General features: G+C 46.3%; 1 protein-coding gene across 1 annotated transcript; it reads right to left on the bottom strand.

The window, feature by feature from the left end:
* Window positions 1–664: 664 nt before the first annotated feature.
* Window positions 665–30,457, bottom strand: CCND2 (cyclin D2). Its single transcript, XM_069490077.1, has 5 exons — window positions 29,984–30,457; window positions 28,023–28,238; window positions 25,296–25,455; window positions 16,003–16,151; window positions 665–6,141 (listed from the first exon to the last, which is right to left on the bottom strand). The coding sequence occupies exons 1-5, from the start codon at window positions 30,176–30,178 to the stop codon at window positions 5,992–5,994; spliced, it is 870 nt and encodes a 289-aa protein (XP_069346178.1). The 5' UTR covers window positions 30,179–30,457; the 3' UTR covers window positions 665–5,991.
* Window positions 30,458–60,948: the final 30,491 nt, after the last annotated feature.

Below are 60,948 nucleotides of genomic sequence, written 5' to 3'. Positions count from 1 at the left end.
CTATGCATTTTTATAGTAACATCAAAATGGTTATTAGGCCATTGCCTTCTGCATACCTGTCACTCCTGGAAAGAAGCTGGTCTGAGAAGCTAAGATCCAAGAGCAGCTGGGCCTAAGGTCTGGCAATTTGTTTAAGTGTTAAGGTGACTGTCCCATCCCTGTCCCAGACTCTACCACTCCAGACTCCACCAAGACTCCACCCAGACCTCAGAGGAGGGATGCAGGGAGGATGAGGAATCAGATGGGAGCCAGGGAAGCTGCAGGGTGGGGTCCCCAGACACTTCCAGAATGTGGAGGGAGCACTGCAGGCACTGCTGCCTCTGGCACCTCCTGTGTTGGGAGCTGCTCGCTCACAGGAGTGGGCAGCTGGCAATGATCAGGGCTGTCCTCTGAGGCTGGTCATACACCAGCCATTTGCCCACCTTAGGAAGGGGACTGAAGCTTCTAGTTTACAGTCTGGCTGCAAGAGTGGCCCAAAAGAAAAAAGGCAAGTCAACAATGACTTATATTGTCATAACACAAAGGCACATTTAGATTCTGTTCCAGGTTAGCATTTGTATTTTATGCCACAACCAATGTGTCACCCACAGAGTTCTGACATGAGACAGGTGTATTCCATTCTGAGGACTGCTGGGCTATAGGCAAGTCAAAAATGGCCAGAGAATTTAGGTCAAGGTGAGTTTATTGTCCAAATAGCATAACCTAATTGCATCCAAAACCATTTTCAAATCCATCTTCAAACTAGTCAGAAGAACAGGTTATTTTTAAAAATCACTTAACACTGAACAGATAAGACCTCTTAAAAGGCAGCTGACTATATCATGTCACCATCATAGCCAATACAACATTTTTTTGCCATACTTCCTAAAAACCTTTTTGTTTACACTGACCATGCTACTTTAGCACTTTCTAGCATCCCGACCAAATAAACACCCACACCTCTTATAGAGTACATTGTGAGAGAATAACATTGACTGGATATGGCATCACACTCATTTTAAAGCAAAAAAAAAAAAAAAAAAAAGAATAAAAGAAAGAAAAAAAGTCCATGATGAGAAACTGTAACTGAGAGAGAGAAGAGAGAGAGAGATCTGAGGTACATGGTACAAGGGTAATGAACATAATGGAAAAAATCCAATGGCCCAGTGATCTGCTGGGGATTTAAGACTTGGCCAGCAGTAAGAACTAAAACCAATTAAAAATAAAAATAGAAATTTTTTTTTCAAGGACAGGCACCTGTCAAAAGACATTGGATACTGTAATGGCTACAGTCAGTAAGGCACTTTTTTCCCCCAAAGTAGGCTGCAGGCACAGGACTGACCGCCGCAGCGCCAGCACGCATGTGTACGTGTGCTGATGGCTTCTTGAAACCTGAGCCAAGAACAGGGTCTGATAACCCAGCCAAGTTTAAAAGCAGAGACACACAAATGTAGAATCATTCTGGCTGAAATGACTATTCTGGGTTGTTCAGAATCCAGAATCATTAAAAGCCATGTGGTGTGAGGAAGTAATAAACATCCTCTGGAATCTTCCTACCCTATTTTGGTGCAAATGGACGGCTGCCGCATGAACAGCTCTTGAAAATTGCTCCAAGTCCACACCAATAGAAGCTGCACTCATTCTATAGCTACAGAGGGTCTGTTGGCTTAAGGGGACTTTACTGTCTCAGCACTATTTTCCCTTTTAAAGCTATTCTCAAGGTTGGACTGTCTCAAAGATAAAGAGGAATCCTTTTGGCTTAGAAGCCAACTGGCTTACTCAGACTTCCTCCTCATTCCTACTTCCATTTCCCACACTATCAATATTATCTTCGTGAACTAGAAAATCAATTATTTACATGACATAAGGTGCAAGTCTATTTCTTCTCCCAGCCCTGTCCCCTGTGGCCCATGGAGAGAAAATTCCCCTGCCCTCTTTGAGAAAGTCATCCAATCCTGCCTAATGTTCTTAACCTGTCTGTCCCAGAGCTCCCAGGGCACAGTCTGGAGAGGCCCTGAAGGTGCTAGACTGCAGGAAAGCTGCAGCTCCCTCTGAAGAGTCGCCCATCCTGCTGGCAAAGGGACGCAGTGTGATGCTGTCAGGGTTGTTTTCTCCCCTGGCGTTGCCACTTAAGCCTCCGAGCCAGCCTCCCCCTGACCTGGCTGATAAGAGAGGCAGAGCCTCCGGTATAGAGCACATAGACAAGGGTGACCAGGAGGTGAGACAAGGTGTGCTCTTCAGGGGCTCCTGGGGAAGTTCATAATAAAGCCTCTTACGAGAGCAGCCCCTTCTCCAAGGAAGAGCAGCCCCTTCTCCAAGGAGCTCGCCTGTCGGCACAGTGAGGTGTTCTGCTGAGGGAACCGCCCCTGCTTTCTCCTGCAGGCTTCTTCGCTGTTACGAACCCGCATGGAATTTAATTATGCTTAGCATATATTTTTGGCATACTAGGATTTCTTCCCCCTAGGATTTGGCCAAAATAGGGGAAGGATCAAAATTTGGCAGGCTGGGGGACAACGTAGCCCCCAGTGATGGAGAAAAAACAAAGAAGAGGAAGAGTAAAGAAGAGAAGACAAGACAACAAAGTAGAAAAAGACCAGACTAGATTTGGAACTCCTTTAGTGGGAGGGGAGAAATAGGAAAAAAAAAAAAAAAAGAGCAAGTTCAAATCCATGGGGAGACTTGAACCCCTCTGGAACAAAGAACAAGGAGACCAAGATCCAGGGAGAGGGCATCAGTCACTTGAACAAATCCAGGATTCCTTCTTCTGTTTAAGCGGGAGCAGGCAGAAAAGCCAAACACCCAGCACCTCCGGCAGCAGCCCCACACCCACATCACACTAGGCCTCCGGGACAGGAAAGAAAAAGCTAGAAGGACCCAGGGGCCCCGGGGCTACAGAAAAGTGGAGAGTTACAGACTGCAGGTGCCTGTTCCTTTCCTCATTGGGTTCTTCCACTTGCTGCTTCTGTTTAAGCTGAAGAGTTGGTCACTGTAAAATGAATTTGCACCTCATTTTCTCTTTAGGCGCCACAAACTCCTGGGACTAGGCTTTCCCCATTCTGCAGGACTCCTTGGGGCCCAAAATAGTGTGCTATGCAAAGTGGGCTCTTGATAAAACACTGGCTAACTTGCTGGCTGCTCAACTTTCCTCATCAAAACTTCAGAATTCACCATCCACCGTCCCACCAGAAATTCCCTAGAATTTTAGGGTCATGCTAACTCACAAAGTCCTGAACCCTTCTAAACACACTTCACAAGAGACTGACTCATCTGGAATTTCATCTCTGCAGAGAAGCAGCCTCTTTATCTGCCTCCAGCTACCATCCCATACCCATCTGACCCGTTTTTTCTATCATGCCAACTCAATGTGATTTAAAACCTGAAAACCATTTAGTGCTTCAGCAGAGGACCTGGCCTTGCACAGTCCTTGCCTGTGCAGTGAGAGACAGAGGAGGGGGAAGAAAGCACCACCAACGCTGCACGCTGCAGATTCACCTACCCACAGATTCAGACCTAGGAAAACTTCGGAGATGATCCTGGACTGGGAGTGTCCAGGCCAGGGAGCGGAAAAGATACAAGGGAAACTTCCAAGATGAAAGGGCCCCACGCAGATGAAACCCCTGCATTTGAAAAAGCTGCAAGATGAGGATCTCCAAACAGCCTGCTGGAATTCTTTTTAGTCTGTTTCCTGATACCTGGTACCTAAGTGCAAATTATGACTTCGTAGTCCACTGCATAAATGTTTGTGTTGAATGTCTGCCTTGTAGGGGAGGGAGGATCCCTTGGTTCAATGTATTTTTTCCATCATGATGAGGATACTGGAGTCACAATGGGAGCCTGATGGCCTTCATGACGGAAAAGGTCCCCGGGGGTGAGACCCTGGGTCAAATCCACCCCACCTTCCATCCGAGAGGGTCAGCACCCCCACCGGCTCGCCTTGTCTGTTCCTCACACTAATGGGCTCCCAAGCAGAAACTGTACGGCTGTGAGGTATTATGAAACAAAAACGTGAATCACTGTCTTTTGTAGTTATTGATTTTGTCCAGTAAACCTGAGGTAAAGAATACTCTGTCTTTGAAGAATGTGATCAGAGGAGAAAAAAAACCCAAAAAACCAAAAAGAAAAAACAATCATGAATATGCTACCGGAAGAAAACAAACTATGGAAGGGCTTTTCCAGTACGAAGAACTCATATCTCAACCATCTACTTCAGGACTTGGAATTTAAGCAGTAAAATAATATATTATAAAAATGTTTATAAAATAGCAGCACACTCTGTGAAACATTACAGCTAGGTACTGTTAATGTGAATAAGGATGAACGATCTTAGCTTCTTAGCAGCGCAAAAAAAAAAAATAATAAAAAAACTGAACAAAATAAAATGAAAAATAAGAGACCCTTAGATTTTTCTCCATCTTCATCCCTCATACTATGAAACAAGGCAGAATCTGTGTATAAAATAATTCTTCAAAGTAGCCCTGTTCTGATTTTTTTTACTTAAAAAAGGCAATATTTTAACAAATAGCTTCATTACCTGTCAATTACAATTGTGCAAAAAAAAAAAAAAAAAAAAAGTTGTTGCTCCAACCTCTTTGCTAACTGAATGCCTCTAAGAAGTGGAGAGGAAAAAAAAATTCAAGTACGCTGAATACAACTTTGCAATAAAATTAACAAAAAACGGAAAAGGGAACAAAATGCCACACCTGATGTTCAGCCATCTTCCTTTGCACCAGCAATAACTTTTCTTTCCATGTCCAAAGGAGAGTATATAGATAGGAATTAAGATCCTTCCGTGCCATAAAAATGGTAACATCTTTGTTTTTAGGCTTTTCTGAGGAATGTTGCGATGGGAATGTCAGCGGAAAGGGGTGTCTCTTGAGTTCTGGTAGGGGCACCAGAACTATGTACCAGAAAATGTCAGATACCGGAAGTGAATGGGGACCTAGACTGGGGCAGGACAGGAAGGGACAAAGAGAAGAGGGAAGGAGTATTCAGCATGATTCGCATAAACCATCCCATCTATCCCTCGGGAACAATTTTTCAAAGTGCTTTTCGAATGGAATGGTTTATAACAATGCTAAACTGTGGACCAGACATGCCAATCAGCACCAAAAATTAGTTTTTCCTAATAAGGGATGCCAAGGTCACATTACCCTCTTGAATACAGTAAGAGAAAAGATTCCATTCCAGATCCCGCCCTTGGTCTCCATCTGCCCCCATTTCATCTGAGTTTTGGTTATGGCCCATGGCTAAATGTCCCCATTAGGTAACAGTATGGTGGTGTCCGCAACCACGTTTGGAAGAAGAAGCAGGAAGGATATCACAAAACGTGAAACTCAGGAGCCAATCGCCTGTGTCCAACTGGCAAAATAAAACATTTTTTTAGGTAGCAGCTACTGTAGACGGCAAAAGGACATAATGCAGAGATCCAGCAACACTCCTGACTTAGTAACGGTGGCTGAGAGCAAAGTTGCTTCTACGTCCAAAATGGTTCGATCATGTTGAGAGATTGTTTTGTACTCCCTCCCCATGGTGTCCCTACTTATTACTAACTCCTTCTTGAGTTCATTGCTTTGCAATCTAATCATGCCATAAACGGCGTACACAGTTCCTGGAAATTATACTAAAACGGGTGTATGTGCTAGTTCATAACATGAAAAAAAAGTCTCCTCTAATTTGTTCCCATATTGCAGGCGTACATACTTTCTAGCTACTCTGCAGGTTTTCCTGTAAGCATTTTACTATTACTTTTATATAGTCAAACCATAACTGTTCGCATATACAGGGGATTCCCTTATGTTGTACTTCGAATAGGCACCAAATGCTTTTAATTATTCTGTTTTTATAGGACTTTTTTCTCTCACTTCTAAAAGATCTTTAAATATGATCTAGGTGGGGGCAGAATTTTTTTTTTTTTTTAAGTTTCATCCTAAAACACAAAGAACAAAACATAACCAGAGAGAAGGAGAGAGCAGATTATGAATGCGCCTCTCTCTTTCGGCCCGACTGGCATCCTCACAGGTCAATATCCCGCACATCTGTAGGGGTGCTGGCTTGGTCCAGTTCATCCTCCGACTTGGATCCATCGCGCTGGTCCTGGCGGTACTGCTGCAGGCTATTGAGAAGCACCGCCTCGATCTGCTCCTGGCAGGCTTTGAGACAATCCTAGAGGAAGAATAGTCCAGACCAGAGCTGTTAGCAAGACAAACAGGGCACACAGCATTTTATGAAGAACACATACATAATCCGGCTTGCGTAATTTCATGCTAGTTTTCCAGTACACACAAAGGTGAAGTAAAGGAGAAATGTTCTTGAGGTGCCATGGAATCTCACTATTCCAAGTGGGGTCCCCAGGCTGGCAGCACTGGCATCACCTGGGAGCTTGGAAACAGAATCTCAGTCAACCTCAGACCAAGCTAATCGGAATCTGTGTTTCAACGGAGCCCAGATGATTCATACTCTGAGAAGCACTGGCCCAGAGGACGGTCCACTTACGGCCTGCACTGCCTGGTTGGTAATCAGATGCCTTCTGCCTGGGGAAGTTGCGAGGTGGCAGAGAAAAGGGAAGGCCACTGGAGATGCTGCAGTATTAGCAAACTCAGCCCCAAGGGATAGATAAGAAGGCAGGCAATGGACTGAACTGTGCTGACCCTCACATAAATTGTGTAAGTCCTTAAAAACAAAAAATCCCTGATTGTCTGCTTATTTACCACTTCCTTAGCTCTCATAAGAATACAATGCAGAATGTTTACAAAATTCTGGATGCCCGAGCTGTCTGACTTGGGAATAAACAAGAACATGCACTGCATTGCTTTAATATTAGTCTATATTTGGTAGGGGAAATTCAGAGTGTGTTTGCTCCATGCAGAAGCGTCTCTTAGGTGGGTGGCATGGAATTCGATGGCAAGGCACAGGTGTCACTAGGAAAGGACTGTGGCTCACACTGGTAAGTGGGCAAAAGCTGAAGTCCTGCTGCCAGTAGGTATTTTCCAGCCTCTGCCCTCTGCCAGGCTGCCTTTCTTCACTCTCTTAGGAAGCATATACTTAAGGAAAATATGCTAAATTGAACCTCCCTGTGTCTTTCCGCAGTTTAATATACACTTGCCTTTTGCAAGTGTTTCACTGTGCAATTTTCACCACCTAAAGGATACTATCTTGCCAAGCACTAAAGCATTCTTTATTTTCCAAAGATCTAAAAGTTGGAATCAACTACCAATGCACAAAATTTCCATACCCCTAAATTTTCCTTTTCCTATCTCTATCTCTCATCTATTCCACATTTCAAACTATGGCTTTTTTTTTTTTTTAAGAAATAATTCTAAAAGCAGCACGACAAACTACAGCTTTTACTGAAAATTAAGATTAGGAATGACAGCACACTGAGATCTAAAGGCAGAGATGAAATATCACCTGGAACTTACAGTAGAATAAAGAAAAGAGGGAGGGTGGTATTTGCTGCCCACCCATCACTCTTGCAGGCAGCGGCTAAGTTATTTAACTTTTCTGATCTCAGCTTCCCCATCTGTAGATTAAGGATAGTAAAACACTCAACGAGTCAAGAGCAACTGAGATAATGTATGTGTAGTGCTAAGTGGCAGTCCAATAAATGATCAGTACTTATCACGTATAATGACAAATCAGCCCTGGAATCCGATTCTTTAGATTTTTTTAAATGAGGTATGGATTAGCACTCGCTCAAGACAGGTGAAGGGTCCGTTGTGTGTCCGCCACTGGGGAGAGTGCTGAACAAGACAGATGTGACCCGGCAGTGGCGGTCTCTGTGCCACCCTGAACAAAGATGAGATGGAGTCAGACACAGGCAGACAAGGACCAGCTGACATCGCTCAAACTTTTCTGTGGCATCTCCTGGCCACATCCTCTACCCCATGAGACCCCCTTAACTAGTGATTAGAATCTCCTGGGCCTCGTCCACCTCCTCCCTGCTGGGCTCTTCCCACAGTCCCTCTTCCAAGGCCGATGTGGCATTGTGTGCTCATGAGTCACTACTTGCTAGGTGGTAATGACTAAAGGTACAATGTTTCTGGGTGCACTTGCATTTCAGTAGCAGATGTTTGAAAACCTTAAAGCCTTATCATCTAAAACAATTAATTTTAAACACAGAATGAAAGCTAATGTGGGGGTGAACATGTAAGGCCAAAATCGACTATAGTCAAAATGACTGTGGACGTCCGTAGGAAGGTCCTACATCTGAGGTGGACAGTGAGTCTCACACCGTCAGTTTCTCTTCTCAAGCTGGAAGAGACAGCTCTTTCTTCATTTGAGCAGCAAGTGAAGAGCTGATGTGTTCAGAGGGGCCGTGCTGTAGCGTAACAACCATCTTTAAGTGCTAGAAGCATCGTGGTGTGTGAATTGCTCACCCCACGAGACGTGGCAGGGGCTGAGACGGGGACAGCGGCACCGCATCTCACATCCCATGTGCCCTCCCTCACCCACCGCACAGACTCCCTGAGTGGAATGTTGGGCCTCCGAATTTAAATTCATGTTATTTTCTTCTTTCCTCTTTATTTTTCTTGTAATCAACTAAATTTCCAAAAAGTGAACACATGATGCTCCTATACCATGCTTCAGAAGGGGATGTTTAAAATTTTTTTTCCAGGAGGCAGGGGGAATGAATCAGAACACTTCTATATCATAGAGGTGTTAACTATATGCTTGCCTTCAACTGTATACTTGTTCACAGAAGACAAATCCTACCCAAAGCGTAAGGCCTAAAAGCTTTTGTTATCTAAGAAGGATGGGCCAGGTGCGATGGCTTGTACCTGTAATCCCAACACTTTGGGAGGCTGAGGTGGGAGGATTGCTTGAGCCCAGGAGTTCGAGACCAGCCTGGGCAACATAGTGAGACCCCCATCTCTACAAAAAACTAACTGGGCATGGTGGTGCGTGTCTATAATCCCAGCTACTTGGGAGGCTGAGGCAGGAGGATCACTTGAGCCCAAGGTGGAGGTTGCAGTGAGCTATGAATGTGCCACTACACTCCAGCCTGTGTGACAGAGTGAGACCCTGTCTCCAAAAAAAATAAAATAAAATAATAAAATAAACATTGAAAAGGCGGCAGGATTCTCAGCTGATTGAGGGACTGTGTGTGTGTGTGTGTGTGTGTGTGTGAGAGGTGTGAACAGACAACAGCTCTGAACCATTAAATTAAAAAAGAAATACTGTTAGGTGTCAGCAGTGTGATGTGTTTGAATCACAGAGGCTTGACGTGGCACAGCCCTGGGTGAATACTTCCTGACGTGCAGTGTGTGTGGACCACCTTGCTCCTCGACAAGAACCGTAGCGCCTCCGCCAGTCCTGCCTGCTTTGCTTCCTCGCAGGCTCTGTTCTGGCCCCACAGTGAGATAATCGGGGGCAGTGCACCTTCTGCCCCAATAATGTGCCATCAGAGCATTAATCACCCCAGAACGGTCCTCCAAATGGGGAGACCAGGCTGCAGAAGGCTAAAGAATTTGACTTCAGGCCACGTAGAGGTTCCCTTTTGGGTCACCAACGTTCCTACTTTTCCTGCTATCCAGCCTTCCCTTCCAGCGGCCTGAGACCTTAACAGAACCGTCCTGAGAAAACTACAGGGAGGACTGGGACATTCGGCAGTCACCTCTCCTGGAATTTGAGAGCCATGAGACTCGAGATAACATGTGCAGGAAGAGTCACACTGACAGACATTCCAGCCAAAAACGTGTACACAGGCCGTTCCCAACAAAATGGAGGACGATGTCACAGATTTCACACAAAGTGCACACTCTCTCCTTTCTTCAGTCAGCCCCACTCTACTGTCAATCCAAATCACACTGACCACGCCAGCTCTTGTCCTTGACCCTCTGACTGGAAGAGAACAGGATGACTGAGGCGGTCATCCTGGGGATGAAGGACCCCGAGTCCCCTCCCCTGCTCTCTTGTAGACTCACCTGTGACACAGCAGGATGCTTAACCTCTCTGGGGTCTCCACCTAACCCTCCTTCAGGTTCTACTTCCCCACAACTTGGCAATTATTAGTTCCACTTTCAACTACACGAACCCCTCACTCTCAGCTCAGCAAGATGAACAGCTTCCTGAGGGCAAGGGCCTGTCTTGCACAAATACTGTGGAGCGCTTCCCTGAGGTGGCAGAGAGAAAAACCAGGATCCCCTTCCTGGAGACATAGCTCACTCACTGCACAGCAACACCCTCCTTTGTCACGGCAGGAATCCTTCTTGGATTCCCAAGGGACACGCGGACTCTGAGCTGGTGGAGAGTGAGGGAAGCGGAGAGCAGAGCAGCGCCGTCACCTGCAACCACAGGTACCTACTCCACAGAGCCCCCTTCTTGCCCAAAGCAGGAGGGCGGGAGAATGCACGGGACTGGGTGGGGGCAGTGACCTGGAGGAAAGGAGACCCCTGCCTCACATCCAACCAGGCTGCTTCTGCCAGGGGGTCAGGTCGAGAGAAGAGTGAAGTTAAGAGTATTTCCAAAGGGGCAGGATGATAAGACAACACACACAAATAACCACAGAATCGGACAATTTGGAGGTCCATGGGGCATTTGGAGATCAAACAGCCAAATGCCCTCATTTTCCAGCAAGGGAACTAAAATAAAGCCTGGAGAACTGAAGTGGCTTGCTCGGTTAAAAGCTGAGCCTGGCTTTAAAAAGGCCAAGCCTCTAATTTCAGAACTCTTTTTTCCTGTATACCTCTTTTTCTAGGCTCTAGGTAAAAACATACAGGCCAAAGAATCTCTAAGAAAAGGAGACGCAGCTCAGTAGCTGGGGGCTGGGGCAAGGGAAGCGACCGCGCCTCCAATCAAAAGATGCTACGTGCATGCAAAGTGCAGCAGCTCCTAAGACATCAGCTTTCCGGCAGCCTCCAAAAGCACCAGCCACTGTGTTAAGATGCCCCAAATTAAGCTGATTAAAAGGGAAGCCATAATACTCGTCTGTCAGCCTGGACAGGTGGCACTCCACAGCGCTGGAGGTCGGGCACACCTCCAAGTGCTATGATGATAGGCCCCCCTCCCTCCTTTCCTCCTGCTGCCCCCGCCCCCAGTCCCAGCCCTGACAGCAGTGTTTGTGATCTCCAGCTCGTACAAGGGCCTCTGACTTCCTCTGCTTGCTGGCTCGAGCTCGGCGCCCTGCACCCTCCTCTGGCTCCATGAATGGGCTGACGGAACTCCTACCATTAGCCCTCAGTGTCACTGCATCACTCTATTGTCACCACACACGCACTGCACTCAACAGGGGGACAAAGGGCTGAATGAGCCCCAGACCCGCAGCCAACTCAGGCAGAGACAACTTAGGAAACTATCTCATTCTTCCTTTCTTCACAGGCCGTTTGGCTTATTTCCTTGCATACCAAATGAGGCCCGGAGAAAAACGAGGCAGGAGAGGGAGGCATCAGCTCCCAATTCTATTCCACCTCCCCCACCCCCGCTTCCCCTCCAGCAAGGCTCACAAGGCTCCTGACCACAGGCCTGGAGAGTCCACCGCGGACACAGCCCCGCACAGAGCGGCCCATAGAGTGAGGTACGCTGCCGAGTGTGCCGGCACGTCTGGCTCAGGAGGCGGACACAACACTGGGACCCGTGAGTCACATGTCATCGACATTGAGACGTCTTCCGCTGCACTGGAATCGTTTTTTTATAGCCCACTGACAACCAGGACCGTAAGCTGCCAGGATGAGCCGAAGGAAGGGACTTCATGGAAACTTCTCTGGGCAGTATTTAAGAGTTCTGATGTAACCTAGCCAGACAAGGATCAGTATAATGACCCGATGACAATAGTCTGTATCTGTTCTATTCAATATCTTCCAGTCACTTCCCTTATGGCCTGCAAGCCTCAATTTCACTTTTCAGTTGGTGAATTTGTGGAGCTGTGCCGTGTGAAAATGGACTGACCTGCTCGAAGATAAAGTCAGGTCAAACTCAGGATCCTGACATGTAACTAATGTTTAAAAAAAGACACAGCTTTCCAAAGGACACAGGGCGGCCAGCGAATCAGAAGCACACTCGAAACCCATCTGCCTGCGCTTTGTCCTTCGCTCCTTCCTCTCTCCATCCCTCCCTCTCTTCCGTGTCACCCCGACGACTCTGCCAGGGGCTCTGCAGAAAGAGCTGAGTAAAAGCTCGGTCTTATTCAAGAGGTTCTATAGACAAGGAACAGTGAGATAAATGCTGGCACCGAGCCCCAGTGGAGTGCAGAGGGGACGGAAGAGGACCCGATCGGCCCAAGGAAGCAGGACAAGGGTCACCGAGGACCCAGGACAGCGCCTCCCACCCCACCCTGGGCACCGGAAGCCCCAGTAGAAGTTCCCCCACAGCCAGAACTGCCCCTCTGGCTGGTGTCTGTTTTTAGCAACTCTTACGACTGGAAGGAAAAAGTACTTAAAATATACCACCCTCTGAGACTTTTATTCCCTGTAAAACTGTCAGGCTCCTCACTCAGCTTTCTCTTTGGAATGAAGCGTTCCGGTTTATTTTGGCAACCAGACGGAGCAACAAAGACCGACTTTCTCAGAGCCGCACGGGCCCCTCCTATCAAAGCTATCTGCTGCCGGCCAAAGAGCCAGAGAAACTCGTCTGGCGTCTCACACGAATCCAGGGGACCCTCTTTCAACAGCTTGATCCCTGACAATCCGTGGCCTATCACCCAGAGCGCTAGAGAACACTGTAAGTTTGAAGAGATCATAAATAACAAGGTGCCAGCGCAGAACGGCAGGGACTCCAGGGGACACTGTCAGCAGTTCCTACTCGTCAGTGCACTAGGGCCAGGGGGCAAAACGTGGGCCAGTGCACGTGTGCATTTGACTTCTCCAAGGGAGACCTCATGGCAAACTTACAGGCATTTCATAGCGTGACCTGAGGACGTTTTACATACATCACACATACATACGCACATACATACATATACATACATCTATAAATGTATGTGTGTACACACACATGTGTATTTTATCATGGCAAAATGTACATAACATCAATTTACCATTCTAACCATGTTTAAATGTACAGTGGCATTAAGTTCCTTCACACTGTTGTGCAGCCACCAGAACTCTCCATCTCCAGAATTTCTGCATCATGCCAAACCGAAACTCCATGACATTGAACACTAACTCCTCACCCTCCCCTCCCCCCGGGCCCCTGGTAATCTTTACTCTACTGGCTCTATGCATTTGACTATTCTAGCTTCCTCGGATAAGTGCAACCATACGGTGTTTGTCTTTTTGTGACTAGCTTATTTTCCTTAGCACGATGCCCCATGGCTGATCCATGCTATAGCCTGTATCAGAATTTCATTTCTTTTTAAGGCTGAATAATACTCCGTTGCATGTACATAGGTTTTGTTTCTCTATTCTGATGATTCAATGGACATTTTCTGTCACCAGGTTTACTCTGCTGGGAGGCCTGTGTTTTACACTAGTCCTATGAGCTCCTTCTTTTGAGTTGATTTCCTGCTGCATTTATAGCTCATGGCACATTATTTAGCCTTCATCCATTCACTTACATTCTTCATTTGCTAGGAGAGTTTTGCATGCTCTATTTCTCCGCACAATTGCTAAGTTCCTTGAGTGCAGGAACCTCGTCTTCTATTATCCACGCACCATCTATCCACCCCAACATCCAGCATAGGGCCTGAGGAACATACCTTGCTCACTCCTACACCTTGTAACAAAGTAGTCTGCAACAACCGAGGCTTCAGTAAATACTTCCAGAAATGAATGGAGGGTACACGCTTGAAATATGCCATTTCTTGACTCGTGAAATGGTAAACAGAGCTCACCCCTGTCCAAATGCTAACGCATTGCAAATTCTAGTCCTTTTACTTTCCTTCACTCTGAGCTTTGGCTCTTTGGAGAAGACAAGCCGATGGATGGCAGGGGACCGAGCACTTGTGGAGTTACCTGCACACAGGGCGGCTTCAGCCGTTCCCCACGAACACTCGCAGGGAGAGGGTGAGCAAGCCCCTGGGGTACTAGAGATAAGCATGGAACTTAGTGTGGTCTCAAATTTTTACTTGAAAAAGTGGCATGAATTTTACATTCTACTCTGTTCACGTTTGGTTTTTAATGTTAAGATGTTTGACTAGGCCCATTGGTGTGAATGAGGCATGTGTGTGCATTCCCAGTAAAGAAACACAGTACGTGCCCATTATAGAAACGAGGTACCAACTCAACAGCTGCGGTGTACAGGAGGACACAGCCCAGCTGGCTTCGTATCCATTTAGCCCAGTCTGACAGCTGACTTGAAGGCACTGGCTACATGGTATCTGAAAAGGGCAAACAGTGTCTCCAGTATGAGATGACGGACTGATCTGCAGTCTGAAAAGCAGGGCACAGTGCAAAAGCCTCAGTGGCAACCCCCAGGAGTGACTTCTGTCCATGTGAAACCAGTAAGGGGGACAAAGAGACGTGGTAGAAGGCTGGATGCCAAGTGGGGTGGTCCGCCCATCAGAGCAGGTCTATAAATATCTGAAAGAGGTTACCATGCCTCAGGGGCCAACCTCCTGTCCCCGACATTTCTGCCTCCAGGGGTTGAGGAAGGGCTTGCCTTAAACTGGCTGGGAGTCCTATTTGTAAGGCAGCCTTAATAGGAGACATTCAGAAAAGGAAGGAAGCGTACCATTTCTATAAATATTAAGTTCTATCCACGATTTTTCTCTGGAGGATTAGAAAAGCGTTCTTCATGCTGCACTGGAGGGGTCTTTTCAATCTGTATTTTGAAGCCCTTGTTTAAAAAACATATGTTTTGGAGCCAGCATTTTAAGAGCGTGTCTAAGAACCGTTTCAGGGCCGGACCCTGGACTTGTTCTGTCCAGCCCTTCAGCGGCCTCCCGGTGCCGTCTCTGAGCTGGTAACAAATACAGGTGGGGGAGGGGGAGAAGGCCAGCGAGCCGCAGCCGTAGGCCCTCTGAGGTTTAACCTTTCCCTCAGGCATTCCACGCGGAGGCCTCCGCTGCAGGCCTGTAAGTCACATGATCCCGTAACTCAATAAATTCCCACATAGGGCATTCTGAATCCCCCTGGACCATCCGGAGGGTGTCATGGTGAAGTTCCCTGCATTCTTGAGCCTTTCCATGGTGATGTAGGACGGCCTCAGAGCCAACACTCCTCTCTCGAGTTGCTTTTAAACCAGAAGCTTTTTTCAAACCCAAAGATCTCAGGGGCTGCGGCAAGGGTGCAGAGTAAAGTGTCCAGGCTGGAGTTGGAGCTCGGAGGTGCGAGTCCCAGCTCTGCCACTGCCCCTCCACCAGGCTGGCGACTGCAGCCCGTGTGCCGCCTGTGGAAAATACAGCCGCTGCCTCCCTGACCTCTCAGAACCGTCTGGCTCAGACACCCTAGGACTGCAGTTTCCCACCCGTTGAAATCAAGGTCTCAGAGCTTCAAATTCTGGCAGCCAGAAGTAATAGCCTCTGGGCCATCCATAGGGTGCACAGAATTGGAAAAATCTATAGCTAATAAGTTTCTTGAATTTGCACAGTAATTTATCTTTTAAAAGTGCTTTTCGATCCATTGCTACACTGAACAAAGTGACAGAGGCAAGGAATGATTGAAAGGTTTGCCAGGGGTGGACACCATTCTCACGGTGTGCGCCTCGGGTCTCTGCGCCCTCCACTGCAGCTGACTCCCGGCTCTAGCTGTCCCTTCTCCTCTCCGCGCCTTACAGCCTCGGCGTGTGTGAGCGGACACGCGAGTGCTAACTGTGGAGCAGAGGCGGCCCCAGCACGTGTACAAATATGGAAAGGAAGCAACAATTCAGACCCACTGGGAAGCCCACGCCGCAGAGGGAAATTAATAAACAGCCCTCCTGCCCTCCTTGTGTCTGCTTGCCGAGTTCTTTTCTGTACTTTATGGTGCACAGGCTTTCAAAGCCTTAAGAGGAGGCATCATCACCTGCTGAATTTTGTGTGACCATCGATGTTGACCTTAGAAAAGAGAAACCAAAAAGATGCCTCCGACACATCATGATCAAATCAGTTTTCTCTTTCCCTGAGCTGAGAAGAGACATCTGGTCTTAACCAAGAAGGTGGTCGCCACCTACCACATCCGTGTTGGTGATCTTGGCCAGCAGCTCAGTCAGGGCATCACAGGTGAGCGAGCTCACGTCCTCATCCTGCTGGAGCCCACAGATGGCTGCCCCCACACTTCCAGTTGCGATCATGGATGGCGGGTACATGGCGAACTTGAAGTCTGCAAGGAGGGAGAGGCAGAAGGTCAGGGCACAGAGAGAACTTGGGTCCAGGAGCCCCCCAGCCTGCAGATGCTCAGCAACTGGATGGCAGAGGGTCAGCTGCACGCGGACCCCTTCCCCTACAGGCACATTCTCCCTGAAGTCCTTCCTCCACAAGAAGCCTTTTATTTATTTGCCATCACTGTGGCTGCTCCAGATTTAAAATGAGGAGACTGAGGCAAGGAAGGAAGAGGAGTTATCTGAGTGCTCAGAATGAATTCACAGAGGACAAAGGCTCCGACGCCCTAAGCTCCACAATCCTACGAGGGGTTAAGCACGTGCCAGGTACTGTCCCGGACACCGGCTGGGGCAGCAGTGTGGGCGAGATGTGGTCTCCTCTGGAGGTGCTGGTGAGAACAGAGCAGAGGAGGTCCGAGACTAGCACAGACAAGATACCCCATGTGCTGTGCAAGTGAAGGAAACCAAGGGCTCCAGATGTTAGAAGGAGAAAAAGGTACAAGGAGGTGGGGGAATCAGGCAGAAGTTTTAGGAAGATAAGCCACATGTGATCTTGCCATATTCTCTGTGTAAGTATCAAGGACTAACGTGGCCCCTAACAGGGATTTGATTTAAAAAAGGAAATGAAGTGAGAGAAGCTGCAATGCAGGGAATGACTGAGTGGGGCCCGAGTTTCGCCCAATTACTTCTGGCCCAATGGCAAGGATCCTCACAGAGCACCAGGGCAGAGGACAGGGCTTTAATCAAGCACCAAAGATCACCAGCAGCCATCAGATGCAGGGCTTGGCCTAGACTTTATGGCTCATGGGCCTGACAGCACCATTTTCTTGCTAGGAAAAAAAAAAAGTGGTTTGCTACACAGAAGTGCAAAATAAGGATAAATTTGAGGGTCCTGAACCCCCTCCACTTCCAATTCTCTGAGGGCAAATACAGAGGATGCTCCTGTGAACCAGAAGGCTCAGCCTGGGAGACCAAACACCTTGTATTCCTCCAAGCTCTCCCCAAAGGGGCTGAGTGACCACAACCCAGTGACTGCTCAGTCCATGACGGGGAGATAAGGACAGCCACACCTTCCACCTGTCACTGCTGCTAACGGCTACCGATTACCGACATGTACAATGCCTTATACATTCCATGCTGTTTAATTCACATTTCAACCATATAAGGTACACCCAAGTATTACCCTAATGTTGTGAATGAGAAACCTGAGACTTTTGAGAGTTTAACGTGCCCCTGCCTTGTGTTGATACGTTAGAGAGGTTACAGTTTTATCAGTCATCCTAGTTACAAGACAGTCCCAGAATGGAGCAAATCTTCCAGCGTGTACTACCTTTAGTCTTAGCATGACTCCAGGGAATCTACTGTACAGAGAAGTGGAAGGTGCATGTAGGGGCAAAGCAAAAATATTAGCTTGATCCTGCAAAAAAAAACAGAGCCCCTAGTATTTCCCCTTCTTCCTATATGAGGCTCTATCATGGAAACACTTTCTACAGAAGCGCTTTTAGTGGTGAGCCCATCGCCCCCAGCGCCAAGTCAGCAGCGGTCTTAGAAACAACATGGGTGGCTGAACCGTGATCACCCCTCCCCTCCCCTCCCATCTCGGCCGAATCCCATGAACATGGAGCAAGCCGGGCCGTCTGCCTGTCTCCTTGGCTTGCTTTCCTTCGCGCCTTCACCAGTTCCACCTCTTGAGGGCCGTATGTTACAGTGCTGCGCCCCAGCCTGCTGGGCACCAGCTCCTCCTCTGCCTTCTCTGTCCCCTGGATGGTGTGACAAAGCCAACCTCCCTGCCTCCTGCTCTGCTGTAGGTCTCTTCCACATGGGTCACAGGAGAGTGTTTCTCTGCCCAATAACCTCGTTAGCTCCCCCCTGTGACATTCATAACACAAAGAGGCAGCCAGCCCATGGCCCTGGGCCCACAAAGGCCCTGGGTGGGAGCATCTGGCAGGGACAGGGCAGGAAAGGATCCCCAGCCCTCCCTTCCCTCTGCCACAGGCCTCGGCCCAGGAAGCACCCCTCGCACCGGCAGATCTTTAATTAACTCCTGGAAGCCAGTGGGCATGTGCAGAACAGGCACGAGAGTTGCACAGGGAGACACTACCTCCCTCTTTGCTTTACTAAGAAAATGCTCAGTGTCCCCTCGAGGGGACACTGCCCTCTGAAACAGGAGAAGAGGAGAACACTGTGCCCAGGAACTGGTTTCCCTCTCAGCAGCTCAGAGTGGCACTGGCGGGGCAGATGCTCCCCCAGCAAGACAAGGAGAGCTGCTGGAGGCCAGGCTGGCTGCCGTGCCGTCTTTCTGCTCCGCTACAGCAGGAGACCAGCGTCTTCCTCTGGACCCCAGATACTGAGGCAACATCAGCACGTGAGCTGGGTCTGGACTGTGGGGCCGTGGCCAAGTCACTTCCTCCCCACAGGTCCCTGGATTCCCATTTGTCTCTAATAAGGGATCGGGTTAGATCAGTGTTCTTTCAAACTTCAGTTGCAACTCATTCACGGGTCATGACATTCATCTATGGGTCGTGACCAGCATTTTTTTGTTGTTGCTCTTATTTAATGGAATAGAATATGGTACAAAGTATCAGAAGGCACTGCATGTAGTAAAAGCAAGTATTGTTTGGGGAAACTTTTGTATCAGTTTGATGTATTTGTACTAGCAGCCTGAGTTGTGTTATAAAACATATTTCTTCCTTGTGGCTCAGGTCAAGAGTTTATAGACAGTAGGCAGGATAAATTCCCAGGTGCCTTCCAGCTCTGCTTAGCTCTCACTTGAGGGTCTGAAAGAACGACTTCCACAGAAAAGAGCAAGAGACAACAGAATGTAGCACGGCTTCCACCAGCCGGCAAAGTCACAAAGCATCCTTCTCCACAGAGCAGCGCTATTTCTGCATGGCACCAGGCACTGCCCCAGGACCACTCTCAAGGACACCCACCTCTTCACTGGTAGGGGAAACAGCAGAGAGGAAAACACAGAAATGAAACATCATTTCATTTTTGTAGTAGCTTCATCCTTGTACTAGCTCTAATCAGCCAACCCGCCCTCACCGGTGGAAAACTCCACCCAGCCTTCGCAGCCATTCCTGGCTATCCAACAGGATGGAGAAATGTTCACAATACACACTTGGGAGATGGGAGTGGAAAATCAAATTCTATGCATGCATGCCCTGATAAAGATTACAACTGTCCATAAATATATAAACACGTACATACACACATGCGTATGGATGAACTAGAAAGATACAGAGAAAATGAAACCTGTCCTGTTAGGTGGGAGAAACATGAATAAGCTTGTAAAATTTTCTTTTCATGGTATTTTAATAAATAAAAATTAGGTAAGAATCTCTCAGAAGTCTCTTAGTCAAAAATACCAACAAGCTGTACAGAAGGCACACTTAGGGGTGAGGGTCTATCCTCTTCACCCACCTGGACAGGTGAGACGTGTATGCCTTCTGAGGTCCCCCCTGCTCCCGCAGCTGAGAACGATGCACTGATCAGGGATCCACTCTGATCGAGTCATCACCATGTGCTCCCCCCTGCTCCCAGCAGCATGGACGAGTCCCCCAAAATGTGAAGCATTGTTCCTGCTTCAAGGAAGACACCAGTCTTAACGCTGAGGTGCCAATTCATTAGACAGTGACACAACACAGCATGGTGCACTGTAAACGGCCAGGTGTGTTCTGCATGGGAGCTTCTAAAGGAACTTCTCACAGAAAGGAAGCATCTAGTAGACGGAGCCCCGGAGATACCTCTTAGGAAGACTCTCCATTTGGCAACAGGGCCAAGGACTCTGAGTGGGAAGGTGCAGTGCATGCGGTGGGATGGCCTCCACTGGGCGCCAGTGCCCACCACGCACAGGAGGGTCTTACTCCAGGCTGCTGCATCTGGGGATCTGAGCAAAGCAGGGATCTGAGCCACGCACCTTGCCATGGGGGACAGAAGCTATCCCAGGGCCTTGAGCTCTGGCTTACCTCCCACCAAAGCAGACCTCCAAAACAATGCAGGTCACTGCTTCAGAGTGTAAGCTCTGGAGTCAGCCCGGGATTGAATCTGTGCCACCACCTACAAACTGTGAAGATGAGCAAGTTACCTGACCCCTCCTGAGTCTCCATTTTCTCACCTGCAAACGAGGAGAATAATTATACCTGCCTCACAGTGGTGTTCTTAGGATTAACTAAAACAACCCATGTCAAAGCACAGTGCCTGGTTCGTGGTAAGTAATAAATGTCACCATCATCCTCACCATTCTCACTACTGGGACTGCCCTGCGGGATTGTGGATCCCTGGAACGCAGGCAGATGCACAGAGCAGGCCATGAATACTGAGGCCAGGAAAACTGAGGACTCTGTACTTTCTGGGGATTCTTTTACTGTCCCGTTGGTGTGTCCCAGAAATGGCTCCATCAAGGCCCCACAGCCTCCTGCTGCTTTGTGAGGAGGGGGAGAAAGTGAGGCCCCACAGAGGGATGGAAAAAACCACATGAACACACAAGTGAATGAAAGACAGACGTTGGCAGTTACATTCCTAGCACACCCCACATTCACTCGGATGTGGCTCACGCAGAGCAAGGAACAATGCCCACATGCTAGGAGCAGCTGACATTCCCCTCTGCCCTCCTGGCGAGGTGGTGGAGGCAAGGGACACACCTGAGGGGAATCCCGGCTCTACGGACAGGCACCACTTGCAGCCCTGGAGTGTTTGCATCCTTGGCGGTGATGGTGAGGTATTAATAAAAAGGAACTTAAAATTCATCTGTTTCAAACATCTCCTTTTATAGGTGAATTGCTGAAATCCTTGGAGATTAAGTGATTTGTCTAATGTCACTCGCTATGAGTGTTAGGCCTAGGGTGAGACGGAGACTTTCAGACTCTGGATCCACAGCTCTTTATAACTTACCAGAAGTTGAGCAGCTCCTCAAGGTCACCTGCCCCATACCACAAAGAGTGCAGGGTAGTTTTTTACATCACAATGGAAGAAAAGCCCTTCAGGAGTCCCTGCCAAGGCACCAGTAAGCTCCTAAGGGTGCCAGAGGAGCCCCTAGGGGTTCCACTGGGCTCCCTAATCTGGGCAAGGGCAGTGAGAAGTGCCCCATATTCACCAACTTGGTATCAGCATTTCTTAGTGCCCAGTTAAGGTCATTTTGGCCTTAAGTACAGGAGTGACTGCCGTGCTTTTGTCCACCACTAGGGGGAGAGAAAGAGCGATTGACTCGCTCCCAGGCAGAGAAGGGGGAAGCCCAGGTCAGGCTTTCCCCCTCCCCCGTCAAAGGGGCCAGAACCCAGGTGTTCACTGGCCAGCGAATGAATGACCTACACACCTCATCTGCCCCGGAGCAGGGTCAGCATACCCTGTGCTTGTGGGGCAGGCCTGCCTCGACAAGCCAATGCCAGTGAGACTCCACAGGCCTGCGGGAGGACACAGGCAGCCTGCTACTCATGCATCGCATGGCCAGATGGGAAGTGAAATAGCTAGCGCTACACTGCCGGTCCCCATGGGCGCTGGCGGAAGCACCGAGGCTCCCAGTTCAACATGCCACTTCCCCTCAGCCCATGACCTCTGAGCTGTGCAGGCGGCTCGGCAGCTCACAGGTGGAAAGATGGGTTTCAATTCTCCCTTCTCTGCACCCACCAGGGTACAGCTCCCATTCTGGATCAAGGACCAGGTCACCTAACTTCTCTGGACCATCACTGCCCCCCGAGAACTTTGGGGAGGGAAACCAAGGAAACACCTACAGGCAGGCTGGGGACACCAGGAAACCACAATGGGTCACTGTCAACCCTGGGCTCAGGCCTCAGGCTGGGGAAGCTTGGAGGGGGCTACTTGTGTGTAGTACCAACTTAGGGTGGGCTCCCAGTGCAAAAAGAGGGGGACATGGGGTGCCTGGGGAGGGAGGGTAGGCACCTCCCTGAGCCCCACGCCAAGTTCAAACTCAATGCCATTGGCTCTTCTGGACTAACTGGAATCGTCTATTGAGCAAGATATCACGTCTCAAGAATCTCCCAACTCCAGAGTGCGATCCTGAGTCATCTCAGACGGTCTTCTTTCCTCATTTGGAGGCCTGGGGGCTCTATCAGCAGAGCTGCAGCCGGAGGCACTTAGGCTCTGTCCTGCTGCCCCAGCATTAAACGTGCCAGGAGCTGCAGCTGTGAAGATCCCCACCATCTTCCCATGTTGCCACTGCCCAGGACCTGCTGGACAGGGTACCGGGCAGCTTGAGGCCATCTCTCCCCTCCCCAAGAAGCCATTTCAGGCTGAGCAGGGAAGGGCAGGAGGGCCCCTCTCTGCCTTGCCACCATCTTACCCTGGAGCCCAGTAAAGGAAAACTGCTGCTCCAATACCCTTTCTATGGCCCCTCTGCACTCTCCCGCTCTCTCTCCTCCCCTTTCACACACACATACGCTCTCCACACACACTGCAGAACGACTGCCAGCTCTTTCACAACCAGCTTTTCCCATCAACCAGCCAGCCACACAGCCGGAAGGCTGGCTACCGTCTCCTCTGGACCCCGGCTCCCATCCCCTGTGGGCCTCCAGACCCTGGCTGCAGGTGCTTCGTCAGCTCCAGGGCAGAACGTCCAGAACTGGTGGGAAGGAGGTGTGACAGGTCAGGAGCAGAGCTCAGGCTGGAAGATCTCCATGTCTCCTACCTTTGGTCCTCAGTTACCCAGCGCCTGCTGCTTGCCAGACACAGTCCTGGGCACTTGCCCATTTATCAAACCCTGGCCACAGTGTGCAGAATCTCATCTCCCTAGAAGCCCTCAGTGTTCATGCTGCCAGGCCGACTGCCGAAACCTCCATGCAAGACGAATTCTATATGACTCAGTCACTTGCACAAACCCAAGTGCCCATCAGGGAGAAAGAAATGCCTTGCAAGGTGGCCTATCCTTCCCAGACCCAGGAAAACTTCTGAGAACCTCCCTCTGCTGAGCAGTCCATGCCGGAGGCTTAGTACTTGGCACACAGTTTTCATTTGGTCAGAGGTGTTTGTTCTCTTATCCTTCCCCACCCCCTGACCAAAGGTAGCTCAACACCCCCAAAAGGCAGTCTTCATGACTGCTTCTATCTCCCTTCGGACCTCTGTCCTCAGTCCCTGAATCCCAAGCTCCCTCCTCTGGCCCCAAAGTTGGCAGCCAGCCCAAAGATCTGGGCTAGAAGGCCACAGATGGGGGATGGGATCCCCAATTTTAGAGAATGGGCCTAGACAGAATCTGGGGATCTGCCCACACTCGGGTAATTCCACCCAGCACCCCAACTCCAATCAGAGATCAGAGAGGAGGAAGGGGGTGGATAGACCCCAAAAGATCTGTTGGTCAAGAGATGACGTCAAAGCAGCACTCTGGCTATCAACAGCTGGGCAATGGGGTAGTTCAGGGTCGGGGGTCAGCTGTCCTAGGGCCAGAGAAAACGGACTGTCTGCCCCTCCCGCACAGTGAATCATAACAAGAGAGGAAAGGGACAGCTGAGCCTGGGAGACAAAATGACAGGTCAATGGGAGACTGACCTCTCAGGCCCAGGCCAGGCAGCAGGAGAAGGGAAGGAAGCCAAAGAACCACTACTGTCCAAAAGGCAGCAAGGGTCCACAGCAGCTCTCAAACCTCCTCCAGCCCCAGGGCCTCAGGCAGGGCAACCGCCTCTCCCACAAAGGCACACGGGGCACATGTGCATGCCATGAGGCCTGATCTGGGTCCAGAAGGGCAGGACTAAAGAAAACCAGCAAGCAGAAACCTGTCCTCTGGACTCCAGAGTAGAAGGCTTAGAATCCCACACTCAAGCCAGCAAGCGCAGAGTGCAGGGGTCCTGCCAGAAACAGGTGAGGGCAGCCAGAGAAGGAAAGTCATCATATCCACCTTGGCTGGAACAGTTAAACTCAGGGTTAAAACAGGAGATGGTGGCATTTTCACAATTAGTACCATGGCATGTGCGACCTACACATCTCCTGGTTCACAAAACACTTCCACGTGCATCATCTCTTTCTGGTTTTAATTTTCCTACCACTCTGAAAAGGCTGCAGGATGCTGCATCAACAGGTTCGTTTTGCAGACGGAGAAGCTGGGGTTCACAGAGGTTAAACAGCCGCTCCGAGGTCACCCAGTGGTAAGTAGCAAAGCCTGACCTTTTGAGCATATACACTATATTGCACATTATATAATCATCTGTGCAAACTCATGAGTAACATGTAACAAAGTATTGAAAAAAGTTAACCCCTGAGCCCCACCTATACAATTTAGCTACTCTTGGCAATTTGAGGAGAGCTACCCCAAAAGGTCTGCCCAAATGGTCAGACCTAACATTTCTGATTATGAAAACACGAACTCCTGACACCTCTCCCCTGGGTGATTAAGGTTCCAGGGTCTGTAACCATCGCCACTACCAAGAGGAGAAACAGGCCAGGGTTCAGTTTAGCAAGACAACACTGCCTTTAGTTTATTAGGAAAACCCAGAGCAAATGGGCAAGTAGGAACTATGTATCAACTGTGGGAGCAATGCAGTGGACCCAAAGCTTTTAACATGGAAAAAGCCAGTTATACTTGCTATGTCCAATGCTGCAGCCAAAAGCAAAACATGGCCACATGAACTGAGGGCATCAGAACCCAGCGCTGAGCAAGTGAACCCTTCCTGAAAGCCAACCGGTTCACTCCCCCGTCCAGCACTCAGTGCCCTATGGTGAAAAAGGATTCCTTTGGTCTCCCTTACCACTTACCAGGGCAGGCGCATATTTATCTTGACATTGTTCCTTTAACCTATATTTGCCCCCTCCCCCCACCAAATTTCCTCTTGGGCTTATCTCCAAGCCATCCTTTTCCTCAAAAGATTAAAGATTTAAATGCAGCCAGTGAGCAGTATATATAATCTTCAAAGAGCACTTTAGACATCATAAAGAATATTTTAACAGGCACTAATTTTTTTCCCCTTGCCACACCTGTCCTCATAAACCATTTATGAGTTTAGCAGTGAAAGAGATTATAGCAGCTCAGATAAAGTTAAAGAAAAAGCAACCTAGGAATGAAACTCCGGACTCTAGACGACTCAAGACCGACCCTCCCCTAAGCCCCCCAACTAACATGAACGTTTTGTAGCACCTTTTGTCTCCCCCTGGACAGCTCCCAAAGAGCTCCCCGCCCTCCCTCCCCAGCCCCAGCCTAGTCTTACCGGTGGCACACAGGGCGATGAAGGTGTGCGCGTGCTTGCGGATCAGAGACTGCTTCTCCCTCTGCTGGGGCAACTTGCGCAGGATGTGCTCGATGAAGTCATGAGGAGTGACAGCAGCCAGGTTCCACTTCAACTTCCCCAGCACCACCAGTTCCCACTCCTGGCAAAGGGAGGCAAGGAAGGAAGAGTATAAAACCCACAGGCTGACCTGGTGGTGGGTGCTGGGGGTTGGGATCCAGACCAGTTTTAATGATGCTCATTAGGACGTGGCTGCTAGATTGTAAGGCGGGCCCATTTGTCAACGTGCCCATAAAGCTTTGAAGTTGTTGATGGCTCTTCTTATGCTTCAAATGTTAGGCTCAACTGAAAATAATGAGAACCCAGGTAGCGGCTGCCAAGATTCTATTTTCTTCTATTTCTTTTCCCCTCCAGCTCCCCAAGCCCCCAAACCCTGACTTCCACGCAACACTGCTGCCTGCCCACCCAGAAAGTTGAACCTACAATAAGATATGGCCAAGGTCATTGTGGCCCTTTGGTAGTAATTTATTGTATATGTCTCTATCGCTGGATTAATAGTCTTTTTAATCCTCATGGAAAAATGATGCATGAAGATAAAGCTCAAAATAAGGTTCCTTGGCCCAACTCCTTAGCAACCAATTAGCTTGCTTTTACTTGGTGCCAAAAAGTACCATTTTTCTCTTTGCTGTTAAAACTTTCCCCTTTAACATATCATGCAGAAATCTTCAGGATGTGACACTCAGCCCTTTCACCTAAATGTTTCACAGGCCTTTGTCATCATGACTAAAGGACCGGATGGTCATTAGCAACCCCATTTTGCAGATGGAGGTGACTTGGGGCAAGGTGAAGGTGTTTGTTCTTGGTCACAGAATCCCTCAGTCCAAGTCCTGGGAGGACACAACCCTGTCTCTTTTGGGACCAGCAGCCCCCCTGATGAAAAATCTTGTTTCTCTCCTTTATTGAGACACTTATAGGAAATTGTGCTCAAAGGGAAACAGTTCAAGAATAAAAATTTAAAAATATGTATGTGCACTCAGGGAGAGAATATGCCCATCAATCAGTTGTTTTCAGAAGAATGAGACACAGGGACCAGCTCGCCAGTGTACCCCACTTTCCCATTCACCCTAAGAACCTGGAATCTCTTCCATGTGTAAGCCAAGGGCCAGATGCTACCAGAGCCCTAGCCCTGAGGCTGCAGTGCTAAAGAGCGGCATGCCCTTCCCCTCCCAGGCCTCAGCTTTCTCACTTGCATAGCAGGACGACTCCTCCACATCCCAGCTTCTCGGATAAAGAGACAGGGAATGGGGGGAAAAGCCAAGTTTATTTGGAGCAATATAAATGAGCTTGGCTAGTCCTGGAAAAATTAGGGTGTCCCGAAGAACCCCTCAGTCTACCATCATGTTAAAAATAAATGAAGCAAATGAAGGTTAGTTTTCCTGCTCTCCCATGAAAAAAACAGATTGGTCTCCAATTCTAACAATTTTTTCTTTACAAGCTTTAAAATCTGCATTGTCTTTTACGGAGAGACTAAACAGCCAGCATCTTCAAAAGTGCCCCTAAGTCCCATCCCTTCCTTCTCAAAGGGGATTGTGAGTCCAAGCCACTCTTCTTGCACCATTATTAAAGGAAGCAGATCTCCCAGAAGAAAGCACCTTTCTGGGCCTCTCGGACCAAACCAGAAGCAGCTGAAATCTGGCAGCGGTTCAAAGGTGAAGTCATTCAGGCCTCTGCATTCTCCGCAATGCCGCCCCCAACCGTGCGCATGTCTGCCACTAGATGGCAGCACAGCCCCAGAAAGGAAGGCTGCTCACAAAGAGCTCAGTTCAAGAAACCGGTCTCAGCCCTGTGGACTTTGTGCAGGCCCTGCCAGTGAGGAGGGGGAGGGGATGGGCAGAGGGGGGCCCTTTTCGGAAACAGCGCAAAGAAAGGTGTGCAAACCACTGAAGGTGGGCCTTGGAGGCGCTCTTCCATCCAGCACTGCTGCAATATGGCCGTCTTATGTGCGGAGCTGCAGGGAAAAGGAGTTAGACTGGGTGGGAAAAAAGTTCTCTGGCAGAAAACCAGAGTCAAGACAGGACCCCTGGGGTTGTGCAGAGGTCACACTCCCACTGGAGCTAAGAACTCAGGCCTCAGACTCGTTCAATAAAAGACCAACTTTTGACTTTGCTTAAAAGTCAATGAGCTGATATTTAGTGAACAGCTACTATGTGTAGGTATCTGGAGACTTCACAGGTAAGTAAGACACTACCTTTGAACGCCAGGTTCTTAGGAGACACACCGTAACAATGTTCCTATCATGTGAACACATTCCTAGAGTGCTGAGAAGTCAAACTATTTTCTCAGAGTTCAGTGTTTGAAAATTTGGAATTTAATTTAAATATTATAACTGTTAATTAAAATATTCCACGTTTCCCTGTACACATGCATGGTACACACCATTGCAAATGAATCTCACCAACCCAAGTCTCCATGAGGATCTTATTCATGGATGTAGCCTCAGCGCTTAGCAGGGTGCCTGGCACACAGTAGGAACACAAAAAGCAAGTTATCTCCTATTAAGAGAGAAATCTCCTCCAAGCAGGAAAATTCCAGTGGCAAGGTCATTGCGGATCCTGAGAATTTATTTTGGAGTGGTGGGTAAACGGCATGTTGTTGGCCAGGAGAAAGTGGGAAGGGCAGAAAGGAAGGGAGCAAGGGGACAGTCATTACCAGCAGCTCCTGAGGCTTGATGGAGTTGTCGGTGTAAATGCACAACTTTTCCGCAGTCAGCGGGATGGTCTCTTTGAGCTTGGAGGCCAGGAACATGCAGACAGCACCCAGGAGTTGCAGATGGGACTTAGGAGTCGGCACCCCCGCCAAAAAGCGGTCCAGGTAATTCATGGCCAGAGGGAAGACCTCTTCTTCACACTTCTGTTCCTCACAGACCTACAGTGGGAGTGGGAAAGGGTTGGTGGGGGGAGAGAAAGTAGTATCAGAAAAAGAGAGAAAGGATGAAAAAGCGTGATCTATAGGAAACAAAAAAATTTTTTTGTGGGGAGGGGGAGGGGAGTGTACTGTGTGATAAGAATAAAGACGAGGAGGCTGGGGTAAGTGGGAATAGCCCCTCAGTGTTTGGATATTACCGGGGAGCCTAAAAAAGGGGGTGAATTGAAGATCCAAAACGGGGCGTGAAGGAAATGCGCAGTAGCCGCCGCAGCCCCGCGACGCTCCCTTTGGCTCCTCGCTCCTTTGCGCACTCTAACTCACTCACTCTCTTTTTTGGATTTCGTCATCTTTTCAAAAAATCAATAAAAATATTCTGGAGGCTCCGGGGGTCCACTTCTTGGTCCCGTCCGGACCCCCAGATCCTGCTCTATCATTCCCGACAATTGGAAAAAATGTCCGGGGGCGTCCCTGCGGCCGGGGGCCGCTGCCGGGGGGGCGGGTGGGGAGCGGCGGAGCGAGCGGGGGAGGGAGGAGAGGAGGAAGAGCGCCGCAGCCTCGGCAGCTGGAGCCGGAGCAGGGGGGGACGCTTTCAAAAAATAATTAAAAATCGAGGAAATATCCTAGAAAAGCCCTTTTGGCGTGAAAACCCCAAAGAGGATCCAGGCTTCCCGAAACGGAGGTTTTGGGTGCCAGAAAGGTCTGTATCTCGACCCCTGGGGCTTTGGATCCCTGGGGGAAACTTGAGGGCTGAGAGCCGCGGCGGGAGTGTCCGGCTGCGGCCCACAAGGGCAGACACTGGGGAACGCGCTGACGAGCTGGGGGAAAGAAGGGAACAGGGAGCCCGGAAAGAGGCCCGGGGGGCTCTGGCCTCTCCTTTAGGGGTGCCCCGATATCCCCCCTGCACACACCCCCTCCCCCTTCCTACCCCACCCAAATCTCCGCACCGAGGAAGCTGGAAAGCCAAACTGTAAGTAACCTTCGGGAGGTGGGGGCTGGGGGAGAGGGCACGGTTCGAAGCGGGGTGGCCGGGATACTGGGGTGCGAGGGCGAGAGGGCGACGTTTCCCAGCCTTTCCAACCGGAGTTTGCAAAGCAACATGGCGAAACCACGGCAGGTCCAGGCTGTGCATACGTGGGCACACAGCTCGCTCGGCAGAGCCTCGGAGCTGGGGCAAAGAAGTGGTTCTTTTGGGTTCCCCTAAAACACGTTTCTTCATTGTGACTTCCGGGGCTCCTGAATTCCCCGTTTCTCTCCTTCTCCCTCCCCCTCCCCCCTGAAGTGCCAACGCGGAGTCGCGACCACATGCGGGGACCTGAGGCTAGGACAAATGTGCTCTGGCCTTTTGGGGGGCTGATTTTCTACAGTGGGTCCCAATTTCACGCTCCTACTCGCTTCGTCGCGGCACCGAAAGCAGCCGCCGCGGCTTCGCAAAAGACAGGTCGGGATGGGGGTGGGAAGAAGAGGAAGCCACATGCAGGCACACGCGCGCGGGATGCTCCCCCACCCCGGCCCCAAGACAGCCTCGCTTCTCCCAGATTTTCCTCTCTCTCCCCCCGCACCTCCCCAATTAATCCCGCAAGGAACAGAAATGAAGCCGCGCGACTCGCCAAAGGGCGCGGGATAACGTCGCGCACAGGAGCCGGGAGGCCGGCACGGGTTGCCCTCTCCCGGCTTAGGGTCCCTGCGTGGGGGGCCGAGAATCGGGGGGGGCCGTGGCTCCTAGTCAGCGTCGCGGGCAGACCTACCTCCAGCATCCAGGTGGCCACCATCCTGCGCATGTAGGGTTGGATGTCCTTCTGCACGCACTTGAAGTAGGAGCACTGAGGAAGGTAGCGCTCCTCGATGGTGAGCAAATTCTGCAGAACGCGGTCGTCCTGGAGCAGGTTTTGGTCCCGCACGGCCCTGCGGACCGGGTCCACCTCGCAGCACAGAAGCTCCATGGCTAGCTGGTGACCACTCGGTCCTCTGCTTTCTTCGGACTGAAAAAGTTTGTTTTTTTTTTTTAATTTTTTTTTGAGGGGGAGGGGAGAGGGTTCCCCTTACCTCCTTCCTTTGGCTAAATAGGGGGTTTTCAGGGAATAGATGCGGGCAGAAAGAGAAGCCGGAGAAGAGAGGAAAGGGTCGGGCGGTGGGCGAGCAGAGCCGCGGGGGCTGCCTCACTCGCACCAGTCCTCCCCTTCAAACTTGTCTCGCTCCCCAAGCTCGCTCTTCTCTGCTCTGAGGCAGTGACGCAAGCTGGCTGGGCAGTTAGCTCTCCTCCCTCTGGTCGCGCTCCCCTCCGTGGTTCCTCCTCCCCTTTCCTCCCCTCCCGGCCTCCCCTCCTCCTTTCAATCTCTCCCTCCCTCCCTCCTTTCCCCTCTTGTTATTAAGGAGAGCAGCAGCTGGCCCGACCTAACTTCAAACGCGGCCCCCCGCCCCCCCACCCCTCTCCCTCCATCCAGCCCCGCATGCCAGGGGCCCCGGGTAGGGGAACCCACAAAAACCCACCAATTCCTATTTATTCCCTTTAATTTCGCATATTCTGTAGGTGTATCGTGCCAAAATACGACCCTCCAACTTTGGCTTCTTCAAAACCTTCTCCTGCCCATGTACCCAAGATCAGGAATGGAGGGTGGATTACTTGAAGATGGGGTGAGCTCAGACAATTTAGAAACAGATCCCTTAAGTGAAAAATAAGGGGGATGGTTTAAGAAAATAGCAACCTCGCATACCCAGAGATAAAGGTTATGTCCCTGAAGTTTATGTTCCTGATAACTTAGAAGCTGTTTCAAAAGCCCGATTAAAGGGATCAGAAAAACGTCCCCGCGGCCCCCTGCAGATGTGTGTGGAGAGGAAGAGGAACGGGTGGGTGTTAGGAGGGAGGGGGCGCTGCTTCTCCGGCTTGATAGAATGTGACCCTCGAGCAGAAACCATCGTGTTCTTGGGGGCGCTACGAGGGCCAGTGGGCGACGCAGTGCAGCTCCCAGGGCTGCCGCAGGCCGGGGGTAGGGCTACCAGCGGTCCCTCCGCGGCCGGCGGCCACGCAGGAAAAACCCGCTTCCTTGTCCCTGCATCTGCTGACAAGCCGCCCGAGGTGTCTGCGCGCAGCGTGGCCACACTGATACCGCTTTCTAGGAAATGGCCCGGGAGGGGGAGGGGAGGGGGCGAGAGAGTGATTAGGTTTGGCTCCCCCACGCTCCCCCTGCGCCAACACCACCACCCCTTCCTTTCCCCTGAGGCCAAGGCTTCCACTGTCTGTCCTTCGCCCGCCCGCATCCTCGCCGACCCCTCCGGGTTCGCGCTGCACTCGCCAGCTAGGGCTTCCTCCTCAGGAGCGGGACTGCGGTGGAGACGCTGCCTGCGCAGTCGGGCTGACATGTGCTCTACGCATCCTCGAGTCAAGGCTGTCTTAACAGGGGATATGATGGCGTTTCCTCACCTCCTTCCTCCCGCCACCCCTCACCCTGCCAGTGTATTTCACTTGGGGAGCAGGGAGAGCGCCCGGCGCCCCAGCGTGCTGGCCGCGCTGGCACGTGCAATCAGCATGGCGTGGCTCGGGTTGTCTGGGCACACCGAGGCCAACCAAGGACCTCCTTCACCGAGAAAGGGGGCCCGAACAGGGGCGAGGAGACAAGCGGGGCGGGTGGCGGGGGCTGGGTGAGCTGTACGCTAGGTTCCCTGCAAGGCGGAGGAGGGGAGCGAATAAACCAGAGGTGCAAGCGATTAACTCGGGCCCGGGAACCAGCCCCTTTAAACGAGGGTGGGGCGGAAGGGGTGGGTGGGGAGGAGGGGGATATCGCTTTAAAAGGGTGAGTAAGAGTTTGGGGCGCCGTCTCCCCTCCCTCTATTTGCATAGCCAATAGCTCTGGGGCTCCTGCTACTGCGCGCTGATTGTTACCGGGCAGATTACTTTTTTTTCTTTTTTTTTTTTTCTTCTTCTTTTTTTTTTTTTTTTTCAGTAGGACGCGTTCCCCGCTACATCAAAAGGAAGCCAAGGGAGGGCGGAGAGAAAGCCGGCACCCGGGCGGGCGCGGGCGGGGGGAGGCCGGGGCGCCCCCGACCTTATCAATAGCTGAAGGAATTAGTATCCAATCTAGTATATGTAAAGAAAGGGGAGGGAAGGGGCGGGCGAGGAAAATGTCTAATTGCTGTGGAAGCCATTAGCTTCGGAAGGAAAAAAAAGCTCACTGAAAAACCCAAGTTGCAAACTCAAAATGAAACAGCCCGGCGCAGCGGATGACACCCGGGCTGAGGACTGCGCTCACCGGAACACAGCTGGTGTCCCTAACAATCACCTATTGATTTTAGTCAAGTTGGACTTCCCGACTTAAGCTTTTGAGTCACTCCGGCTAAATACATGAACTTACATTTTAAGACCCCATAAGGGAATCACTTAAACTTCACCTACGCCGCCTTTGAGCGGATCAAAGGAAGGTGCCGGGGAGAGGGGAGCAAAGAAGGGAAGTGAGAGAGGTATTTTCAAGTATAACTCTAACCCGACAGGCAAGGACAGAAGCTGGCGAGGGCTTCCAGCCTTGACACCCCAGATAGCTAACCGACCGCGGTCCTCACCCGCCTCCCCGCAGGAAGCATCTCTAGCTCCGGGCCTCCCGAACTCGGGGGGAGGGGGGCGGGGAAGAGGCGGGTGGTCGTCTCTTAGGCCTGGCCCACGCCGAGGAGAAAGCCTGGGTGGCGAGTCCTCAAGTCCCTGGAGTGAGCTGAGGGCCCTCACGCCCCTTCCCTCTCCCCTCCCCCCACCCCGTCTTGCTTTACAGAGAAATTCCAGCGGGGAGGGGGGCGGCTGGGGGAGTGAGTCGAGGTGGCCCGGGCAGGGGAGGGGCTGACGGGGTCGCGGGCAGATACCGCCCCCCACCCTTCCCGGCGGCCCTCTTCATCCAAGGGGACCCGCAAGTTCGGGCGCTTCCCGCGTGGCAAGCTCGCCTCTTTAAGTTCCCCCTTCACTTCCCCTTCCGATCACGGACTGTTCCCGAACGTGAACCGCGTGGCGCATCCATGCCGGATAGTTCTTCGGGCTCCGGCACGTGGGGTGGGGCGCGAGAGGGCGCGGAGGTGGCAGGCGTGTCTCCGGAGGCTTGGGCTGGAAAGGGTTTTCCCTTTGGGTCGCCACTCCAACCATGTGTTAAAGCCTTAATTCCTAGCTAAAGAGCACTCCACCTAGCACGCGGGAAAAGGCACGTTGCCTTCTGGCCAAACGTGCGCATTTTCTTTGAGTGTAGACTTGGGTCTAAAGAAAAAGCGCAAGCGCCTGTGCTCTGGCTTTGAAGTCAAAACTGGCCACCGTGGAAAAAAAAAGTCAGTTTTTCCTTATCCCTTTTTCACTCCTCAAGGAAAAACTATATCCTGTCCTTTGTAAGATCGGCGATAAACTTAAGTGAACGCAAGTTTTATTGGGCTTTTATTCCCTCTTGGGCTGGTTCCCCACCCCCTGTTCCTCGCGTTTTGGAGTTTCGGTTGGAAAGTGTACAATACCCTGTAGGTGTAGGGTGCAGCCGAGTGCTGGGCGTTTATGGGCACATTTCTGCAGCAACCTGCAACATACTCCCAAGCTCACCTGGCGGCTGCCGGCCAGCCAGGTGATCCTATCGTCGGCCGCGCCGGTTCAGGTCCCGCCGCCTCTGCGCAGGGGCGCTGGGGACGGGTGGCGGGGAAGGGGGCTGAATTCGGGCTCAAGAATGGGGGCATCGGCTTCCCCCCAGCTCCGCAGACTAGAGCTGTGTTTGTGTTTCTCCATGGAGGGGTGGACGGTCAACCAAAACCGAACATCCGACTGCCACCTAAAGTAGATCGCGAAGTCAGGAGGCTCGGAAAGAGGACTGGGGAGGAAGCAAAGGGACAGTGGAGAAGTACGAGAAAAGGGGAGAGGGAAAGTCTCGAGCTGAAGAGCACGGGACGGAGGGTGGGTGCGGATGGCGACTTGAGGCTCCCGGTGCGGGCAGGGCGCCCGCAGGTGCGAACCCGCGTCCGGGACCCCCTGGTCTCCGCGGCGGCCCTGGGGGCTGCGCTCGCGGGGCAGAGCTGGCCCGGCCCGTCCACGCTGTCTGCCCCGTCGGCGCACCTCGGCGTGGCCGGGCTGCACTCGGGCGGCAGATGCGACAGGCGCGGGCTGAGAGGGCAGCCCCTGCCATCCGTCCCCCCACCTAGGATCTTACTCCCCTCCCTCAGGGAAAAAGGCAAGAAAAAGACCGAATTTCCCCTCTTCCTGTCTGATTCCGCTCAGGACACGCCTCACAGCGCCGAAAACAGCTCTGGAAATGCATTTGCTTTAGAAAAGTGAATTTTCCGGTGAGATTTGGGGCGGGGGGCGTCCGGCCGGCGGCGTCGGGGAGCCCGGCCTCCGGGAGGGAAAGGAACGGCCGCCTCGGCCCCTCCCTCCCCGGGCGCCCCGGGAGGGGCCGCTGGGCGCGGACTCGCGCCTCCGCTCGGAGCCACCACGCGGCTTTTTCGCGGAATTTTGACGTCATCCACACGTGGGGGAAGGGGCTGGGAGAGCGAGAGGAAGCGGCGGGGGAGGGGGCCGGCGGGCGGGGCGGCGGCGGCTGCGTGTCCGGCTCCGTCGCGGTGGGCGCCGCGGGCCGTGTCGCCGCGCTCGCCGCCCGGAGCGGCCTTGCGACCCTCCTCCTGGGCCTCTCTCCCCGCCCCCGCCATCTTCCACCCCCGGAGAGTTGTGTTTTTTTTTTTTTTTCCTTTGAAATCGGGAGCAGCTCGTCGCTCCGGAAAAAGCTTATTTCTTTGGGTTGTGGTCCAGTTCCGCTCGATACTTAGCTCAGACCGAATGTCGCGATTGCTGGTCGCGACGCCCGCCACCTGGCTCTCTGTCCTCTCTCCACCGAGGGAGACGCGAATGTATTCCTCTGTTCCTCGGGGACTGAGTTCTGCATTTACTTTTCCACCCTGAGTTTTTCACGCGCGACATATTCCTCCCTGCGCCTCCACCCCATTCACTATCTAAATATTAGCTGGGTGGGTTAACACTACGCTTATTACATGCAGGATCTCCCGTGGGTGCATTGTGAGCAATACCGGATGAATTTTGCTGCATTTTGAGCAAAGTGATTTAGAAATACCCTTTTCAAAGAGTTCTGCAAATAGATGGGCAAAAGTGTAGGGTGACTCCCCTCCCACTCGCCGGATACCCACGTGGCATCCATACTCACGGAGAACCTTCTAGACGACGAGGGCTGAAAACTGCAACTGCAGAGTGAGCCCATGTACCTTCATTTCCCCTAAAATTTGGGCAGTCTTTTTAATCTTTCAATCTAGGGGGTGATAGCTGAAATGTGTCATTATCTTCTAAACCCATGGTGAAGGCTCTGAGTTTATGCTGAAATTTACAAGGAGCTTCAGTGGGGGTGACTGGGAGAGAAATAGTGACTGGCTTTTACCTCATTGAGGTGAAAGGATGTTGCAGGAATCAGATGCAGAAAGCTAGGGGCTTCTCTGAAAATGTGGATTTGAGGTGGAATTATTTGTTTCAAAAGTAGGGGAGAAGCTTTCTGTTTGAATCAGATTTGAAGTGTGGCAATGTTTCTTTTTTAAGATGACAGTTTGGTTATGAGCAGTACTTCTTCCTTCTTTTTAACACATTCTCTCTATTTTTAACTTCTTATTTATTTCTTTTTCGTTTAATGATTGCTGGTCTGACCCAAGAGACTTCGTTTTGTTCCTTTTGGAGGAAAAAAAGGAGTTATAATTAATAAAAACATCAATGATTACTGTTGAAGCTCAGCCTGAGTGAATCGTATTTAAGAGTGCTGCTTTTTGGTGCCTGATTTGATGGACACTTGGTTTGTGTGTACAAAGGTAGAAAACTAGGATAAATTAATAGAAGAAAAAGAAGGAAGGAAGGAGCCAAAGTGTTTAAAAAACCAAAAGGACAAATGTCCTTTAAATTTTGCTCTAGCTTCATTTCAGACATTTAAGTTGTGGAGGTCAACTTAAGCCCTTCCTACGTGTAAATTCTTTGTAAAATGTCAAGACTACCCCCACCAGAATTTTTTTTTTGAGCAATAGTCAATTTTATTTGTTTTTTAAACACTTAAATTTTGTTCAAATTGAAACATTCATTCCCCTTAAAAATGTCCACTTTTCCTGTGTGACTGAATATTCTTTTGATTTCATGGTTTTATTCAGCTGTGTATTATTTACAACCAAATTGAAGCAATATAAAGTATTTCTAATAAATGTTTCATATTTTATTTTTCAATCTTTAAACTTAAGGATTGCTAGCATCTGTTAGTACAATTCATGACATAATTCCACAACATGCTGAATTCATATTCTCCAAACTGTAGAAAACTAATTAATGAAAAACGGAGAAATAATTTTCCTCTTGAGCTTTTTTTTTTTTCTTTTCCTGGTAGCAAATTTCAGGAGGCAGATTGAAAAATTATCTAAAATTATTTTCTTGGTATTCTTTTGTTGGCATTAAAAGAAATGAGTTTTGAAATGTGGAACAGGTTGTTTTTAAAGTTTTATAATCTTCAAAATGTGCACCTCTGGAGAGATATGTTCTTTCTATTTTAGAATTGACCTGGAAGCAAGCAGTTTGTATTAGGCATGCTAGACAATCCAAGCTAGGTTGGATTTGGACTCCTATGAGGAATGCATTTCCTCTTTGCTTAGCCTTAAGTAAGGGCATCTGCTCTTACATGAACTTGAAACAAAGTCTGCACCTATGCATTATGCAAACAACTTAGAAAAGCATGAATCTGGAGCAGAGAGGTTTATGTGGAGGGTGAAATTAGAGCAGAAAATTCAAATTTATTTCTGTTCTTAGCTATCTCAAATCACACTTTCATTGTGGTCCCATCAGCTGTAAACCAGATAATTTCTTTCTTTGTGATGTATAGAGGTGAGTTCCTTCAAGCCTTATTTAGTAATAATAATCATCATGTTGATAATAATTGTCTTCCTTCTAGTTCTTGCAATGAGTATGTGTGAGCTTTCACTTTCTTTCCTTAAAAATTGTCATCAAATTGTAAAGAAAGTATGGATACTAGAGTTAGGTTTTTGTTTTGAGAAGTAACACCAAAAGCATTCAATTTTTGCACTTTTGAAAATAAAAAGTCACTAATATACCTATTGGCTAGGAGAATATAAAAAACACACAGAGGATAAAAAAGGAATAAGAAAATTCCTTTGCCTAATGTCCAAAGCCTTTCCTTCATTGTGCCCACATATGTTTCCATTTTTGAGAGCAGCCAGTCAGTCCATCAGGCAAATCCACACCCAGGACCCAAACTCTTTCCTGGTGTCAAGGAAGATGTTCTTAAGCAACATCTTAAGATTTGGTTTGGGTTAGTTTGCAGAAAGTTTCTGATGAAATGTCTTACATCTGGCATCCCAATTATTTCAGGATCGTGAGACATTATTTTTAAAAAAATATTTTGAGAGGGGGAGCCTAGGCGTGGACTAGGTCTGTGCAGGCCGTTTTGTGTGTCAGTCCCGCTGAAATCATTTAAATTTAGGAAATTCAGTTGTATCAAGTAGCAGCACATGATCTCCACTGTGTAATTCCAATACACTGGTGAATAGCAAGCTTTTCTACCCCCTACTTTCTCCCGAATATATATTCTTCTAATGTTTCTCTTTCTAAATAAAATGGAATATTTAATTTAAAATTTCCCTAACAGAATATTGAATAAGGCTCAAATTTACTTGCTTTTGTATAAGAAAAGTTCATATAATTACTATTTGTAGTGTAATTACCTGCAATTTTATGTCATCTAGCAAATGATTTAAGTAAGTCGGTAATGTAACACCAGTGAAATTTGCTACACTTGGGATGAAAACCATACTTACCTCAAGAAATCAGTCTGACCTTCCGTTTAGACACTTAAGGCTTTAGCTAGGCAGACTGTTTCATTCAGTGGAAGTCTTTCAGATTTAGGAAAGCATCGTTCTCTACCATAGAGTCAGAGGAAGGGACTGTAGGACCTCATGCCATTTTGGCTGGTCATAGAATATGCCTTCTTTGTCTGAAGTCTGCAATTGAAACTCTATATAGTATTCATCAAGCTTATTCATGCCGAGAGATCACACATGTGTTAGACTGATAACATCACAGGTCTGTGCACAGATACACTAGAGCATGTCAAGGGCATGATTCAGATTTGTAAGGTGGAATTTAAATGATTTTAATGGAAGAGTCAAATATGCTGAGATTTCTGTGCTTTGGAAAATGCCTGTGGGTTTTGCTATTTATTGGATTAAATTTGAGTCCTTACCACATGCCAAACACTGTGTTAGGCACTGGGTATATAGTGGGCATACAGTAGATGCTCCATAAATGTTTTGGATGGACAGAAAGTTGAATAATCAGTCCTTGTCCCTGGAAAGCACATTGTCTAGTGATTAAGCATGAGAAAGAATCAGTATCCCAGATAAGTGGATGCTTTTAAAAAATAATAAAATCACAGAACAAAAGGCATAGAATGATTTACATTTCACACACCTTATACAACTTACCTTAAACCAGGGAGGTGTATATTTATCTTCTCTTTAAAACTCAGTGTAGTCAAGTAATTATTAGTTTGCATGCATAGTGTTTTTTAAATTATGTTCTTAATTTGTTTATAATCTATTGGAACTAGTTGGTTAGATGTCTGGGTCCCATGTCACATGTATGGGGCGTGGTTAGTCCTTTTAAAGTAGCCAAAGATAGAGCTATTTCCTTGGTGCATCATTCTGAGAGCAATTCCTTTCTTTGAGTAGCTGTATTTCCAAGAGCATCTGTTTCTCGTCTGAATGAACCCTCCCCGTATCTGACAGGGCATTGATTAGTGTTTCATTTCTTTGGTTAGGGAATTTGAGGTACAATAGCCCATTTAGTTGGCCTGATACACCCAGACATTGGCAGCAGAATATAGACCTCTGATTATTAGCCTGGTTGTCTCCTAGAATTGTTGCGGAAAATATTGTCCTTGTTGTCAGCATCATGTTGGTGAAACAGCTCTAGCCTAAAAGTTAGAATATAGACATTCCTCAGTGTCCATGGGGCAATTGGTTCCCAATACCAAAATCCAGGATGCTCAAGTCCCTGATATGAAATGGCGTAGTATTTGCATATAACCTACACACATCCTCCTGTGTACTTTAAATCATCTTTAGATTACTTACACTACCTAATGCAATGTAAATGCTATGTAAATAGTTGTTAAACTGTATTGTTTTTTATTTATATATTTTTTCTGAATATTTTCAATTTGAGGTTTGTTGGATCCATGGAAACAGAACCCAAGGATAGGGAGGGCTGACTCTACTCTCTTTCTTGTTCCTACTGTGCCCCTAACTAGCACTGTGACCTTGTGGATAGCTCATGTGTTTCGGAGACTGAGTTTCCTCAGCTACAAAATTAGCAGACTGTAGTCAATGATCATTAAGTTCCCTTTCAGCTCTAAAATCTCCAAAATTCCAATGGCTTTGTTATCCTTATCATCAAAATGGGAATCAAATCTATATGGCATCTTTTCTATATATTTTATGTTTTGCATAAGGATTCTTAAATGCAGATTTAGGTATCTAGGAGATATTAACCCATCAAGAGTTGGAACCCTTTAATTTCAGTGTCTCATATAGGTGGACACTTGGCACATGTTGTCAGCCAGTGGAAAATGCTGTTTTCCTTGTCTTAAGTCAATAGAATAGAATGGCAGTCTTCAAATATATAGAGAATATAAGAATCTATGGAATATAACACTGTTCCAGGGTACTTAAGGAAATCCCAGCACATAGGTTAAACTAACCTAATGTTTAGTCCTACAACTCAAGCAGAGCCCCATCAGACCACATACAGACAGCGTTTGGAATGGATCCTAACTTGCAGTTCCTTCTTGAGGTGACTAAGTGACATTCGTAGCCCTCACGGGCATCTTTAAAGGAGCCACATGGAACTCATGGAGCACCAGTTTGCTCCCTTGGTGAAGAGAGAGTGAAGCAGATTTCCCAGGGTTTCCGTCTCCAGCCAGGATGCCCCTTCTTGCTTGCTGGCATGTCCTCACAATCAGGAACAAGCAAGCGCAGCTTCTGCTGTCTCTCACTTTCCCCCTCACTTTTCATTGCTTCGAACATGGGAGAAGCATTCACTCACCGGAGTTCTCTGCACTCCAATGAAGTCCACTTAGATATAAATTACTTACTTTACAGAATTCTATATTTGTAGACACACGTTTCCTTTTTAAAGTGCGGCTACTGAGAAAGAGAAACTTGTAGTAATTAATAAACAATTACATGTGGGATAGTTTCTAAACATTATTCTGCGTAATTTTTTTTAAATTTATGGTACATGGCATAGAGAGAGTGCTGGACTTGGGATCAGGGGAGATGTATTCGAGTCCCCGCTCTGCCACAAGCTGTGTAACTTGGGGCAAGACTCATCGCGATCACAGCATTTTGGGGTTATAAGGAAAATCCATAGGTCCCCCAAGTCATACTCCCATCTATCTTGGAGGAACCTCTTTAGTTAAATGACTTACTAACAGTCACACAGCTAGTTACGGAGGCAAACTTCCTACTTTCTGGTAATTTTTCTCCACAAGTGCTGTCTCTAGCCACTGAAATAAGGCAGAACAAGCCATTTCCCTCATTTGTATACTGAGAGTTGGGCACATACTTGAAGGGGCTATGCCTTCATCTTCTCTTCCCCAGGCTGAGTTCCCCATTCCCTCAGTTGTCTTGGATGGTAGACCCTTACCAGGAGGCCACCCTCTGCTGGTGGTTCATTGATGTCCGTCTTAAAGTGTCCTATCCTTCTTAGAGCAAACATCCGCTAGTACCAGTGGGGACGTGCTAGTCTGGAGAGGAAAGAGAAAACAGTTATCCTGTCTTCTGAAGGCTGACTTCATGCATGAAACCCCAAATTGAACACCATTTTCTCATCTATAAATTGGGCGAATTAAATGAGGGATAATTTTACTTCATCTGTGTTATGTGGCCCCAGGGAACAAAACTAGTGTCTCTGATAAAACATTAGGAGGCAGATTTCTGCCCCTGTAACGAGCTTCCTCTGCAAGCCACGCCAACATGGCAGGGTTGCCTTCAGAGGTAAGAGAAAGGACCTATAGCAACTCATTAGGAGATTATGAGGAGATTGATAAATCATTTATTTGCTCCAAGCCTTGGTTTCCTCATCTGTAAAATGGGAATAATAATTCCTCTTAAGCAGAGAGTGGTTGTAAGGAGTAAATGCTTATAGTAGGCTTAGTATAGTGCCCTGGCATAGAGTAAGCACTGAAATAAAGCTAAGTGAGGTTTTATTGTTGTGAACATCGATTGTGTTGTGGTAACCTCTAGGAGTCTGTGGAATTATTAATGTATTTCATATACTTTGTAAAAGTACGGACATTTCTACACTAGATCTCAGCTCTGAGGTATCTCTACCCACTGTTCACCATCACCATGGGTTGGTTATTCAGTGGCTGCTGCCAACATGGTTTAATCTCAGACCAGTCCATTCTAAACTCCAGATGACCTCATCCTCACAGATAGGTATTAAGAAGTAATCTTAGTACATGTCTGAGTTGAAGGTACTGGGAAAACCCACACACACAATCACAAACATGGAAAGAACCTTAGACATTGAATCCACTGTTTCCCAAAGTGAGATAGGTGGTATATGGAGGAGCATTTTGTATTTTAGTAATTTGAGGTTTATTTTAATGAGTATTAGGAAAAAATGCAACATATCAAACTCATAATTTCACAAAGATTACAGTGGTATTTAAGTTTTAAAAGGGAGTCAATTTTTATAAAAATTAAGTAAATTGAAGAAATGATATTTAGATATGGTTTTTAAAAATCAGGAAGGTTAACACAAAGAAATGATAAATGTTTAAGGTGATAGATATTCCAATTACTCTGACTTGATCTTTATACATTGTTTGCCTGTACAAAATATCACATGTACCCCATAAACATATATATACCTATTGTGTATCCATAAAAATTTAAAAAGCATTAAAAAAAGGTAAAGCTGAGCAAAAAAAAAAAAAAATCAGGAAGGTTATACACAAATAAGTAAAATTTGAGAAACACTGCTTCCTAAGAAAGCTCAGGATCAGAGAGGGACAGCAGCTCACTTACACCCAGGATCACAGGGCCTGTCACTGACAGAGGTGGGACAATCAGCACTCCTAGCTACTGTAAGTAAAGAGATTAAGACTGGATTCTTCTTATTTAACCAATATTGTTACAAATTTTCCCAATTGTTTTGTTTCTTCTGCCAACATTTTCATGCACTTACTCTGTTTCACAAATGCATTCTTCTCTCTGAATGGCTTTAGATACTTCTTAACCACTCACTTCTGTTTTAGTGATACCCCCAAATTTATGTTTTTGGATTGGGTGTCTTGCTTTTTACCAGACCATCACTGCCTGTAACTTTTGCTTCTCCAAGTGGGTTTGCATCTGCCCTGTCACCTTCTCAAACTTCTCTGCTTTTTCAAAGTCACTTTTTGACTTGTCATTCAACTACCTGAGATGGTGATACCAGGTGGGACTAACAAGAGGCTGACTAGAAAAATGGAAGGGGGAAAGTGCTGTTCATAGAGAGCTTGGAAAAGCTCTGACATATTCTTGAGAATCTAGAAGACCACATGCATGTGCATAGCTCTGCGCCTTCCCAGGAAGGACTTGAGGCTCTGTGCAAACAAAAAGTGTCAATGAAGGCAGAACTTTAAACATCCTACCAGATTGTTGAAGGTGTGCTACAACAGACACAGAGTTCCTCAGCAAAGTCTGGGAAATGTATGAGTTTAAGGCATTTAAGGAAATCTTTGTCCAACCATTAGCTGACCATGAAGCAAACCAAATAGAGACTTTCATGGTTGTACACAACCAAGAATACAGACTTTATAGAATTAGTCCAGGAAAATCACTAAGTAAACAAACAGCAGCAACAACAACAATAAAACCCAGATAAATCCAGCTGGGGGTGGAGGAGATTCTTATTTCCAGAGTTCTACCTTATATTATTTAAAATAACCAGTTTTCAATAAACATTTATGAGGCACACAAAGAAATAGGAAAGTATGGCCTATACACAGTGGGAGAAAAAGCAATCAATTGAAACTCTGCTTGAGACCACCCAGATGTTGCACCTACTAGACAAAGACTTTAAATCAGCTATTATACATATGTACAAAGCACTAAATGAAGTATCTCTAAAGATTTAAAGTATAAGAAATAGAGACTATCAGTAAAGAGATAGAAATTATTAAAAAGAACCAGATAGAAATTCTGAAATTGAAAAGTAAAATAACTGAAATGAAAAATTTACTAGGCGGGGCTTAATAGCAGATTTGAACTAGCAGAAGAAAGAATCAGCTAACTTGAAGCTAGGTCAATTGAGATCATCCAGTCTGAGAAACAGAAAGAAAAAATAATGAAGAAAAATGAGCAGACTCATAGAGACCTGTGGGACATGATCAAGCCTAACAACATACACGTAACTGGAGTCTCAGAAGGAGAGGAGAGAAAGAAAGCAGCAGAAAGAATATTTAAAGTAATGATGGCTGAAAACTTTCAAATTTATTTAAAAACATTAATCTACACATACAAGAAGTTAATCAAACTCTAAGTAGAATAAACTCAAAGAGTTACACCTAAATAAACATAGTCAAGTTTTCAAAGGACAAAGACAGGGAGAAAAGAAGCAATTCATCACATGCAAGTGATCTTTAATAAGTTTAACAGTTGGCTTCTCATCAGAAACCATGGAAGCCAAAAGTTGTAGGATATTATGTTCAAAATGCTGAAAAAATAGACAGTGAACCAAGAATTCCATATCTGGCAAAATTATCCTTCAAAAATGAAGGAGAAATTAAGACATTTCCAGATCAACAATAACTGGGAGATTTGCTGGTAGCAGACCCTCCCTGCAAGAAATACTAAAGGGAATTCTTATGGCTTAAATGAGAGGATGATAGAAAGTAACTCAAATACATACAAATAAATAAAAAGCACTGGTAAATGTAACTATATAGGTAAATATAAAAAGCAATATAAATGTAGGGTTTTTTTGTAATGGCTTTATTCTATCTGATTTAAAAGACAACTACATTAAGCAATAATTATGAAACTGTGTTGATGGGCTTATAAGATATAAAGATGTAATTTGTCTGACAACAATAGCATAGAGGATGTATTTTGTATAGTGCTGAAATTAAGTTGGTACTAATTCCAACTAGATTGCTACAAATTAAGATGTTAATTATAATTCCAGAGCACCCACTAAGAAAACAACTAAAAAATATAGGAAATAGGCCAGTCATAGTGGCTCACACCTGTAATCCTAGCACTCTGGGAGGCCAAGGCAGGAGGATTGCTTGAGCTCAGGAGTTCAAGACCAGCCTGAGCAAGAGTGAGACCCCATTTTTACTAAAAATAGAAAAATTAGTCAGGCGTCATGGCGCGAACCTGTAGGCCTAGCTATTTGGGAGGCTGAGGAAAGGTGATCACTTGAGCCCAGGAGTTTGAGGTTGCAGTGAGCTACAGTGATGCCACTGTACTCTATCCAGGGTGACAAAGCAAGACTGTCTTTAAAAAAACAAAAAAAAAGGAAACAATAAGAGAATTTAAATGGCACACTAGATAATATTAGATAATATCTATTTAACATAAAAGAAGATAGCAATGGAGGAATAGGAGAACAAAAATACATAATACACATAGAAAAAAACAGCAAAATGGCAAATATAAATCTTGCCTTATCAGTAATTACATTAAATGTAAATGGATTAAATACTCCCTTCAAAAGGAAGAGAATAGATAAGGAAAACATGTTCCAACTACATGCTGTCTATAAAAGACACACTTTAGATTCAAAGACAAATAATTTTAAAGTAAAAAGATGGAAAAATGTATACCATGCATATAATAACCAAAAGAGACCTGGACTGGCCATACAAATACTAGACAAAATAGACATTAAGACAAAAATTATTACTAGCAACAAAACAAACATTTTATAATGACAAAAGACTCAATCCATCTGGAAGACCTAACAATTATAAATATATATGTCCCTAACATGAGAGCTCTAAAATACATGGAAAAAATTCTATTTTGTGTTGAGCAGAAACTTGCCTCTTTCTTGCTTTTACTCCTTGATCTTATTTCTGTCTTCTGGAGCCTCATGCAACATAAGTCTAACCTGTATATGACTACAGAGTTTTTTAAATATTTGAAGCCAACTCTTATGTCTTTTCTTACTTTTAATTTTTTAATTTTTAAGTTCTTCCAATTTTTTTTAGAGATGGGGTCTCACTCTGTTGCCCAGGCTGGAGTGTAGTAGCATGATCATAACTTACTGCTGCCACAAACTCCTGGGCTCAAGCAATCCTCCCACCTCAGCCTCCCAAGTATCTGGGACTACAGGTGTGAACCACCATGCCTGGCTAATTTTTTTTAATTTTTTTTTTTAAGAGATGGAGTTTCAATGGCCTTGAACTGTGGCCTCAAGCAATTCCCTGCTTCAGCCTCCTGAGTAGCTGGAATTACAGGTGCAAGCCACTGTACCAGGCTACTTTCAATTTTTTTTTTTTTTTGTCACTTTGGCCCTATAAATTTTTTCCTAGAATATAGTTACATTCTCTTATAAAGAAGCCTACTTCAGTGTTAAGAGAGGAAGCTACTTTCATAGAATTTCAGAGTTGGAAAAAAAATATGATCTTTTTTAAACCTTTTCTGTGGATGAATAAGGTAGGGCCTGAGCTAGTTCAATCATTTAGCTGGCTAATGGCTGACCAAGTTCCATAATCTTGGTTGCCAAACCTACTTGTCCAGTGCTTATTCCAACAATTTCCTTCTATGATAGTTGTCCTTACTTTGGTTGCTGGCTTTTGGAAAAAGAGAGAGAGTGACAGATAGAGAAGAGGAGAGGAGAGGAAACAAAAATAGGAAGAAGAAGAAGAAGAGGAGGAGAAGAAGAGGGGAAGAGGAGAAGAGAGAGAATGAGAATAAATAACTCTTCTTTCTTCTCCTTTCTTTCAGTACTATCTGGCATCCTTCATCTTGCATTTGCCATAGAAGAAAAAAGCTAAGAGTAATGGAAGGAACTGTACTGGACATTAAAAGAAATGGATTCTCATCTTTTTTTGTCACTAACCAAATTCTGAGACCTTGGATAAGTCACTTCAAAAAATAATAAGAACCATTATTATCCACCAACAATATCTCATATGGTCTATTGAGTGCCTACTGTTTATGAGGCACTGTGCTGGGCACTTTACCTGTAAATCTCTCTGGAATTTAAGCATTTGAGTGTGTCTTCATTCTGTCTGTAAAATGAGCAGGTTGTCTGTTGTCCCATCTAACTCCAGAATTGGGGGAGTACAAGGAGCTATCTTTATTAGTGTAGTTTTATGGTGCCTCAGGCTTCATCCTTATCCACCTCTTTCTTGTTCCTTGGGCTGGCAGTGGTAAGGGAGGCACAAGATAATTTCGCCAGGTTTGTCACTGTAGTGAATCCGTGGGCTGAGTCTTTCTACTCTTCACCTCCCAAGGGACCTTCCACTTTCTGTAGGACTTAGCTTGACTTTTATTTGACCTATTCAGGGTTTCCAGGATCATATTCTCAGCCCTTTTCTCTCTTTAGATTCTCCCTTGGACCTTTGATTCACTCTGATGGATTCTTATTTCACTTTTGGGCTCAGAGAAGTCAAGAACTTTGAAAAGTTCACTCAGCTGTAAGTGGCAGAGTTGGCAGTCTGTTTGATCCCACTGTCTTTGTCATTTCTGCTCATCTCTGAAAGTTTACTTGATCTCATTTTCCCACCTTTGCTTAAGACCTAGCTCAAGCCCTACCTTCTCATTCTCACCCCAGCCTGGCCAAGTTCTCCTCCCTCCCAATTTACCCAGCAAATGTTGTCTATACTACACATTGGGCACCACCTTGGGACTTACGCCTTGGCTGACTCTATGGTTTAATGGTTATGAATGTGAGGTCTGGAGTGAGAGGGCCAAAGTATGAATCCTGGCTCTACCACTTATTCGCTGTGTAACCTTGGGAAAGTTACCTAACCTCTCTGGGCCTCAGTTTCCTCAATTATAAACTAGAGGTGCTAGCAGCACTTAGCTCATAGGGTTGTTGTGAGGATAAATGTGATAATCCATGTGAAGGCAAGTAGCACAGTGCCTGACACATACAAGAAGCACCCAACAAACTGACTCCATCACCAGATCTAGGGGTGAGCCCAGGCGGGCCCAAGCTGACCAACATAATCTCATCCATCTTGCCAGAGTGATTGAGTGAGAGTTGGGTGCATGAACTTGACTAGTTCAGAGTGATTTGCAGGACTACAGTTTGATGTTTTCTCAGCCTATGGGCAGGAACTGCTAGAGCTTTTTTTTTTTTTTTTTTAACTAGAAGGAAGAGGAAGCCAGCCTGAACACAGCTGACACATGTAGTAAGGCAGCACTGAGAAAATCAAAGGATCTAGAACCAGAGGCTTGATCAAGTATCTCCTGATGTCCCTCTGACCTCTGGAATTTTCCATTGCTTGACTCAATTAAAAATTTTGGTATTTAAGCTATTTTGTTAGGATTTATTTTTGTATTATCTGCATCTGAATATATCCTAATTGATACTCTACATTATTAGTTTTATTACTTTCCTATGTATATCCCACCCTTTGTCATTACTTAATTCATGGTAAGTGCGGAATGCTTTCCAATAGTAAGGATATGCCATAATTTAATGCCTTCCCACAATTAATGGGCATTTGGGTGCCCTCTCTCACCGATTGCTTTTATAAACAATGTTCCATCAAGCATTGTTGTACTCGCTTCTGTGTGCATTCAAGTGTCAGTGGGAGGAGAAAAATCTTGAGGTCCTGATTCTATAAATTCAGTGGTTCAAGAAAGAAAATGAGCACCCCAAAGTCCCCACCTTCAACAAACTTACAGTCCATAGGGAGAAGACACATACACAGCTTTTACTTTTATATAAGAGAGAGGGAGATGGGGTCAACTAAATGTTGTGGTAGTGCAGGAGGAGGGAGACTGGGGGTTCAGCTGAGTGGATGGCCAAGAAGACTGCATGGAGGAGGTGGCATTTGGGTCTGGGATTCAAGGATCGGAAGGTTTTGATGCTTGGTCTGCTTATCTTTCTTATCATATCATTGCTTGAAAATGTGCCTGTTATTTGGGTGGACTCTTTGTTGGACCATTTGGTTGGATGAATAACAGGTAATAACAGGGAAGGGAGGATGCTCTGGACAAAGGCAACAAAGCCCAGGAACAAAAGTGGAAACGTGCTCAGTGTGCCCAGAGGACTAAGAATTGGCAGAAGTGGCTGGCTCATCGGTCACTCTGGGGAAGCATGGTAATCTTGGGGTGTCAGGGGCACAGACGAAAAAGCACCCAAGAAGGATTAGGTTGACCTAGAAAAGAATTTGTCTTCAGGGTTTGCGAGGAGGGTTGGGTAGAGAATTTAAGGATGGAACAGACGCTCTCTCAATAGGACGACATGAGCCAGAGATGGGTCCATGTCCCTTACGGGTGACCCAGTGGCCCTGATTTTACTGAATCTGCTATGGTAGTCTCTATGCTGCACTTTTTGGGATTGCTTCTACTTTGAATCTAAGTGAAATAGCCATGTGTAAGAAAAACTACAAAGTTTTTGATAAAAGAAAGCCACCTAATTTTAGCTGCCGCTGTATGTTCATCCATAAAAACCTTCTCTGTGCCTCGTGGGTTTCAACATGCAGTTTATCTCATTTTTTTCTTAAACATCAGATGCAACTTTAATGGCCTAACCCCAAAAAGATAACTTGACAGCCATCAAACATTCAGCAGCATTCCAAATAACCTTTTGCTGGAGCCGGCCTTCTGCGGGGCCATGTGGATGTCAGACACATAATTTGAGTCACGCTGACATAGCTGGGATGCCTGGATTGCACTGGAATCTCGGGGGTACCAATCACAGGCCAGAGAGAAGCCACTGGCCGGAAGAAACAATGCCAGAGTGTTCACCATCTCTGCAGCAGGAGGGGTACTGACGGTGAGGGGAATGACAGTTGCAGCCAGAGGAGGACGGTGTCTCCAAAGCAGGGTGGGCACACATCCGGGATGCTGGGCCACTGGTCAGAAGCATTCCAGGGGCTCACCCCTCTTCTCCTGACCCCCAACCAGAAAAATTAAGAAGGTACAAGATTTTCCCTAAAACTACTTTATGAACAGAATGCCCTGCTATCTTAAGGGGTTTGGAAAATCCAGAGTTGACAACAATGGGAAAAATTTATTAAGCAATTACATGTAGCAGATACTGTCCTAGGCATCTTACAAATAATTCATTTAATTCTTACAACTCCATGATGAGGTAAGTTTCACAATTCCCATTTTAAGAGGAAGGAAACTGAGGCTAGAAAAAATTAAGAAACATACCCAAATCCTGTAGCCAGCAACTGGCAGAATGGAGACTTGAGCCACAGTCTTTCAAAAGCCACAGCCTGGGCGCCGACCACTGCATTCAACAACCATGCTGCTGGTTCACGCAATTTGTGCCACCTACGCAGCAGCCGCCTCCTCGATGGTGGAGCCTTTGTGTGTTGAGCAAGTAGAGAAAAAATTTTAAAGGGATTCTTTTTATTCCCCTGGTTTCCTGGGGGCTGGGGAGACATGTTTAAACATGCCATTCATTTGACACTTGTTGACTTCAGTGATTGCGATGGGCGAGACCCCGGGATAGGCACAGTAAGGGGATGTGAGGATGACTCAGGTGCGGAGACTGCTCTGGAAGAGGCTGCAGACTGGAGGAAACGCTGCAGACAGCCGCATTTTGCAGGCTGGGTTGCAGGTATTCTTAGATCTGTAATGACTGGTCATTATTTTGTCAGTCAAGGTTTCCTTCCTCCTTCCCTCTCTCCCTTCCTTCCTTTCTCCTCTCCTTTCTTTTCCTTTTTTCCTTTTTCTTTCTTTCAACGTTTTTCTTCTTCTTCCTTTTTTAAGGTATAAGCCTTTTTCTCCCTTGATATATGCCAAGGGCTGTGCTAAATCATTAACATAAAGCCATCAGCATGCATCATCTCATTTGGTCTTCCAACAGTCTGATAAAGTCGGTATGACTTTTGTCCCCATTTTAAGAAGATGAAGAAACTGAGGCTCATAGAGGTTAATTGATATCTCCAATGTCTGCGTGATTCGATACGCTGAACTCTAAACCACTGTAACAACAGCGTACTACTGATAGTGCCCTAACTCTATATAAGGCACTGTCTTAAATACATCTTTTTTTTAATTTATGCAAATTTATAGGGTACATGTGAAATTTGGTAACATGCATAGATTATGTAATGGTCAAGTCAGGGCTTCTAGGGTATCCATCACCCAAATAACATACATTGTAGCCATTGAGTAATTTCTCATCATCCTCCCCCCTCCCACCCCTTCACCCCCTCACACTTCCAAGTCTCCATTGTCCATCATTCCACTCTTTATGTCCATGTGTACACATTTTTTTAGCACCCACTTATGAGTGAGAACATGCCATTTTGTCTTTCTGTGTCTGGCTTGTTTTACTTAAGATAATGACCTCTGGTTCAATCCATGTTGCTGTGAATAACATGATTTCATTCTATTTATGGCTGAATAGTATTCTATTAGGTATATATACCACGTTTTCTTTATCCATTCATTCATTGATGGACACTAAGGTTGATTCCGTATCTTTGCTATTTTAAGTAGTGCTATGATAAATATACAAATGCAGGTAACTTTTGGTTATATTAATTTTTTTCCCCTTTCAATAGATACCCAGAAGTGGGATTGCTGGGTCAAATGGTAGTTCTACTTTTAGTTCTTTGAGAAATATCCATACTGTTTTCCATAGTGGCTGTACTAATTTGCATTTTCACCAACAGTGTATAAGAGTTCCATTTTCTCTGCATCCTTGCCAACATCGGCTATTTTTTGTCTTTTTAATAATAACCATTCTGACTGGGATACAACTATATCTCATTGTGGTTTTGATTTGCATTTCTCTGATAATTAGTGATGTTGGAAATTTTTCATATACCTCTTGGCCATTTGTATGTCTTCTTCTGAGAAATGTCTGTTCATGTCTTTTCCCCACTTTTTAAGGGGCAAATGACATGAATTTGGTTTTGGGTTGTTGTTCCTGAGTTGTGTGAGTTCCTTGTACATTCTCAATATTAGTCCCCTGTTGGATAAATAGTTTGCAAATATTTTCTCACATTCAACATGTTGTCTTATCACTCTGTTGATTATTTCTCTTGCTGTGAAGAAGCTTTTTAGTTTAATTAAGTCTCATTTATCTATTTTTGTTTTTGTCACCTGTGTTTTTGAGGTCTTAGTCATAAATTATTTGCCTAGACCAATGTCCAGAAAAGTTTTCCTTGTGTTTCCTTCCAATATTTTTGTAGTTTAAGTCTTTAATCCATCCTGAGTTGATTTTTATATATGGTGAGAGAAAGAGATCCAGTCTCATTCTTCTGCATATGACAATCCAACGTTCTCAGCATGGTTTATTGAAGAGGGTGTCCTCTCCTAGTGTATGCTCTTATTAGCTTTGTCAAAGATTAGTGGCCTGTAACTATGTGCCTTTATTTCTGGGTTCTCTATTCTGTTCCATTGATCTATGTGTCTATTTTTATGTGAGTATTATGCTGTTTTAGTTACTATAGCCTTATAATAGATTTTGAAATCAGGTAACATGATGCCTCCAATCTTGTTCTTTTTGCTCAGGATTGCTTTGGTTATTCAGGCTTTTGTTGTTGTTGTTGTTCTATATGAATTTTAGGATTTTTTAATTCTGTGAAAAATGACATTGGCATTTTGATAGGAATTTCATTAAATCTGTAGAATGCTTTGGGCAGTATGATCATTTTAACCATGTTAACTCTTCTGATACATCAGCATAGGATGTTTTTCATTTCTTTGTGTCATCTACAGTTTCTTTCATCAGTGTTTTATAGTTTTCCTTGTAGAGATCTTTTGCTTCCTTGGTTAAATTTTTTCTTAGATTATTTTTTTGTAGCTATTGTAGCAATTGCCTTCTTGATTTCTTTCTCAGCTAGCTTGTTTTTGGTGTGAAGAAATGCTATTGATTTTTGTACATTGAGTTTGTATCTGCAACTTTACTGAATTCATTTATTAAATCTAAAAGTTTTTTGATAGAGTCTTTAGGTTTTTATAGGTATAAGATCATATCATCAGCAAAGAGGGACCATTTGACTTCATCTTTTCAGTACAAATGCCTTTTATTTCTTTATCTTGCCTGACTGCTCTGGCTAGGACTTCCAGTACTATGTTAAATAGGAGTGGTGAAAGTGGGCATCCTTGTCTTGTTCCAGTTCTTAGAGAAAAGGCTTTCACCTTTTCCCCAGTCAGTATGATGTTAGCTGTGGGCTTGTCTTTTATGGCCTTTATTATTTTGAGGTATGTTCCTTCTATGCCTAGTTTATTGAGAGTTTTTATCATGAAGAGATGTTGAATTTTATCAAATGCTTTTTCTGCATTTATTGCAATGGTCTTTGTCCTTCATTCTGTTAATGTGATGCACCATGTTTATTGCTTTGCATATGTTGAGCTATCCTTGCATCTATGGTATAAGTCCCACTTCATCACAGTGTATTATCTTTTTGATGTGCTGTTGGATTCAGTTTGCTGGTATTTTGGTGAGGATTTTTGTGTCTATGTTCATTAGGGATATTGACCTGCAGTTTTCCTCTTTTGTTGTGTCCTTATCTGGTTTTGGTATCAGTGTGATGCTGCCCTCATAAAATGAGTTTGGGATAATTCCCTTTTCTTTGATTTTTTGGAATAGTTTCAGGAGGATTGACATTAGTTCTTCTTTGTATATTTGGTAGAATTCAGCTGTGAATCCATCTGGTCCTAGGTTTTCATTACTGGGAGACTTTTTATTTCTGTTGATTCAGTCTCACTAAGGTTTTCTATTTCTTCCTGATTTGATCTTGGTAGATGTTATGTTTCCAGGTATTTATCCATTTCCTCTAGCTTTTCTAGTTTGTGAATGTATAGTTGTTCATAATGATCTCTAATGTTCGTTTGTGTTTCTGTAGTATCAGTTATAATGTCTCCTTTTTCATTTATGATTTTGTTTATTTGGTCCTTCTCTCTTTTTTTCTTGGTTAGTCTAGTAGCGGTTTATCAATTTAACTTATCTTTTCAAAGAACCAGCTTCTCATTCTGTTGATGCTTTGTATTGTTTTTTAGTCAGTTTCATTTAGTTCTTCTCTGATCTTGATTATTTGTTTTCTTCTGCTAATTTTGGGTTTGGCTTGTTCTTGCTTTTGTAGTTCATTGAGGTGGGTTGTTAAATTGTTAATTTGTAATCTTTCTACTTTTTTGATATAGGCCTTTAATGGTATAAATTTCTTTCTTAGCACTGCTTTTGCTGTATTCCACAGATTTTGGTATGTTGTGTTTCCATTTTATTTTGTTTCAAATTTTTTTTAATTTCAGTCTTAATTTCTTCATTGACCCAGTGGTCATTCAGGAGCATGTTATTTAATTTGCATATACGTGTATTGTTTTCAAAGTTCTTCTTGGTATTGATTTCTAGTCTTATTCACTGTGGGCTGAGAAGATATTTGCTATGACTTTAGTTTTTTAAAATTTGTTGTGACTTGTTTTGTGGCCTAACATATGGTCTGTCTTGGAGAATGTTTCATGTGCTAATGAAAAGAAAGTATATTCTGCAGTTGTTGCATAGAATGTTTTGTAAATGTCTGTTAGGTCCAATTGATCTAATGTCCAGCTTAAGTACAATGTTTCCTTGTGAATTTTTTGTTTAGATTATCTGTCTAATGGTGTGAGTGGAGTGCTGAAGTCCCCCACTATTATTGTATTGTTGTCTATCTCTCTGTTTAGGTCTAGTAATCTGGGTGCTCTGGTGTTGGGTGTCTATTTAGAATGAATTGTTATAACCTCTTGCTGAATTTATCCCTTTATCATTATTTAATGACCTTTGCTTATTTTTACTGTTTTTAACATATAGTCTTTTTTATCTGATATAAGGATAGCTTCTGCTCTCTTTCCATTAGTATGGAATATCTTTTTCCACCCCTTTTCTTTCAGTCTATATGTATCTTTATAGGTAAAGTGAACTTCTTTTAAGCAGCATATAGTTGGATCATTTTTTAATCCACTCAGCCAATCTACATCTTTTAAGTGGAGCATTTAATCCATTTTTTTCAAGGTTATTATTGATATGTGAGGTTTTATTCTTGCTATATTGTTAGTTGTTTTCTAGTTGCTTTATAAATTCTTTGTTTCTTTTTCTCTATTTGTCATTGAGATGTGGTGAAATTCTGTAGTAGTACCATTTGATTCCTTTTTCTTCCTCCTTTGTGTGATTGCTTTACCAGTGGGTTTTAAACTTTTGTGTGTTTTCATGATGGTAATTGTCATCCCTTCATTTCCAAGTTTAGGATTCCCTTGAGCATTTCTTGTAAGGCTGGCCTGGTGGTAACAAATTCCCTCATTTTTTGCTTGTCTGGAAGATTTTATTTCTCTTTCATTTAAGAAGATAATCTTGCTGGAAATAGAATTCTTGGTTGGCAGCTTTTTTCTTTTAGCATTTTGAATATATTATCCCATTCCCTTCTGGCCTGTAACATTTCTGATGAGAAATCTGCTGTTAATCTGATGGGGTTTCCTTTATAGGTGACTAGGTGATTTTCTCTTACTCTTTTTATAATAGAATTTGCACTTTAACTTTGACTTTAGACAGTCTGATTACAATGTGTCATAGTGAAGTCCCTTCTGCATTGTATTTGATTGGGGATTGCTGAACCTCCTATACCTGGATGTCTAAATCTCTTGCTAGACTTGGGAAATCGTCATCTATTATTTTGTTAAATAGATTTTCTAACCATTTTGATCTCTTTTTGCCCTCAGGGATACAGTAACTTATAAATTTGATTGCTTTATGTTGTCCCAAATGTCTTGAAGACTTTGTTCATTCCTTTATTTTTTTTTTTCCTTTATTTTTGCCTAACTGAACTATTTCAAAAGACCTGTTTTCAAGTTCTGAAATTCTTTCTTCTTCTTGGTTTAGTCTTTTATTAAAGAGTTCAAATGTATTTTTTGTTTCATTCAATGTATTCTTCATTTCTAGAATTTCTGTTTGATTTTTCTTTTTTAGCTATCTATGTGTTTGGTAAATTTCTCATTTATGTCCTGAATTGGTTTTCAAGATTTCTCTTGCATCTAATTGAACTTTTTTAAAATCAATATTTTGAATTCTTTATCTGGCATTTTGAGAATTTATTTTTGGTTATGATCTGTGGCTGGAGAATTATTATGTTCCTTTTGGGGTGTCATATGACTTAACTTTTTCATGTTTCCTATGTCTTTACATTGATTTTTGCTCATCTGGTGTAACAGTCTCTTCTTCCTAGTTTTGAAATTACTTTGGGGTGGAGGGGAACTTTTCCCTGAAGATGTGACTATGATTCTTATTGAGTAGGATTCTTTGGCTTTGCTTCTGGGGACATGCATTAGTGAAGTCTCTATCTGATTTCTTTGGCTGTAAACAGTGTTAGTGGTATCTATGGTTTCCTTGCTGTGTTAGGGTGTGGTTATTAGGGAGGCTGTGTAGAAGTTGTCCTGCGGACTGGAATACCAGATGGGCCCCATCTTCAGGTTTCTGTGGTAGCAGTGGTGAGATAAGCATGTCTATCCTTGTGCCCTGGGGTGGCATGCACTGGTACCTGTGTTGGTGGTTCCAGGTGGGCCAGTTCTTGGGCTTCTGGGGGCATTTTTCATATGCCAGTTGTGGTAATGGTGTACAGGTGGGTCAGCAGGCTCTCAAGCCCCTGTGTGGCTGGTGTGGCACGGGCGATGGCTATTGCGGTGATGACGTGCTCTCCTGGATCCCAAGCACTTTGTAATTGTGTTGGAAGTGGTTGCAAATGACTGTATAGGCTGGCCTCCAGGCCAGCTGGTGGTGCTTACAGGTAGGAGCCAGCTAAGCTGGCTGGTAGTGGTAGGGTATTTAGGCCCAACGTCAGTCCCTAGAGAGAAATACACTGGTGTCCCAGGTGGTGAATTGGGTTGTGCAACCCCCAGGACCCTGGACCCCACACTCTGTCTTAAAGAGGAAGGTGAAGCCAGGTGGAGCTGGAATCGGTGGGATTGTGCCCAGGCTTCCCAATAGCAAGTGTATGCACCACCCATGACAAACAGGACAATCTTTATGCCCCTAGCAGAATACTTGTGTGGGTGAGGGGCAGCAGCTGCTGTGCTGAGGTCCTGCCACAGGGAGGGTAGGGCCAGCCCCAGTGGCCACAGCCTTGGCTGGTGGGTGGTGGGCATGCATTCCTCTCATGCTCCCTAGTCCTGGCTTTCATAGCCTACCTGGCTGACCCATCAGAACCAGCAGTTGGAGTCTTGCCTGCAGCTCAGCCCTAGGCCATAGGTGCCCCTGCTCACCTCAAAATCAAGCCTCGTGGAAACTCTTGTCTAGCTCAAGTCCCAGGAGTGGTACCCACTTCCCAGTGCTGGCAGCTGCAGCCCACGCCACAGTCACTTCTCAGTCTTGGTGTGGCAGCCCACTCCCTGCTGGCACCCCAGTTCCACAAGCAACAGCCTGAGTTTCCCTAATGCCTAGGACTAGTGACACTGGTTCCCAGGACAGCACACAACCTGCTAAAAAACTCAGATTGAAAATGGTGTCTTGCTATAGTCACTTATGTTTCAGAACGGACATAGGACCCAGGGCAAGCTCCCTCCCTGGAGCCATTTCTTCTCATATCTCCCTGCTGCTCCCTAAGTTAGACTCAGGCCTTGGGAAGGTCAAAGTGCTCTCCTGTGGCCTAGACTGTAGCCTTCCCCCGTGGGAAAGTGGACCACAGAAAGACTCTCGCTCACCCTCTCCCCATCACCAGCCAGTCTGGGCCGAGCAGGCTGCCTGTGTTCCTTCTCCTTCATGGTTTTTGGTGCTTCCTGTTGCTTTTCTATTGAACTGCCGTGTTCCCTTTTGGATAATGTATTCAAAGTGTGGTTGGCACACATGATTTTGGTTATTCTAAGTGGATGAGGTGTGCTTGAAATGCTTCTAGTCAGCCATCCTGAAAAAAACCCTAAATACTTCTCCTATATTAACTCATCCAGCTCTTAAAACAACACTACGATAGAGATTACTATTATCCCTGTCTAGCAGATTGGAAAACTGAGACACAGAGAGGTTATTTAATTTGCCCAAGGTCATCCCACTGGTAAGTGCCAGAGCTGAATTCATGTTTTACTGCTTATACTTTGTGACAAAACAGGAAGCCATTCCTTAGGTTTTGTTTTGTTTCTCACTTGAAATCCCCTGCGATGGCCTGAGTGGAAGGCCAGGCTCCTCAGAATCAAGTCTCCGTACTGAGCTGGGAAGGGATGCCAGTGCCGGCCACGTCCCCAGAGCTCTGGAGGGTGGAGGGTGGTGGACAGGGCATTGAGACAGCAGCCACGAGCCTGGGGCCCTGCCAGGCAAGGCCTCAAGTCCCACTCGCGGGTTTGGCACCCCGTGCCAGGCAGTGCACACAGACGAGTCGTGGCTTCAAGGAGACCAGCAGAACATGGTCGTTGGGAGAGGGGCAAACCTGAGGGAAGGGCTGGCGTGACCTCAGCCTTCAGATCTGAGAAGGGCTGCTCTGTGGAAGAGGGGGTGTAGGTAACAGCTGTCCCAAAAGCCAAGAAAGAAAAAGTATGTTTCTGTTTGAGCAGCAGCTGAGGGATTTCAGGGAAAGAGAGGAGTCCATTTCTAACAGTGCACAGTGTTCAGCCCTGGGAGAGGTGACCATGGAGGGGGCCTCTAGAGGGAGGAGATGGGCCACCTTAAGCTGGCCTCTTCATTACCCCTGCCTCCTAACCATCTGGAACCTACCCATCTTTGAAGCCTCTGCTCCGATGCCCCTTGTCCAGGAGTCCCTTCCCGACCGGCCATCCCCCGCACCCCTAGAACTCTCAGTTCTATTCAGGGCACAGGAAGCCCAGCTCCCCTGAGGTCCAGACCAGTCTGCACTCATTCAGGGCAGGGGCCCCGGTGGGCTAAGGCTCAGACCAGCCATTTAGGTGATGGAAGCCTCGGACACTCTGGAAGCTAGCCCACTTTGTCCTGGGCTCCCCAAAGCACTCACATCCCATTTTACAGCAAATATACACTCTCTACTGTTCATTTGGTCTTGGGCATTAGGTATCATGGTTACCTCACTGGGACAGTGTCTCCTGGTGTTAGTGGCTTCTTGTATGAATATATTTGTCAAATCCTTAGACATTTAACCAAACACTTACCATGTGCCAAGTGCTATTGTAACTGCTCTCCAGAGATTATCTCATTTAATGCTCCCCCAAACCCTAAGAGTTGGTGTTCTCTTTATCACTATATTACAGAGAAGGAGAAAGAAGCCCAAGCATTCAGCAGCTAAGGGAGGGACAGTTGGGACTTGAACACAATGTTGAAACCCTCGCATCAAAATCTGCAAGTCGTCTCCACAAAAAGAAGTCAGGGTTCTTCTCACTCCTTTGTATGTCCTATAGCTCCTCATAAGTGTCTGTACACAGTAGTTGTTCAAAAGACGCTGGCTTGCTGATTGTCCAAATACATTTCTAGTCTGTGTTTTTAATGATAGGTGAGATAGCATGCTTTTGAGAAGACAAACTAGTGTTGAATCCATGCTGGACAAAATCAGGTACTTCTTGGAAGAAGTAAGAGAGAGAGGCACAGGCCATGTCATAGAAAACTGTACTCCAAGCTTTTAGGGTAGCACAGAGAAATATAGGAAGCATTTGGAAATAAAGAATGCAGGGAGAAAACCCATTTCAGTAAAACCTTGATGCATTGCTTCAGCCAATCCGAACGCTTGACTGATTGCTCCTCTTTCTTCTTTCCTCCACTTAGAAGAGAATAAAAGTGGCACATACAAATATTGAGGTTGAAAATGCACCTTGCAGAAGAAGGCATCACTGTAGACTCAACTTGACCTCTACCCGTTCTGCCTACAGCTCCAGTCCCAGACGGCAAGAGCTGGCACCCGGCGGTAACCTCAAGCCAGGACCCAGCAAGATCACCGAGAAGGCTGTGTTCTTGCTGTATGCCTGCTAAGACAGGAAAGTGGACTCCCGTTATTGAGAGAAATGATGTGATTTTGAGAGAAACATTAAGGATTTTTTTCTTTTAACATTCCGCTCATAAAAATGAAGTTTTGAGGAACTTCTGCTAACTCTGAATGTTTTGGCTAGTTGATTTCTTACTGTTAACAAGCAAATCTGCAGCCACAAATAAATTGGGGAAGAAAGTACACACTTCAAAAAAGATTTGTCACCTAGCTAGATACTCTCTTGCCGTGCTTCTTGAAATAGAGAGCATTTCTGGTACATTTTAAATGATTTTATTTGCTTGAAAGTGGAAGTTACATAGTCCATTCAGAAAATCTGGCAAGACGTACCTGACTGCTTGAGATCCCTAAAAATTATACCATGTTAGCGTGATAGGGGCATTTGAGTCTCACCTGCTCACTTTAAAGATGAAGAAACTGTGGTCTGGACAAATTAAGAGACATATTTGACCACAACATTCACATCAGACAGGTTGGACAGCTGTCCTGTGCCTCTGGCAGAGGAAACTGAGGCCTGGAGGTGTTTTGGGATCCAGTTAGTGGTCAAGCTGAGACCAGCCAAATTTCCTGACCTGGCTCTTCTTATGGCAACACAATCTCATGATAACCCCGTCTCATTAAAATTATAGCTTCTGATCTTGTGCAGCTTGTTAGGTTCCAGCCCTTTCTGAGCACTTCATATATAGGAGCTGGTGTAGCCATCACAGCAACCCTATGAAGTAGCTGCCTTTATTCTCGTCATGCTGATGAGGAATCCCAGGCACAGAGGAGCTGGAACATTTTCTCCAGGGCACCCAGCACCAGCATTTAAACCCAGGTCTTCCTGATTGCGGAAAAAGCTCATGCTCATGATGTTTCTAATACACTAGTGTCACGTAACAAGGCGGCTGTAATTTTCAGTGTTGAAAATTTACCTTCATTTACTTTCATCTTTTTTTCCCTTTTAGAATTTGGCTTGAAGTGTGGAATAAAATCGCATGCTTAAAAAGTCTACTATTCAGACGTTTCATAAACATGGACGTGATTTTCCTTCATCTGAATCCGTTAAGCTGTACATGATCCTTGACTGGATAATTAAGAGCTGCAAATGAATCCGAGACGCCGGACCTGTGTGCCCTGGTCTCACACGGCCAGTGGCCAGCACCACGTGGTCCCTGCCTTGGCCCTGCCCTGCCCGCTCTGTCTTGTGCTTTCAGGAGCAATCAAAGCCCTTTTTAGAAAATGTTTCCTGGTCTTCTGTGGCCTTGGATGGACAGAGTTTTCCACTAGGCCTTTTTTTCCCCAGACACACTGGCCCTTAAGATGTTACTCAAGGCTCCACACCTACTTCAAACATTTTTGGGGCCCCGGTCCGGGCCTCGTGTGCGACTGCCAGGAACCCCACAGTGTGGAGGAGCCAACTCTGGGGGCCTCGCCTTGGTCACAGTGTGTACGGAGCCCCCGCGGAGGCCCCACTGTCAGCGTGGTTCTCTTTCTCACACTTCCCCAAACGGCATATTCTTGCGAGGCAGCTGTTGCTGGCGAGGCCTTCTTTCAGCCCTCTTGTTTTTCCCATGTTTGTAGCCCTGGTGTTTCCCCACCCCCTTCCTTTTTTTTAAAGGGCTTTCCCCTAAGTCTTTCTGTCGCTG

Source organism: Eulemur rufifrons, chromosome 16 (assembly GCF_041146395.1).
Source record: "Eulemur rufifrons isolate Redbay chromosome 16, OSU_ERuf_1, whole genome shotgun sequence".
Taxonomy (NCBI): Eukaryota; Metazoa; Chordata; class Mammalia; order Primates; family Lemuridae; genus Eulemur; species Eulemur rufifrons.
Note: the sequence above shows the minus strand (reverse complement) of the source record. Positions and strands in the feature narration are given on the sequence as shown.

Excerpts from the sequence above, each read along its gene's own strand:
- CCND2 (XM_069490077.1), bottom strand. The coding sequence starts at position 30,178 with ATGGAGCTTCTGTGCTGCGAGGTGGACCCGGTCCGCAGGGCCGTGCGG. Across the intron at positions 28,239-29,983 it reads TGGCCACCTGGATGCTGGAG|GTCTGTGAGGAACAGAAGTG; the intron begins GTAGGTCTGCCC and ends CTCCCACTGTAG. Across the intron at positions 6,142-16,002 it reads AGATCACCAACACGGATGTG|GATTGTCTCAAAGCCTGCCA; the intron begins GTAGGTGGCGAC and ends TTCTTCCTCTAG.